The sequence below is a fragment of the Bidens hawaiensis genome, unplaced genomic scaffold (genome assembly GCF_021521415.1).
Source record: "Bidens hawaiensis isolate Kalapana, Puna unplaced genomic scaffold, B.hawaiensis_p1.1 tig00040661_1, whole genome shotgun sequence".
NCBI classification, from domain to species: Eukaryota; Viridiplantae; Streptophyta; class Magnoliopsida; order Asterales; family Asteraceae; genus Bidens; species Bidens hawaiensis.
Genome location: NW_027497191.1, coordinates 13,007 through 85,095, shown reverse-complemented (window position 1 = coordinate 85,095; position 72,089 = coordinate 13,007). Strand labels below are relative to the sequence as shown.

General features: G+C 34.0%; 6 protein-coding genes and 1 pseudogene across 8 annotated transcripts in view; 3 read left to right on the top strand and 4 right to left on the bottom strand.

Moving 5' to 3' along the window:
• LOC143592285 (S-adenosylmethionine carrier 1, chloroplastic/mitochondrial-like) overlaps nt 1–3,881 on the top strand; it is a 27,017-nt gene extending 23,136 nt beyond the window's left edge. The window contains exons 2-11 of the mRNA XM_077072235.1: nt 1,818–1,925; nt 2,023–2,102; nt 2,197–2,272; nt 2,358–2,446; nt 2,525–2,578; nt 2,791–2,886; nt 3,007–3,096; nt 3,203–3,254; nt 3,361–3,503; nt 3,566–3,881. Of these exons, the coding sequence (XP_076928350.1) occupies nt 1,818–1,925; nt 2,023–2,102; nt 2,197–2,272; nt 2,358–2,446; nt 2,525–2,578; nt 2,791–2,886; nt 3,007–3,096; nt 3,203–3,254; nt 3,361–3,503; nt 3,566–3,691 (914 nt within the window). The 3' untranslated portion in view covers nt 3,692–3,881. The remainder of the gene's footprint in view (nt 1–1,817; nt 1,926–2,022; nt 2,103–2,196; nt 2,273–2,357; nt 2,447–2,524; nt 2,579–2,790; nt 2,887–3,006; nt 3,097–3,202; nt 3,255–3,360; nt 3,504–3,565) is intronic.
• A 775-nt stretch (nt 3,882–4,656) lies between these two features.
• Nucleotides 4,657–8,513, bottom strand: LOC143592284 (3-phosphoinositide-dependent protein kinase 2-like; annotated as a pseudogene). The gene is made up of 11 exons (XR_013145890.1): nt 8,143–8,513; nt 6,845–7,025; nt 6,668–6,720; nt 6,490–6,591; nt 6,286–6,394; nt 6,130–6,208; nt 5,839–6,003; nt 5,631–5,762; nt 5,355–5,536; nt 5,064–5,286; nt 4,657–4,978 (listed from the first exon to the last, which is right to left on the bottom strand). The product of XR_013145890.1 is annotated as a 3-phosphoinositide-dependent protein kinase 2-like (transcript).
• Nucleotides 8,514–17,410: 8,897 nt separating this feature from the next.
• LOC143592280 (glucosamine inositolphosphorylceramide transferase 1-like) lies at nt 17,411–22,463 on the bottom strand. Its single transcript, XM_077072228.1, has 4 exons — nt 22,091–22,463; nt 19,947–20,069; nt 19,240–19,407; nt 17,411–19,130 (listed from the first exon to the last, which is right to left on the bottom strand). The coding sequence occupies exons 1-4, from the start codon at nt 22,355–22,357 to the stop codon at nt 17,553–17,555; spliced, it is 2,136 nt and encodes a 711-aa protein (XP_076928343.1). The 5' UTR covers nt 22,358–22,463; the 3' UTR covers nt 17,411–17,552.
• A 13,421-nt stretch (nt 22,464–35,884) lies between these two features.
• On the top strand, nt 35,885–42,863 carry LOC143592279 (uncharacterized). The gene is made up of 14 exons (XM_077072227.1): nt 35,885–36,395; nt 37,408–37,494; nt 37,628–37,731; nt 37,924–37,974; nt 38,078–38,249; nt 38,328–38,648; nt 39,015–39,218; nt 39,285–39,794; nt 40,054–40,263; nt 40,334–40,522; nt 40,598–40,770; nt 40,855–41,007; nt 41,188–41,269; nt 42,168–42,863. Exons 1-14 carry the CDS (start codon nt 35,937–35,939, stop codon nt 42,561–42,563), a joined length of 3,111 nt encoding a protein of 1,036 aa, XP_076928342.1. The 5' UTR covers nt 35,885–35,936; the 3' UTR covers nt 42,564–42,863.
• A 1,373-nt stretch (nt 42,864–44,236) lies between these two features.
• On the top strand, nt 44,237–48,382 carry LOC143592278 (uncharacterized). 2 transcript variants are annotated; one of them, XM_077072225.1, is made up of 5 exons: nt 44,237–44,353; nt 44,721–44,905; nt 46,451–47,012; nt 47,165–47,319; nt 48,095–48,382. In XM_077072225.1, the coding sequence occupies exons 2-5, from the start codon at nt 44,769–44,771 to the stop codon at nt 48,204–48,206; spliced, it is 966 nt and encodes a 321-aa protein (XP_076928340.1). In that variant the 5' UTR covers nt 44,237–44,353; nt 44,721–44,768; the 3' UTR covers nt 48,207–48,382. The 2 variants fall into 2 exon arrangements, with proteins under 2 accessions (XP_076928340.1, XP_076928341.1); XM_077072226.1 differs by having other exon boundaries at nt 48,098–48,380.
• An 8,683-nt stretch (nt 48,383–57,065) lies between these two features.
• On the bottom strand, nt 57,066–57,371 carry LOC143592290 (cyclin-dependent protein kinase inhibitor SMR13-like). Its single transcript, XM_077072240.1, has one exon. The coding sequence runs from the start codon at nt 57,369–57,371 to the stop codon at nt 57,066–57,068; it is 306 nt and encodes a 101-aa protein (XP_076928355.1).
• A 13,526-nt stretch (nt 57,372–70,897) lies between these two features.
• Nucleotides 70,898–72,089, bottom strand: part of LOC143592283 (protein BTR1-like) — a 4,220-nt gene continuing 3,028 nt past the window's right edge. Inside the window, exon 8 of the mRNA XM_077072234.1 lies at nt 70,898–71,650. Within this exon, the coding sequence (XP_076928349.1) occupies nt 71,512–71,650 (139 nt within the window). The 3' untranslated portion in view covers nt 70,898–71,511. The remainder of the gene's footprint in view (nt 71,651–72,089) is intronic.

The window sequence follows — 72,089 nt, the reverse complement described above, 5'->3', positions numbered from 1 at the left end:
AAGTGGAACTCAACGCTCCTGACTTGCGAGGAGGTTACAGACCTACCCGCATCACACCCAAAGATCAAGCAGAAAAGTCGGGAATTTCTACGTGGCATTAGGAAAACCGCGGGAAGAATCCCCACGGAAAACCTTAAAACTAAAAACCCTTTTCAAAACCCCTTGCTAAAGTCCAAAAGTTCACCTCACTTATTAATAATTCATGAGAAGAACATTGGACTGGGGGGGCTTGAAGAGGTAGGTCCTAGCAGAGCCCAGTTGGACCCGCAAGACTCACCTTGAAGAGGGACGTCTGCGCAAGGACCAACTGCTTCCGCAGGACCCACCATGCCCAGAGATGAAGACCTTACGCGCAGTACGCCAGCTGTTCCCGCAGGGAAAGCCTCCCAATGGTGAAGTACCCCGCTTGTTCCCGCAGCTGCGGATACAAGCCATCAGGGAAGGCTACCCGCACTAATAGCAAGGCTACACGCACAAGGCACTAACTCTTGATACTTCAGTAATGTCACCTGAAGGAATGAGCAAGGCAGGAATACTCCCGCCCAAATGAGCCAGTCCGTATGCTTCTGGAAGATCTTTTGTACTATACCTGCCAAGGTATGGGCAAAATAGACGATCTGACCAAAACAGCCCATGAACCAATCACAGGGTGACAGCTCACCGACAACAGTACGAGGAGGAGCACCCTCTAGTACTGTTTGTCACTATTAGCCGCTGCCTACTCACCAACCCTCACTGTGGGACGTGCGTAGCCTACAGTTGGTGGAACAGTGCATAGCCGGCAGTAAAGGAACAGTATACAGCCGGCCTTGTCACTATCGGCCGCAGCCTATCCACCAACCAGCATGGCTTGTGCGTAGCCCACTGTTGGTAGAACAGGATTACTATTCAGCCGGCTGTACCTTCTTGGAAACCTACCTTCGGCTATAAATACTCCAACACCTTGGAATGGTAAGGACATTATCTGATATCTCATTATCTTATCTTCTCTAGCAATCTCTTAATATACACTTATATTCAGAGCAATCTAGTCTGATTCTCACACCGGAGGGTGGTCACAAGGAGGAACCCCCCCTTCTCAGTGACGAGCTTACGGTGTCTGTTTTGCAGGTCACCTGAAGAACAACTTTCTTTGCTGGACCTCATCCTCGTGGGAAACATTACTTAACCCCCAGATTATCCGTAATCTGCCCGGGGTCGATTAGTGTTTCTTCACTAATTGTCGTTTATTGCTTGTTAACCCTAACTAAATGTATCAACAAATTAATAAACATTATGAATGAAGTAAGGTAAACATTGCATTTCTTTTTAGATTTTGTTTCTAGGTTAATCGTACTAGCCATAATTGATCTGTATAGGTTTATAATTGATCTGAATGAAGCAGCCATATACGGTTTTGGATTTGCATGCAATTAAAACCGACAAAAACCAAACCGAATTTTATAGATTTTCATTTTTTTTTATTTTAAGTAGTTTATTAAAAGAATTTAATAAATATGTAACTCAAATATTTTAGCCCAAATGTATAATAATCAGTCAGGTATTAGTTAACAAAATGATTTAGGCCCAAATTCATTATTTTGGCTGTTTTTTCGTCTGCGCAAAGTTTTCAAGCTCAAGCGACAAAACTGAGAAAACCGAACGATTTTCAAAATTTTATAAGCCGAAGTTTCGGTTTTAACCCAAAACCGATCTAAACCAAACTGTTCACACTGATCGACGTATCCACCAAGTTTACTAGTTTATTTTATAAGTTTTGTTTTGGTTAGTGCCATTTATTATATGGTTCTTGTTTGAGCAGGTGTGTGGTTTTGCAGATGTATCAAATGGGAAATCGCAAAGGTTGCAGTTAATACCAAAAAAGTCTTTTGCGTCAGTCAGCACAGGGGATGAAAAACCAATTGATTTCTTACGAACCGTATTTGGTATTGTGTTAATATTACTTCTAAAGTTTTTGTTTTATCAATCTTTTGTTTTATGGTTCTTTATATTTATGATCTAACTATTATTGTGATAATGCAGAGGGTTTTATAGCGGGAGGTACAGCTGGAGTTGTTGAAACAGCTTTATATCCAATTGATACCATAAAGACCAGACTGCAGGTAAGTTCTTTATTCTTTATATTTAATTACATATATATTTAGTTTAAGTTATGTAATTAAAAAAATAATCTTATCAACATAATATGTTATGTAGGCAGCACGTGGTGGAGGAAAGATTGTCTTCCAGGGGCTATATTCAGGGCTGGCTGGAAATCTTGTTGGTGTATTACGTAAGGATAAATTGAATTTTTAAATTCAAGAATTTATATTTTTGTTCTGTTATGTTTTAATTCATTTTTTCAATTGTGTGTAGAGCTTCTGCCTTATTTGTAGGCGTTTATGAACCTGCAAAAAAGAAATTGTTGAAGATACTTCCAGAAAATCTTAGTGCTGTTGCACATTTGGTATGTTTGATTTCATCTAATTTCATTTCATAAATTGTTTACTTTCTTAAAGCTTTATAGTTTCAAAATGTTTTGTAGACTGCAGGTGCAATTGGAGGTGTGGCTGCATCACTTGTACGTGTTCCAACAGAGGTACCGCAATAATATAATTTCTTTTCATAAAACGGTTTATAGCACTGTAAATTTGTAAGAATTTGATATTTTGATGTGACTTTTGACCTATTTATCCTGGTTGACCAATTTGACCTGTGCTGTGACCAAAATACTGCAACCCAAACTGACTTGCTTTCATACAAATGGGTCTATTTGTTGATTATTATTCTGTTTTTAATTTGACAAAATAGGTTGTGAAACAAAGAATGCAGACCCGTCAATTTGCTTCGGCTCCTGATGCGGTCCGGCTTATTGTTTCCAAGGAGGGTTTTAAAGGTCTATACGCGGTATGAATCTTTCTTTTAAGTTTACAAACATTATGCGCATTTTTTTTTCTAAATGGTATTTGAATTTAATAAATAATTTATGTGTTCTGACCTTCACATGGGTTAAAATGTTAAATTTAGGGATATGGATCTTTTCTCCTACGAGATTTACCTTTTGATGCTATCCAGTTTTGTATATACGAGCAGCTTCGAATTGGTTATAAGTTGGCTGTAAGTATATTCCATAAATTTGTATTTCTAGATTAATAACTACTAGATTATCTCTTTCATATTCTGTTTTGTACACCAAGTTTGATTAATATATATCTTCTGTCAGGCTCGTAGGGACCTCAATGATCCCGAGAATGCAGCAATTGGTGCCTTTGCTGGTAATTATGCTCATACTTAATTAAAATGTAAAAATTAAAAATGAAAGCACATGGTTCAGTAAAATTGTTTGTGAAATGTCTAAATTACCCTTTTGTAACTTTGCAGGGGCACTTACGGGAGCTATAACAACACCACTTGATGTGATAAAAACTAGGTTAATGGTTCAGGGATCAGCAAACCAGTATAAAGGGATAGTTGATTGTGTTCAGACAATTATAAAAGAAGAAGGACCTCCTGCCCTTTTGAAGGTATTGAAAATATTAAATATGATTTTTAAAAACTATAATAATAATAATAATCTACCTTGCAGGGTATCGGGCCGCGAGTGTTGTGGATAGGTATCGGAGGTTCAATATTTTTTGGAGTTTTGGAGAGAACAAAGAAAATTCTAGCTGAACGCTCACTGCCACCGTCTGAAGCCCCTAAGCAAGATTAAAGAACACAGATACTTATATCTTCCCGTTGATTTACGGGCTAGTTGTTTAATTTTCGACTAATGGGGTAGTTGTGTATTTGTGAAAATTTGTCATTTCTATTATTGTATGTAGCAGAATTGCGAGGGGGTGATTTCACCATGCCATAAGGTAGGGTTTCAACTGAGAGCAATAAGAAACCAAAATGGTCAATATGGTGTCATATAACGTGCCAAACTGTTGCATCTTACGAGCAATAATGTTTTTTACAGTCCCTATGAGTTGGTGTCGTTAAATTTTAGGTCCATATCAGTTATCGCAAAATGAGTTAGTGTCACATTGTGTATCTATAACAACACCCTTTAGAACTAAAATACAATAAGTTAGTTAGACGTTATGACCATCATGCATTGAGAAAGTAGAACCAAATTATAGCATTTTGTTAGCTACAAAATTCAAAAAACAAAAGTATATATATAGGCTTTAAATCAAAAGTCAAAAATTAGTCATTGACACACATTAAGAGCATGTTTGGGATTGAGTTTGAAAAGTGCTTATGGTTTTTCAAAAAGTCATTTTAAAAAGCCATGATTTGAGGCTTTTAGAAAATTGCTTTTTAAACCTTTTCAAAAGCTAAAATAGAAGGTTTTATTTGTGATTGCCAAACACCATTTAACTTATTGGCTTTTTGAAAAAGCCAATAAGCCAATAAAGTGTTTTCCAGCTCAATCCCAAACATGCTCTAATAAGTCAAAATATTGAAGTCAACCATTATGTAACAAGATGCAAGACAACTGTCTACTAAATCAACAAAATGAATTACAAATTTGAGTTCAAAAAGAGGTTTGACCTTAAAAGGTCACTTTGAAATGAGAGGTGAGAAACTATAACCATGAGGCAACTTAAATGAGAACAACCTCCAAGAGGCATAAGTAATTACTTTCACTCTGTAAGTAAATAAATAAATAAATAAATAAATAACTGTCATCAAGCCTTACATATTCATACAATCCCACTGGTCAAAGTTCACTCAAAGTCGACTAAATATTCTAATAAAGGGGAGAAAAAAATGAATAAAATCAAAACATGAAAAAGAATCTTGTAAGACAGATCAGTTTTTTTTTCCTTAAATTCCTCGAGAGAATCCGACTGTTCTTAGGATTACCAAGGTACAACAACAGTAATGTTATATTAAAAGAATGTGTAAACTGTAAATAAACCCGAAATCACCGGTTTTGAAGGGTTTCAATCGCCTTTTTCCATTGATACGCTCTCTGTTTTGGATCCTCAAATGTCATAACTTTTGTTGGCTGCATCATAGCATGTGAATGTCAGAAAAGAAATAAACCTTTTAATCAGGTTATTATCGTAACAATATAATTTAAATGAACTCACAATGCAAATCTTGAAATTTGATGGACTTGTAACTTGAATGCTAAGCTCATTGGGATCATCAGACCAGATCATAGTCCCTTTGCCACCTAGCTTCGTGGGGTCCACGTATATCAACTTTGGCTTGTTAGTTAAGATCAGTTGTACTTTCTTACTCGACAGTTTCTGCAATTTCTTCACCATTAATATCATAAGAATCGACTCACCCGGATCCAAAAACTGTTGCCTGTTGAAAAGTCAAACATGAGTCAAACCTAACAGTAATGTCAATTTAATAATAGCACAAATATTTACCATTTTGAATCAAAAGAATCTATGGAAGCGAGTTTAGTTATATTGCTTATATCAGAGGAAGAGGGGACATCAGCAAAGGTATTATTTGTGGTTCCGGTGACATCACCAATATGTGTCGGGTTCCATGATGAATCTGGACCGTCATCACCTCCACTTGACCGACTACTGGTGGAACCCTGACCCTGTAGAACATTAAGACGATAATATATATAATGTATCAAGGTACAAATCCTGATTTTATATGTAATATCAAACTTTAAAGCATGATAAAAATACCTTCTCCAATACAAGTTTAGGTGGACACTTTGACCTAAGATCATCCCAGTCAATTGCTTCAAAAAAAGGATGATTTTTTAGTGAATTATAACCATCAGGACCCGCACCCGGTCTTTTGGCAGGATCAATATCCTGCATCATATATTATTGTTTTTGTAATCATAGGTTCATTAATCGTAACACGTTGATTATTTATAGATTCACTTACCAGTAATTTATCGATCAGATCTCTGGCGTCATTAGAAAAGTAATCAGGAAATTTTACATCTCGGCTATAATTCGTTGGAAAATGAGGTATTCACTTGCATCTTTGAATGGTGAAGTTCCCGATAGCATCTGAAACATGGTGCATCCAAGTGCCCAGAGATCATTTCTGCTCGGGTTTTTAAAAATAACAAAAAAAGGTCATTCTACGATATAAGAACAAATAGAGTAGCAGTTGAAGGTGAAGAATTAAGTGGAGAAGAATAATTATAAGAACAATAATAATAATACTGACCCAAAAGTTGCAGGTGAAGAATTTAATACTTCTGGAGGGACGTATGCAGCTGTCCCCACAAATGTGCAGGCCTTTTCATCTAAAGAAGAAAGATGTGATGATTAAACTCAAGGTTTTAGGGTCACAAACACCTTAAACACACGCGCACACACACACCTGATGATCCATGTGGTAGGACTGTAATTTGGCTATCTTGCATGGGCTTTACACTACCAAAATCAGCAATCTTAATATGACCATCTGATGTAAGAAGCAGGTTCTCTGGCTGCCATATCAGCAACAGTTATTATATAGGATATGTTGTGATTATCAATCCTAATAGTCACATTGTACATGAAAGAAAACATATTATTGCCATACTTTAATGTCTCAATGTATCAATCCCAACTTATGTATATATTCAAGAGCATCCACAATTTCAGCTGCATAAAAGCGTGTCTCGTCATCTGTCAAACGGCCTTTCTGTAACAACCAATTCAATAGATACATTAGATATGTTACAACCAAAGTAAAAGTTGAAACTCTGGATTTCACTTACTCTGGTTATTTGATCAAAAAGTTCTCCACCTTCACAAGACTCAAGGGCCATATCTTCAATATACAACCAAATGACAAGAGTTAATATGTGTATCATAAAAGAAAAGAAAGAGATTTTAGCCTAATTTGAAGACTAACAAAATCTATAAACTTATAGCAATGAGTGTGATGCGCTTACATAATGAATAAGTGTCTTGGAACGTAAAATGGAGTTGCACAATTCCAGGATGATCCAACTGATCCAATACAATTCGCTCCAACTTTACATAAGCAGTTTTGTTTTCTTTTGTTATGAACTTTTTATCCATTATCTTTAAAGCATATACGTTACCTGTATCTTTCTTTTTTGCTCTCACAACCTAAAGATGCCAGATTTTAGCTATAATCAAACATCAAGCTGTAAGTAATTCACAAGAAAAAAACAAACCATCATAACCTGCTACTTTAAATAGTTTTAATCTAAACAATCCCTAAATCTAAAGGTTAAGTTATTGCAGTCCAAATCTATATCTATATCTATATACCTAACAAATAAAAATGTTTGGGGACACTTGGTACTCATATGGGCACCTAAAATTCGGATTTTCGGCCTCTCTATCTTATTAAATAGGGAAATCACAAAAACAACCAATTTGACTAAAGAAAAAAAACTTATTTTTTTATTTATTTTTTGATTATTCATTCTTCCACTTTTTTTAGGATGTAGTAATTTTACGCATTTATGTTTTAAAAATGATTTTAAAAAATATTAAGTGTTTAAATATTATTAAAAGACTATGGTTTCCGGAAAACTAAAACCTATTTTTGTAATTTAACACTTAACTTATTTGTATTTTTAAGAAAAGAGCAACGCGTCTGGTTAACCTGTTCGCTAGAAACAATCCCTTACTAGAGGTCTGAAATAGAAATGTTGTTGCAACACATTGATATGCATCCTTCATCTAACAAAACTTGACCAATATTTCTTTACAACTAATAACCTTAATCAACTAAAAAGCCGCATATATATAGGGGAAGGTTAACGTACAAATGAAATTAACGTGCTAAACGTGAGAATCAAGTAGAGTAATTATATATACAAGTAGAGTAATTATGTAATTACTCTATGATAATTACTCTATGATGTAATTACATAATTACTCTACTTGTATATATAATTACTCTACTTGATTCTCACGTTTAGCACGTTAATTTTATTTGTATTTGATCCATATATATATACACCTTGATCACTTGACGCCCATATTTAACTTTATATTATTTTAATATCCAAATTTGTATTACACGGGTTTCTAACCTAGTTGATTGTAAGAAAGGTTGAGACCCTAATTCTAGTGTCATCATAATATCATAATAACCACATGTTGATAAAGGTTCTACATCATTGGGCATAATAATAAAAAATATCTAGATGTTAAATTCCTCAATCTGAATCAAATAAACCAACAAATTACCATAAAATTGATGCAAACAAACCTTAGAATAAGAACCAACACCATAGATCTTGCCCAATTCAAAATCCTGGATGGTGAAATTCTCCTGTGGAGCCCTAAATTTGAAGCTCTTAGCTGCTTTATTATTATTATTATTAACATCCCCTTGATCATCATTTAGCTTCGATTCAACATCCTTCTCCATTTCACCCCCAATCATTTCTCTCCTGAATTCACCCCAATTTCAAACCCTAGATAATCAATCGCATCCATGCAAATTATATATAATAATATACCGAGCGTATCAAACGAGCATAAACATCAGATCCACAATGGCAGTAACCAAATTAATTGGTGATGATGATTTGTGGAATTCAAAACCCTAATTGAAGAGGGAAAATGGTGATTGAATGAGACACATCTGGGGATGATTGATTATTGGGTTATTATTATTATTGTTGTTATAAATTTTATGTTTTTTATTGTGAAGGATTTGTTTGTTGTGCAAAAGAGAAGTGAATGTGAAGGTGATGGATGGAGCAAAGTTGGAGAGAGAAAGTAGGCTCAATGACACGTGTCGGTTACGTGGATGCCTAAAAAGCATCAATATTTACAAACTGGATTGCAAACGTGGAGGTGGTAAAATATAAAAAATGCAAGTTTGCCTTTTCGCGTAATAATTAGATCGGTATCGTATTCGAACATGTATTGTTATGGAAAGTATTGATACCGAATATCAACGAAACCGAGTATTGAATATTGTATCGAATTTATTGACACGGTACGGGTACTGGCAGCAGTATCAATACCTGTATTTCGGTATGATAGCCACTTCGGTATCATGTTTTCTTCTTCTTTTTTTAAATATACAGTGATCTTGATCTTGGTATCAGAGCAAGTAATAAATAAATTAAATTGGTACGGATGGCCGTACAGACCTATCTTTTAGTCATTAAATGCATAGACTTTTCAATAAAGCCTCTACGTATTCCAAACATTTACCAAATGCCAAAATAGACATGTATCGTAAGTATCGAAATCTTAAAATCTGGATACCGCTATTTGGGAAATAAAATCTCATCCCTGCTTTTCGGGATGTAACAAATGACGACGGGAGAAGAGTATCGGAAATTGAATGTTTGGCATTAAAATATCGGAGCAAAGTCCCAAAGTTCTTTTAAATCATTTCAATACGTTGATAAAATCAAAGTGAGAATCGAAAGACTTTTTTATAAATTGGAATAATTCAATTAGACATTCAACAATGAGACTTTCCTTAGAGTAATTAATGTTCCCATTCGTATCGGTTCATACTTGTCGAAGAAGACTGAACTGAGTCGATTTACGAAGAAGAAACAAGGTCGACTATTGAATATATGATTTGCCTTTTTTTTGTTAACACAAGAACTAATTAGTGTGTTTCACAATTTGTGACCATGTATGGACCAAGAAGCCCCGTTAAAATTGTGTTTGGTTTATTAACCATTCATGGAATTTTAATTTATTAGTAAAGAGATCCACAAACCACACTAGCCTCCATTTACTTTGTCAAACATCTAAACAAAATTGTTTAAATATTATCAAAAGTTCTCATTGAAAAAACCCTACTTTTCGTCTATAATCACATTGCATACGTAACTTTCTTCATTAGTAAATATCACTCACATCATTCTTGATCAGTCACCTTCTCTATGTCACACCAATTCACTTTGTAGTTGTTGGATTTAATGGTCGGTTCAGGTCAAGTCAACGTGGACCGACCCGAATGTGACCCGGTATGAGTTACACCGGGGGTAACGAATTATATAAACGCACTTAAATGTTAATTGGGCCCGACACAAAAGATTAGATGAACCGGATAATGATTAAAGGCTTTGTTTGGTTAATTGGGCTCAAGCCCGATTGGTTTAATAGGATTAAACCCTAATAATATTACTATATATAGTATATGATAATATTATTATAAGATAACTTTACAAAACAACAAACCCTAACAGCCATCTCCATTCCGGCGCCGTTTTCCGGCAGCCACTTCCGGCCACCGGAATTTCGTGCCAATCATCCTCTCCGGTTTCTAGACATAGCATATCACCACCATAGCCCTTAAAGGCTACCCGGGCTGCTCACTGCCCTTGTCTGTCCGTCTACGACTCCTTCCGGCGAACCCGATTTTCCGGCGAGCTGTTTTCGGCCGCCGGATTACCGTCTCAGGCAACCACAGCCTTCGCCGGCCATTAGCTTGCACTTAACTGCTGTTGCAGCCGCTGAGCTGCTGCACTTTCTGGTCACCCGCGTTGCAACCGCAGCTCACCGGAACCGCCGGAACCTCCGCCTTCACTGCAGCTTGCGCCGTTGTTGCCGGAGGTTGTCAGATCTGATTGTGTCGTTTTCTCTAGCTTGTTTCGTTAGCCTTCGGTGTCTTCCCGGTTTCGATAACCGAGGTATATCGACTACCTTTATCGATGGTTGATTTATTATTTATTTATCGTGCTCGTATTGTTGTAATCGGATCCGGGTTCAGGTTTCGGTTTTTGGTTCGATTAAATCGTTTATATTCCGCTGCGTTTTTAGTTCGTTTATATATACATATTAATATTGATTAATATCTATGAAACGAAATAATATACTAAAATGGGTTAAAAATAGTTTGACCGTTTTCGTTACGAACCACTGTTGAAACCCAACAGTGGTATCAGAGCCGCGGTTACAACGTAGATCCCGGTTCGTTTAAACCGGATCTACATCTCAAACTTTAAATCGTTTAAAGTTTGTAGATCTATATTAGTTTTCGGGTAATTTTAGATTTGGTCAAAGTTTTGTTTATTTTATTTGACCAAGTCAAAACACCCGAAATTTTACTTATTTTGAATATGTAAATCCGGCCCCGACCTATGTGTTTGTTTGGTTGTGTTTGGTTATTGAGCTTGTTTTTGGCTATATGGATGGTTCAAAAGTTGTAAACGGTTATTATTTATTTTTCGGTTTTCTTTTGGCCATAAAGATGGTTCAAATTTGTAATAGGGCAATTTGTTGTTAGTTTATAAATTTGTAATAAGGAAGACACGAAGATAACCGAGGACGAGCTCAAGGATTTCTTGGAGTTAGTGGGAGTTCGGGCAAGATGACGGGATGCATGAAGAAGTTCATCTTTGTGGTTGTTTTGTGTTGTGAACCCCTTGACCCGATCGGTCTCCCTAATTGGCTCTAGCGAGACCGATCACCTTTTGGCCTTATGGATTTACATATTATTATTTGCTATTGTAGTTGCTTGGATTGTTTATAATATGATTATAATATCACCGACCTAATACCAAATAAATTTGAAAATAAACATTTTATTAACCAATTATGTTTTGCAAATTAAAAACGTTTTGATTTCCAAAAGTAATAACTTAATAGTTTTTCTATTAACTTAAAATTGGTTAGCCGTATCGCGACAAACTTAGTTTTTAATAGGTTATTTAAAACTAAGTGTCCTGAGAGATGAAAGGGTTCATCAATTCGTCCAGATAATAAATACAGTAAAATTTAACTTTTACTCTATTTGGTAATTTTAAAATTAATCCCAATTTAAAACCAATAGTTTATGCCAATCCTACTACAAGTCACACTTGAGGCATACTGCGAAATTTCGAGTGTTTGGAGCTACAGCACCGCACTTGTTTTCTAGCATATCCCATCAAGGTGAAAGCGTTTCGTTGACACATCCGGCCCTTTCACACGTCACTATACTAGGACAACTATTACTTTACTCTCTTATTACGTGCTAAAGCTGTCTGGAGACTTAAAGTGGACAAAGATGAGGCTAAACGTATCTATACAGACAATCGTTGTCTCTATAGGCCTCATAAACCGAGAATTGTGCTCTATTCACAATTGGCAATCGTTGTCAGTCTGCCTAACCACTTATTAATGTTGTGTGCTACAGCTGCCTTTAATAACTGGAAGCCGGATTCTCATGCTCCTATTTCATTAATGTTATTGGGTCATTAATAATAGAACAACAACGTCAAAAATACTAATTAAATTTACTTTTGCTTAAATTAATCAGATGTTGTCAAACGAAAACTCACCCTACGCCCTTAAGACTATCCTTGAGAAGGATAAACTAAACGGTACCAATTTCATCGAATGGCACCGCAACTTGAGACTTGTTCTCACCATGGCGAAGCGCCTGTATGTTCTCGATGGACCTGTTCCAACCGAGCCTGAAAACAACACAGCCGCTGCTCGAAAAGTTCTTGACAAGCATAAGGATGACTCGGCTGAGGTCTCCTGTATCATGCTAGCCACCATGGCTTCTGATCTTGCTAAAGGTTTAGAAGACTTTGGAGCCTATGAGATGCTTGAGCAACTCAAGGGCATGTTCCAGAAACAAGCCCATCAAGAACGTTTCGACACCATGAAACAACTCGTAAGTTGCAAGATGGCAGAAGGGTCTCCCGTCAGTGCGCATGTTCTTAAGATGAAGGGGCACATCGGTCAGCTCAAGAAACTTGATTATCCCATGCCCGATGAGATGGCATCTGATTTCATCCTCAACTCTCTCCCCAACTCATACGACCAGTTCGTAATGAATTTCAACATGAATGGTTAGGTGAAGACAGTGCCAGAGCTTCATAACATGCTCAAGACGGCTGAGATGAACATTCCTTCAAGGACCAGTCAAGTTTTGATGATCCGATCTGCTGGTGTCAAGAAACCTAATCCCAAGAACCGGGGTTATAAGGGTAAAGGCAAGAAGAATGTTACCATTGCTGCCCCTCGTGCCACCAATGCTAACAAAGGGGTTCCAAAGATACCACCGCCGCCTCCTGAGGAGCGCTAGTGCTACCGATGCAACCAAATGGGACACTGGATGCGAAACTGTCCTGAATACCTTGCTGAGAACAAGATGAAGAGAGCCAATGGTGAAGGCTCTTCTAGAGGTATTTCCATATATGTTATTGAACTTTTCACTGTCTCTAGCAACGCATGGGTATTTGATACCGGATGTGGTTTCCACATCGTTAATGTCTTGCAGGAGCTTGAGAAGTGGAGGAAACTGAATAAAGGCAGCATGGAACTCATCGTTGGAGATGAGAAGAGAGTACCAGTTCTGGCAACTGGAGTATTTCATTTTACTTGTCCATCTGACCTAGTTTTTCATTTGAATAATTGTTTGTATGCTACTGGTTTGACCAGAAACATCATTTCAGTTTCGTTATTGTTTGAACAAGGTTTTAAGTACGTTTTTAATGGCATGGCTATTTCTGCTTACTTAAATGATATCTTTTATTTCGAGGCTAAACCTTGAATTGATATATATTAGATTGATGTTCAAACTAATAATAACGTATATATAATCTTTCAAAACGTATCAGATATGGCATCAATGATACATTTCTATGGCATTGCCGACTTGGCCATATAAGCAAGGCAAGAGTTAAAAGACTCCAATCCGAATGGATTCTTGAATCCACAGGACCGGACCCTTTTGACAATTATGCGTCTTGCTTAGCTGGTAAACTCGTCAAAGACTCCTTCACTCATAAAAGTGAACGAGAAAGAGGTCTGTTAGGACTCATACATACTGATGTATGTGGACCTTTTAGAACCACGCCTAGAAACCATGAAAAATACTTTGTTTCTTTTATCGACGATTATAGTCGATACGATTATGTGTATCTTAGGAAACACAAGCATGAATCTTTTGAAAAGTTCAAAGAGTTTCAAAACGAAGTGGAAAACCATTAAGATACTTCGATCAGATCGAGGTAGAGAGTATCTCAACTCAGAGTTCATCACTCATCTAAAAGAGCGTGAAATTGTTTCACAGCTCACTCCACCTGGCACACCCCAACATAATGGCGTGAACGAGAGGAGGAATCAAACTTTGCTAAACATGGTTCGATTGATGATGTGTAGAACCAACTTGCCTCACTCCTTTTTGGAGTTTCGCTCTTATGACCGCCTCCCGCATTCGTCAAATACCAATAACCAAATCGGTTATTACTTATTTCATCCTGATACAAATACGATTTCTATCAAGAGGAAATGCCACTTCCCCGAGAAAGAATTTCTCAATCGAGGAACTGGAGATAACATTGTCGATCTTGAAGAAATTCAATAACCACAATTAACCGCTGAGGAAGTTGGAATGTCTTATCAACAAGTTGTTGCTGACACATCAGACATAAACACGAGCGTTCGCAGAAGTAGTAGGACTCCCGTACCAAATTCTAAATACCTATGGCATTTAGATGGTCCCGAACTCTTATTAGTAGCCGAGTCTAACGACAAACCTACTAACTACAAATCTGCAATCTTGGATCCGGAATCTGAGAAAAGGCGTGAAGCCATGAACGCTGAGATGCAATCTATTCATGACAATCAAGTCTGGAACTTGATTGAGCTACCCCCCGAAGGTCGGGCAATAGGGAGCAAGTTGATTTTCAAACAAGCATCTCGTAGCTGGAATCTACATTTTGATGAGAATAATCAAAGAGTTTGATTTTATCAAAAATGAAGATGAGCCTTGTGTTTATAGAAAGGCTAGTGGGAGCACTATATCATTCCTCATCCTGTATGTGGATAATATACTGATAATTGAAAACAACATTCCTATGCTTAAGGAAGTTAAGCACTGGTTGGGATCTTGTTTCGCAATGAAAGATCTTGGTGGAGCTGCTTATATTATGGGAATCAAGATCTACCGAGATAGATCTAAGCAGCTTCTAGGGCTAAGTCAAAGTACATACGTAAACAGAGTCATGACACGCTTCTCAATGGACAACTCCAAGATAGGAATTGTTCCATTGCTAAATAAACCGCATTAGCAAATCGCAATCTCCGGAAACGGACATTGAGACAAAGCATATGCAAGCAATTCCATATGCTTCATCGATTGGCTCTGTCATGTACGCTATATTATGCACTAGACCTGACGTCTCGTAAGCGTGTTTGGAGGAGTAGAAGAGGAGCTCACTGTAAGGTGTTACACTGACGCTAACTTCCAGAATAACCGAGATGTTTCTCACTCATCATAAGATGTTTTGATAATAGTATGCTCATTTAGTATCCTAAGACCTGAGATACATATTAGAACTTTCGTTTACCGAGGAATATTCTTTGATCATGTCAACCGCTGTTACGTAACTGCCAGCCATAAATGCATTGGTTGGGAATGTTCTGAAGTTCAGTGGGAGTTGTATGTAGTCAAGATTGGATTCTGTACTCTTACATTTAAATGTAACAGTTAGACATATGGCGCCCTCATTGATTCAAACTGGAAAAGTGTGAGGCCTCACCCAAACTTACTGTGTGTTTGATTGGACCACTTTAACTCTATATCGAGAACTACAATAATTGAACACTATATGAGATTGATTTGATCCATGTCTCATTGTTCAATTAATGTCTTATACAGAAAGGATAAATGACAACGATTACTATAAATTCATTATCTTGCAATAAGGTATTCCAAGATACTTTGGTTATGGATCTAAAAATGTCATATTTGGTTGGGGACAGCTATGTGTAGCTAGAACGCCTCTAGCTGTTAGCGTTGTGATACTTGACCCAAATCCGTCCAAGTGGGAGACTGTTGGATTTAATGGTCGGTTCGGGTCAAGTCAACGCGGGCCGACCCGAATGTGACCCGGTATGAGTTACACCAGGGGTAACGAATTATATAAACCCACTTAAATGTTAATTGGGCCCGACATAAAAGATTAGATGAACCGGATGATGGTTAAAGGCTTTGTTTGATTAATTGGGCTCAAGCCCAATTGGTTTAATATGATTAAACCCTAATAATATTACTATATATAGTATATGATAATATTATTATAAGATAACTTTACAAAACAACAAATCCTAACAGCCACCTCCATTCCGGCAAGTCGTTTTTCCGGCAGCCACTTCCGGCCACCGGAATTTCGTCCCAATCATCCTCTCCGGTTTCTAGACATAGCATATCACCACCATAGCCCTTAAAGGCTACTCGTGCTGCTCACTGCCCTTGTCTGTCCGTCTGCGGCTCCTTTCGGCGAACCCGATTTTCCGGCGAGCTGTTTTCGGCCGCCGGATTACCGTCTCAGGCAACCACAGCCTCCGCCGGCCATTAGCTTGCACTTAACTGCTGTTGCAGCCGCTGAGCTGCTGCACTTTCTGGTCACCCGCGTTGTCACCGCAGCTCACCGGAACCGCCGCAACCGCTCACCGTAACCTCCGCCTTCACCGCCGCAACCGCTCACCGTAACCTCCGCCTTCACCGCCGCTTGCCGCAGTTGTTGCCGGAGGTTGTCAGATCTGATTGTGTCGTTTTCTCTAGCTTGTTTCGTTAGCCTTCGGTGTCTTCCCGGTTTCGATAACCGAGGTATATCGATAAACTTAATTATGGTTGTTTATTATTTGTTTAATCGTACTCGTTTAACGTTGTAATCGGATCCGGGTTTTGGGTTTCGGTTTTGGTTCGTTTAAATCGTTTATCCGCTGCGTATCTTAATAGTTCGTTTATATATATTTGAATATTAATATTGATTAATTTTTTTATTTATGAAACGAAACGAAACGAAACGAAATTATAACTAAAACGGTTTTAACATTCTTGACCGTTTTCGTTCCGAGCCACCATTGAAACCCAACAGTAGTTTATATGGTTCATCCTTTCAAGTTAAACCTACCAACTTTGTGATATCCTTTGAATCTAACTATTATTTTTCAAAGCCGAGAGTATTTCACGTTGATGTGCTTATTTATTATTTTACCCATGCAAGTGAAACGTTAATTTTAAAACCATCTTTATATTAACAAAATGTTTGAAAAAGGTATCATGTCGTGTTTGAACTTAAAAGAGTTTATCTTTAACCATGTCAATAGTCACACATTATTGGCTAAAATGTTTACAATTCATCTAAATACAAAACTATGACATTTTATATCACTAGTGTGATAAGTTTTTTATAGTCTTATATTATTTATGTTTAATTGATTATGAAATAATAAAACTAGACAATTTGTCACGGTGCAATGATATTTGTTCCTACACATCGTCATTATTTTAGCTACATAATCTACACGTTCAATAGACAACTTGTGTACATCTTTTAGCACAAAATATTTTAGCAACCACATGGAAGAAATACAAAGTAAAAAAGGCTTTCGTAACAACGTCATGACTGTTTTCAACCTGCAACGATAAATGAAAGCTTAGAGAATCACCAACGACACGATTTGTCATTGATCAGATTAACAGGCCCATACGTTGCAATAACAATCACTAAAAACGACACGATCTGTCACTGATCCGTGAGTAATCGTCGAATGTATAATATTCTCCATGAGGGCAAGCAACCACAAGTCCACAACAAACTAAAAATAATAGGCAACTTTATTCATTTGTATAAACACATTAATAATTCATAACTTATTTTCTATCCCAAATAATAATAAAACTTCTATACCAAAACTCTACAAATCCCACCCATCATCCCTTCTTCTAAACTCAACCTTCCTATCACTTACTCCACCATACAACCTTGTAAACTCTTCCAAACACTGACTTCTCACCCGATAATGCGCCTGCGTGTTCCCGCTAATCGCCACGCCCGAAAACTTCGACGTGTCAACCGCCCAAGCCGGTTTCACATACTCCACCGCAGGCCCCACCACCGTCACATTCGCATACAAAAAGTTCATCAAAACATCCTCACAATTAAAAACCTCATCCACCATATTTCGGCCCACTTCCGCGTCTTTCCCCCAATACCTCCCAAACGCCACGTCATGGTCAACAAACGCCGCCCCGGTCAAAATCATATTATACTCATTATGTTTCCGCGCGTGTTTCTCGGGCCGATACTTCAACGACGGTCCGGTCACCAGACGCGGGTAAAACCCGACTATCCGATCAGGGTTTTCCCGCCAAATTTTGAACCCACGTTCAAGATCGTCGCAGTTCATCATGATGTCATCGTCTAGCTCGAGAACCGCTTTGGTTTTTATCAAAGGGTCAGGCTTGAACCGGTTGTTTAATGAGTTTTGATCCTCCACACGGATCCTAACCGGGACCATGGAGTCGAAATCGTTCGGGCCCGGTTGCTTCCCCTTGTTCCAGACCACCACGATTTCACGAACCGACGTGCATCGAGAGTAATGTTTTACGTACATTTGCAGGTTCCACATTCGCGCATCGTATGTCATCGCTAATAAAGTGAACTGAGAAAACCGATTATTAACCGAATACGGTTTTTCGGCCCCGTTTCCTCCGTAGACGTACCCGAACCCGACACACATTATCGTGATGGATAATATTATAAGAAAGAAGAAAGCAAGCTTGCCACTGAAAGTATTCGGGTTTATATTCATATTCACCCGTAGCCTCAATCTTAATCTCTCGCATACTAAACCCGCACTGTTTCTCTTCTTCAAACCGCGGTTGACCGGAACCAAGCATTTGACCAACCCAAGTAGCCAACAAATAAAGTAAATCATCAAAGCCGCGGTTACGATTAACCCGCACCCGACCACGCGTCTCCTAGTCACGTCACCAAACAAGGTCCGGTCCCCGTCTGCAACCACAACCCACTTCCCGGTTCTTAACCGATGAACATCAAGGTGATGCGAACGGGCCCCGTTCCATGCGTTTTTACCTTTTGCCGGGTTCTCAATCCCCAACTCAACTTCTACTTCTTTGTAATTGTTTATTGTCAGAACTTCGATTTTGAAAACACGAACGCGTTCATCATGGGCTAACCGGTAAAGATTCCCGTTGTAGATGAAGGGTCGGCCACCGTTTCGTGGTCCGGAAACAGGGTTTTTCTTGTGTGGGGTCCATGGACCGAGTGGGTCGTTACTATACCAGATTTCAAGATTGTTGTCTGTTACATAAGAACCGAAAAGCCAATACGTTTCTTCACGTTGTATGATAACTGCATCAACGAGCGGTCGGTCCAAGATGATCTTTTCAAGTTTCCACTGTAACGGAAAATTAAGTGCCCGGTAAAGCTGAACGCCTCCTTTTCCACTCGTATCGGGTATCATGTATATCTTTAAAAAATTGTTCAATAACATGAAAATGTTAGAAATTAATGTTCATATATGGCCTTTAATGGTTGATTACCAAATGACCATGTACTAACTAAACAAAGGATCTTACTTGATGATTGTAGTCGAATACGTATGGATGTGAAAGATCGTAATCTTTATCCAAGGCCATGCCCATTTGTTCCCAACTTGCTCCATTATCCGTGCTTCTTGCAACCGCGATATCTCCTTGCATTGTTACTGGATTCTTGGTTTTGAAGAACATGTAAAGAATATCATCCTGAATCATAATTAAATGCTAAACATTAGTATATCGGTACATAAAAAAGCTATGAAACACGACAAATTTAGGCTTAGAAGGTGTTTGGATGAGTGTTTTGGAAGTCGATTATGAGGTATAAAATAATATAAACTAGATAACACGTTGTAAGGAAAGGCGTTGTAGAAGTTAATGTTTAAACGCGGTGTCAAGATGTAATAACTAGAGAATCATATCACTATAATTAAATTACTGTTTATGATAACATTAAAATCTCTATTACCAAAACAAATAAATCCGAACACCACCGAAGCTAATGATAGCCAAATAGTTTCACATTTAGCTCAATTATTAATTTTATTACTACTTCGCGCATGTTTCTTCAAATCCGATTACTTTTGACAATTGGACCTAAATAATCGCAAAACCATAATCATAATGACATTAATACTACCACTCAAACATAGTATTGACAGCTTCAAGTCGTGATAATCGGATTAGACACGCGTCAAAATACTTTAGTATTCAAAATTCATATAAAAGAATGATAAAGACATTACCTGAGCATAAAGAAACGGATCGGCAACGAAATTACTTGGGAACCCAAAGTCGGTAATTGAAGCACAAGTCATAATTGGATTTGCTATAGGCCATGCTGCACTTTTATTATCCCATATATTCATCTGCAACAAACAAATCAAGACACACTTTATACAACAAAAAATATTATTTAAGATTCATCGTACTCAGTATATCCCACCAATAGCAAAGCTATGGTAGGGTCTGAGGAGGGTAAGATGTAGGCAGCCTTACCTCTACCCCATAGGGATAGAGAGGCTGCTTCCGGTGAGACCCCCGGCTCGATAGTAGTTTTGCATCAAGCCTAGGACATAAGGCACATAGCACTCAATCATCGGGACACCGGCTGATCGGTGCATGTACCCTTATCTTTCAGCTATCAACGCCACTACATGATGCCTGATTAACCGTCCGTCACTTTTAACGTTATTTTCACGAGATTAGTAAAATAACGTCAAAATTAGTGCAATTTCACTTTTGCCCACCCGAGGGTTCACACATATATACATCATATGTGCGCACCGCAAGCAGGGCTATTTAAGATTAATTATATCAATCACATATAAACAATCAACTAATCAAGAACAGTAACATCCACTTTATATGTCACAAAATCCAGCTAAAAGAACCCAATTTATTTGATTAATTTGACTCCCAACTCACAAAAATCATGTTATATACTCTGCAATCATCAAAAGTTCAAAATCCCACAAAAAAATCAATTTTTGTTAAAAATTTATTAAATGATTCAATATAATATTCAAGAGCAATGACACCCACTTCATGCATCATAAAATTCAGCAAAAAAAACAATTTTTTTAATTCCCAACTAACAAAAAGCATGTTATACCTTCTTCAAACATCAAAACCCCACAAAAATCCAATCTTTTTTAAAATAATTACATGATTTAAATATAGATTCCAATAGCAGTTTCACCCATTTCATATATCACAAAATATAGCAAAAAGAACCCATTTTTTAACTTATTTGCTTCCCAACTTACAATAAGCATGTTATACCTTCTTCAAACATCAAGCCCACACAAAAAATCCAATCTTTTTTTTAAATTTAGTTATAGGATTCACATATAATAATCCAAGAACAGTGACACCCATTTCATATATCACAAAATCCAGCATAAAATATAAAAAAAAATCCCAATTTCTTTGATCCTAAATCATAAAAGTAGTGTTTCATCCACTTTAAAGTTTAAACATCAAAACCCCACAAAAAATCCAATCTTTTTAAAAACTAATTACAGAATTCATAAATAGAATTCCAAAAACAGTGTCACCCCACTTCATATATCACAAAATCCACCAAAAAGAACCCAATTTCTTTGATTAATTACACCCACCAAAACCCCACCAAAAAAAAAAGTCCAATCTTTATAATACTAATTACAGGACCAATTTATAAAAAAAGAGAACGTAAGAAACAATACTAACTACAATACCAATCTACATAAACAATTATTTATAATAACAAAATAAAAACCTAAATTTTACAACAAATGAATCAAAATCAAGAACAAAATAATAACAACAAATGCCATCAAATACTTATAACAGCAAAATAAAAAAATCTAATAATAACAACAAAATATAAATCAACAAATACTTATAACGTCTCATAATCGAAAATTAGCAAATACGACCAAAAATAATAGCAAACACCTATAAAAATAAAATATCACTGTGTATTAGCAAATACGACCAAATATCACTGTTTTCATGTTAATAATAATATGTATTTGATCAAATAAAATGTATTTGGTTCTCACTTCATATATCACTAAAATCACCAAAAAGAACCCAATTTATCACTGTGTAACATAAACAAATTATGGAACATTAACACTAAAACAATTGTAATCAAAGTAAATCCCTAAATCAAAAAGAAAATGCATAACAAAACACACAAATTAATTGCAAAAACTTATAATAAGTTACACCCAACAAAAAAAATCAATCTTTTTTAAAACTAATTACATGAACAAATATATACCACCAAAAAGAACCCAATTTGTCACAGTGTAACACTAACTTAATACATAAAAAAACCCACAAAACAAAAATGCATAAAATTAATCACACACACACAAATTGATTAAAAAAAACTTACAGCTTCAACGGGTTTAAGATGAAACGGCGAATCACCATAATAAACACCAATCTCCCACGAACCCTCGTTATCCTCTTGACAACCGATCGAATTCGTGTAATTCAAATTAGGGTTACTGAACAAATAAAATATATAAAAAACCCCAACTGAACTACACAACAAAAACGTTAGGAACAGATAGTGCACTGTCGATGAACCGCCACCGCCATTGTCGTGCACGCGCCACCGGGTTTTATCCGACGTGCCGCCGATCGGATTCAAACCCATGTCGGCGATAATTATAATAAACAATCGATGTAATAATAATAATTATAATAATAATAATAATGAAACGATTGAAAGAATTGAATGGGTTTGAGATTACGCATACAGATTATTATTATGTAATGGGATTATTAGGATTAATATTATTATTAATTAATAATAATAATAATAATATTGTGGGTGGTGTTAATTAAAGAAGTTCATTCCAAAAACGGTGGTGGTGAACGTAAAGGTGGCAGACACCCACGCAATGGTGATATAGAGATAATATGACGTGCGTCTCTCTCTATACTTTACTTTATTTGTTTTTAACTTTTTATTATAAGCTAACTCGGCTCGGTTATGTTTAACGAGCTGAAATTTTGAGCTTGAGCTCGGCTAAAAAAAAGCTCGTCTTGTACGACGAATCAATTTTTTAGCATATATTTCTTACCTTGTATTTAGTAATTATTAATAGTGATAGATTTATATTTATATTTCTTACCTTGTATTTAGTAATTATTACTGAGATCTTTATCTCCAAATACAAGATTGTATCTTTGTAGGAAGGCAACGAACATTCGATCATGGTACTCATGGGCGTAGGCAGCTTTAGAGGAACGGGTTTGGTGGAACCCGTACCAATTTTTGTTTTAGTGTTATATATTAGTGTAATATACGGGTTGGATAGATAATATTTTGATTTTAATAAATGAATATAAAGATTTTATAAAGTCAAATAAATTACAAATTACAAAAGAAAAAAAGAATCATGATAAAGTTATTAAAAATCTAGAAAAAGATTGTTTATATATGATTTTGCATGCATAATTGGTAACACCCATCTTTAAATACTATTATAACAATACAATGTGGACACATGGCCTTCTTCTAGGCTGTCTGCATGTGCAATCCAGTCAGCATGTTTCCATTCTCATGTGCTTTAATATTCGAACCTGGGCTTTGAGCGAGATGAAAGTCTTAATACATAGCACACAAACCATCCAACTAAGCTATCTTGATGTCTTTAAGAATGAAAAATATATTCTATATGTTAAAAATAACATTGTATTGGAAGTGGACAATGTAAATTAACTCAAAAATGAAAATAAATCCTATGTATATTTGAGTTAATAATTCATAAGTTTTCACCCTAAACATATTTTTCTCTTTTTCTCTATTAGCCGGATCTCTTTTCACCCTCTAATATATTCCGGCTACTCTAGATCTAGATTTGTATTAATCGTTTTCCGGTAAGTTTATATTTTATAATAAACTTCCGATTGTTGATATATGTATTTCCGGCAAAATTATATTTTCTTCAGGTTATTGTTTCCTCTAACCTTTTTATCTTTATTTTCATTGTCAACTGATTTTATTAAAATCAGTTTAGGTAGTAAATCAAAAACGGTGATAAAGCTAATATGTGGACGTATTTACGTTTTTCCGGTAAGTGTTTCCGTTAAGTTTTTCCGGTTATGTGTTTTACCTATAACAATGATTGTTTATTTGAAGTTTTATATTTTTCTTTCCTCTCAAATATTCCGACTAATCTAGATCTAGATTTATATTAATCGTTTTCCGGTAAGTTTATATTTTATAAAAAATTTCCGATTGTTGATATACGGCAACATTATTTTTGCTTCCGGTTATTGTTTCCTCTAACATTTTATCTTTATTTTCATTGTTAACTGATTTTATTAAAATCAGTTTAGGTTGTAAATCAAAAACGGCGATGAAGCTAATATGTGGACGTATTTACGTTTTTCCGTTAAATTTTTCTGGTAAGTTTTTCCGTTTATTTGTTATACCTATAACAATGGATTTTTATATTTATTTGAAGTTTTATATTTTTCTTTCCTGTTTTTTTTGTTTTACATGTTGTTCTTCTAGGTTCTAAATAAAAAATCACCTTAATCCATGGAAAATATCATTATTTCGTTTTTCCGTTAAGACACATTTAAATTATTCGGTTATAAATTGTAATTATAATGTTCCATAATATCAATGTTATAACACAAATATGTTATTTTTCAAATTGGCCCAACTTTTTATTGTTTTTTTTTTTCAGTTCTAAAATTATGTCTAACTTATGTTATTTTTTTGTCCGATTTTTTTATTTTTTCTTTACTAAATACTAAGAATCATAAATTTTGTCCAATTTTTTATATTTTTCCGGCCAGTTTTGTTTCAGTACTGTTTAATGTTTTATTGGGTTATGATCTTTAATTTTTAATTTAATATTCCTGAAATATTAATTATGAAATTACTAATTTTTTATTAACATTTAGTAAATTATAAATATACTAAACTTACTAAACTAAATTATAATATTGATTTTTAAGATACATATTAAATTATAATATTCATCTTCTAAATAAAATTTATTATAGAATTTTATACAAATATTAATAGTGATAACTGATTCCATTATTAGTTGACTTTTTTACTATAATTTGAAATTCAAATTCAAATTATTACGTATTATATTTAAAGTTTTGACTAAAAAACTATAATTAAGAAAATAATTTATGTTTTTATATAATATTAAATAAAACTATATAATAGTATATAATCATAGATTCTAAATATACTTTGTTTTATGATCAATCTTTTACTTTTCCAAATATAATATATTTTAGAAGTTTCTAAAAATGTTAATCCTTTATTTTACACTAATCTTTTATTTTTCACTAATTTGAAATTCAAATATATTATAATGTTTGACTATAAAAACGATAATTAATGATAGAGTTTAATGTTTATATATTATTCTTATTATTATTATTTCATTTTTAAATTAAGCAACTTATTATTGTCTTTGTTAACTGATTTTGATTAACCTTAAATATAGTAAACAATTCTAAATATACATTTTCAATATAATTAATCGGTTATTTTAGGAAAAAAATATTTACAGTAAACCGATTTAATTATATTCAAACTTATGTTTAGAAAGTTTCTATACATAGTACGTTTACCAAAATGTATATTCTTCACATCCTACCATATAATTAGAACCCTTCACATAATCGTTTCATATTTTTCATAATCAAATTTTCTGCAACATTGTAAGCTTCTACCCTTTTAATAGCTTTTTTTATGTTTCAAATATTTTGGTTAACTATGATATTAATATTAATATTTAATTTTCTCATTTCAGGTTATGTCTCCAACTTGATATAGTTAATTTCATGGATTGGGGATTTGTTGATACGATTTTTATTTTGTTTAGTATTGATGTATATTCTTGTTATTATTCATGTATTTTTCACAATTTATGTAATTTATTTGATTTTTATATAATCAATCTTGTATTATTAGGTTAAAGTTCATTTATTATATTTTAATCATTTTGATTCATTTGAAATTTAGTATCACTGCCAATCATCAATGTCAACGCAATTGACATTTACATAATAACAAATTATATTTCAAAACTTTTTAGAGTTAAATATATATATATACACACACACTTATTTAGCAACCGATTTTATGATAAAAACATGAAAAATATTATTATTACCCCTTATATTTACTAATATGTTTTTGTAATTTTTCAGGTCTCGGACTTTATGCATGTTGAAGTATTCCTTATAGATTGCAATTTTTGGATGTTGATTTAATTAGATGCTTAATTTTTAATTAATGTGTGTTTTTTTCTCATGTTATAAGTTATAAAAAGGTTTTAACTTTTTATTTATCTTTGTTAGTGTTTGTGTGATTTTGTATTTGAACTTACATAACAATTTAATGTCTCATAATTTATGTAAAATTATTCTTTTTTATATAAATATGACATTTACATTTTACTAAATTTATAATATATACATTAACCTAAAATAATTTTAAGTTTAAGGTTAAACATCCATTATAATACAAATTAATGGTTACATAATGTTATTTGAAGTTAAAAATCCGTCATTAAAAATATTCCAATATCAAAAGACTATCAAGATTTTTTTAAAATTCCAATAAAATACCAATTAATGGTTACATGATTCTAATTGAATTTGAATTCAATATTATATTATAATAATATGTTAATTATGTCAAAACTATTGCTTAAAATAAAACCATTTGTTCCTTAATTTACGCATAATTTTGGGTATAATAGTTGTAAGATGAAGACCATTTAATAATGTCAAAATGGATGCTTAAAATAAAACTCGCATTAAAAGTTTATAAATCTCAAAATACTTTATAGGTTAATGTTTTTTGAATTATTCAAGATTGTATTAAAATATTTTAATTATGTCAAAAATCTTGCTTAAAATAAAACTCTTGGATCCTTGAATTATTCACGATACAAAAAGATAATATTGAATCCGTCATGATGTTCAACAACCTCTTTAAACATCAAATTCATGAGATTGGTCTTAGGAAGAATTCTCCTTGTCAACAAGAAACAAATCTCATAAATGTTTTACATGATTTCCTTTATGATCTTCAGCAAGAGATTTTACCTTATGAACATGTAAGTGGGTTGTTTTTTTACCCTTATCAAAACAAGGTTGTTATCTGGTTTAAGAATGAAGAGTATAAGAATTTTAAACCTAAACAACTATTGTCATGTGATGATTTGCTCATGTTGAGAGAGCTTGACCTATTGAAGTTATCTAATGCAAGAAAAGAAGTTGCACATCTTGAGTTGGAAGCGGAAGTGAGTTTGAAGGTGAAACGGTTAGAAGAATGTTGTAACTATGAAAGTGATTATGAAGATTTTCCAGACATTTTGGAGTCTGATGATGAACTTTAAGGTAAAATATAAATTCTTTAGATATTATTGTTAGATTTAACACAAGTAGTAGATGGTCAACACCTCTTTACACTTTCTAATAACTATAATTTGGAAGTTAAGATTTATTGGTTCCATATAACAACTTTAGTAATGTTTATATGTTACTAATTATTATACATGTTGTTTTGTGTGCTTTATATTTTATATAATCTGCTATTGTGTTGTAACAATTTTCGGGTGTGTTAGGAAAAGTGATTTTCTTTTGGTTGAAGTTTTCAAGATGTTGATGATGGTTTAATAGCAAAGAACATTATTAGTTATTTTGTTGATGTGTTTTGGTTGTTATGCTCTAATTAACTTCTTGTAATTTGAAAGTTTTAATATTAAGATAATGTAAATCTATTAATTTTTGGTTGGTATGGTGATGTGTTTAGTGCAGGGCCGGCCTAGGGGTGTGGCCGGGTAGTCGACAGCCACAGGCCCGACACCCCGTTAGGCCCGAAAAAAAATTTAAATTTTTTTTATGTATTTTTATAATAAAAAATAATGTATAATCAATATTTCAACATAATTTCATAACCAATAGCTTGGTCTAGTGGTAAAGAGGTATGACATCTAACTAAGAGGTTGTTGGTTCTAGTCTTAGTTGAAACATTTTTATGTTTATAATTATACATAAGTTTTTTTACACAACTCAAATCTTAACTAAGTAGTAAGTAAGCCCACTTAAAATTAAATTGTTTAAAACAAATTTTTTTTTAACCTAAGGCCCAAAAAAAATTTCGCCTTTGGCCCAAAAAAAATTTCATAATTTCGGAGCCGGCCCTGGTTTAGTGACAATGTAAATCTATCAAGTTTTAATAGTTAAAGAAATATATGTTTGTTTAAATTGATGTTTAAGTTGATTATGTTTAGTGATTTGTTATTCCACCCGCGTGTCACGCGGGCCTATACCCTAGTTATATAAGAAAAGAATATCATTAGTCAAATATTTTGATTCATAAATAGTATAAAAAAAACAAATGCATTAACATGTTTTTCATATAAAGTTTTTCGAGATACATCACAACCCTAAAGAAACTTGGTCCTACTGAAAAAGTGTGTACAAGTGTATCCGCATATGCTTGATTATATATGTTTGATTTACAAACAAAATATGATAAACTATCAAAAAGATGATCAGATGATTGTGATAAATGGACAACCCAATATAATCTAACAAAATAGTTATTCATGCTAAACTATGAAATACATATGATTATCCATAAATGGATACATATATTTATTTTACTTATATATTCTTTACAAGAAATAATGTACGTCAACTTTGCAAATAAGTTAGCTACACAAATAAGAAGTAATACATAGATCTCTAACACCGTTTCGTTTATAATATAAAAAGACAAAATATTACACAATTCATCAATTCTATCAACAAAGTAGACATATTCTACAAATGTATCAGTGCCCGGTTCTCAAAATTAGTCATAAGCGTAACATTTACATCAAATTTATTAAGTTTGTAAAGTCTCATAAATTTTTCCCCAATTTGAAAATTACATGGGAACCCTATGGGTTCAAAGATCCATTGATATAAGCAAATGTAACATAACCATCAATAAAAACACATATATAGTTATAGAAATTAGAAAATACTATTTAACATATTCAATATATTGTAAAAAATTTAAGACGTTAACCTAGATTTTCATAAAATCAACCAAAATCAAACATGCAAACAAATCGTAAACCTTAGACGTTTATTATCGAGTTTTGGAGAAATCATGAAAGTATTTACAGATAAATCGACATAACTAAGATTTGATGGAATAGCTTGAGATTATGTGATTGATTTTTGATTAGATAAAATTTCAAACTGTAATTTGATAGATGGAATTGCTTGAGATTATATGATACAATTAAGGGAGAAAATCAATTACATCATATATGATTTAGGGAGTCACGAAAAGTCAGCATGTGTGTTATAAATTATATGAAAATTAATATAATTTTTTTTTATAACAAAAGGTTTGTTACGGGATACCCATTTACCAATTTTGATATTTTTTAAAGAAAAAGTTTTAATGATTGAAAATAAAAACTTGCAAAATGGCACAAACACAAATATAGACATACATACTCTCTTTCATTACATGTGATTATATTTTTAATGCATGATGTATAAGTGTTTGTGCGATTTTCACAATTTTCTACTTCAAATTAGTTTTGAATTGGATACTTGTATATATAATATGATTAATTATAAATATTACTGTAATACTGAAATGATAAAAACAAAGCACTGATTCTTTAAGCCAAGTCCTTTAATCTTGTATTTTTAAATAATTATGATGATGATGATTCATGGAAGAATAATACACGCTCATGTGACTCATGTCCGGTAGAGATACTTCTATTCTTGGAGTTTCAAAAATTACAATAATTTTACCTTACAATGCTACACCATTATTATTAGTTAATAAATAATTAATTCATAAATGGAGGGACATATTTAAAGAAAGAGTCGATTACAAAATCATTTACCAATTTTGATTATCCTTTTAATTTAAAGAACTAAAAAAAGTTTTAATAATTGAACAAAATTTTGCCAAGTGTCACAAATATAGTATAATTAGATGCCAAGTGGCACAAATAGGCTTTTATTTATTATAATAGTAGATTTTGGCATCTTACCAGTAGAAATTTCAACACCGAACCCGTAGAAAACTCAAAATCTAAGTGATAAATAATAGGTCGTCCGTTCTTCGAAATTTTCCGTACCCGTAGGAAAAAATTCTGGCTACGCCACTCATGGTATCAATGAACATTCCATAATAATAATTTTATGTACAATGCAAAATTTATAGATTTATTTTTTCCAAGCCAACGAGCTTAGATTGATGTGAAATTGGGTTATAGAAAATATAAAAATCAGGGTTGTCTTTGAGATTTCAAATACCCTAAATGAAGACTGAAAAAAGGGTTTTATGTTTTTTTTTCTCAAATATCGACGATAATTGTGATGACAAATAACAAAAAAAAGTAACTGGAGCGATAAACTAATACAAGGTTCCAAGCCGTCGCTCGTCAATGTCGTTTTTTAGTTAATTTCAATCGTCGGTCACTTCTCATGGTTGATTAGTTTTTCTGTATTGTGAGTTACATGCTTAACCAGGCCTAAATCATTTAAGTTAAAATGCGAGCTTATTGAGTTATTTTATAGTCTAACTAGAGTTTTACCCGGCGCGTTGCGCCGGGCTAGTCGGTAAAACTCATGATGGTAAAACCCAAACATTGTCAGTCTTGGGCGTTGAGGCAGTAGTCGAAGCGAATTTGATTGTATATTTATTTTAGTTTCATTCTTAAACCAACTTCTCCCTCACAAAATTTAAACGGCCACAACTTTTGCGTATTATACCAACTTTAGTTAAACCATAAAAATGATCATTTTATTCGCTTTAATTTGATCACACCATAAAAACAAATTTTATTCTCTTTAATTTGAGTATCGTATTGTAATAGTTTTATGTGACTAACAATTTATGTATTCCCCGCCGCATCACACGAGTATTAGAGGATGGTTATATTAGAATTATATTTGATATCAAACATATATTAATAAGATATACTTTGTGATCTCATATTTTTTGTAATCATCCTCTAATAACGAGCACCTCTTTAGTTACATGGAAATATGTATCTCTAGTTCCCAAATACAAGAAGATAAACGTTTTAACTGTTAGAAAGTCGTAACAACCGGAACAATCTTATTAAGGAAAAAGAACATGCGATATACATGAATTATACAGAAGACAAGTTTTATTTTAGCAACAAAGGAGTTCCTTGTACCACAAGTAATTATGTGCATAGTGCATACATATATACATTTACTGAATGTAAAAACATATACTGGTCGGATCAGTTGGAACGGTGTTGTATCATATCACCGGTAGAAATGCGTATGGAAAACACCTTTTTTTCTTTTACTAGTCCATAACTTATATTATTGTTAAAAGGTTATAATAAGTTACATAATTTAACAATACTAATATTATTTTTACAAAAATATGATTAAGGTGAATGCAGTTTGTTGAATATATTTAACCGGTTTATTTATTGGTTTATCTTTTAAGATACTTAAAATTTATTAGACATGTGAGACGACACAAATTTGATAAAATAGTTTGAAAAAACTGCATATTAATACACAAAATCTTTAGTCGCTAATTATTCATGGCTTGCAAATTGTTCATACTTCATAGTAACCTTTGTAAAAGCTCATTTGTTATTCAGCTCAAAATACTTGCCCCGTATAAATATTTGAGCCGAATTCAAATCGACAGCTGTTTGATCAAGTAAATTCACATGCTTTATTTTAATTTCTTGTATATTAGCAATTTGATATTGTGTCTTTCGATTTAATTTGACACTTGTATAATTGTTTGCTCGAGTTGTTAAATTGTTATTGAGTCGACTATTCGGTTTGTCTAAATATGTGGTTTTAGTCAAATAGTTTCAAATTTGCGATTTTCGTTCATATGGTTTCATTTCACACCCGACTACACTAACCCCGTTAAGCCGTGTTGTCAAACCCATTAGCGCGACCATCACGTGAGGGACACTTTTGTCTTTTTTTCTCCCAAATAATCTACAGTCCTAATTCGTAAGCCCCCTCATGTGAGGGGTTGGCCGTTGGGGTGTATTTGGGGAAAAAAAGAACAAAATTGCCCCTAACGTGAAGTGGCACACTGATGAGTTTAACGATCAGACTTAACGATGTTAGTGGGGTCGGGTTTAATTACAAGTGAAATGAAAGCACATGGACGAAAATCACAAATTTAAAATTATTGGAATAAAACCGCATATTTAAACAAATCACATGAACGAAAACATACTTTACTCGTTATTTGACACTTATCCAAAGACCACATATTATATACTACCAACATACAAAACAACATAAAAATAAAAATAGTTAATTCGAGCGATGAGTTGGCTCAACGGCTCAAGTTGAATACGAGCTCAGTTTCTAGCGTGGGACTTGGCGATTACAAGCCGAGCGAACGTCTTTGTGACGAGACCGATGTGGCCATTCTAAAAATCGGTTACTTGATCGTAATTTGTGGTCCAATCAAGAAACGTCCACTATAAGTGATAAAATTCAATCTTGATAACATACCTTTTGTATACGTATCGGCCATATAATGCAATCACTTTGCCGACCACCCATTAAAACCATACATGTGCATACACCATTTTGGATTCATGTGGTTGAGATTATAACTTTTTAGAATATGTTGCGACACGGATGCTCATTAATTGAATGGTAGTAACATAAATAAATTTAAGTGGTAGTTAAAGATATGGACATTCGGCACAAACAAAACAAAAGCGTTTTTCTGTCAACCTTTTGAAACGGTTTAATATCCGAACTAAATTACTTTCCTTTTTTTTATTATATGGGAGTTGGTGCATTTTGAACCAATTTGACCCGAATATTTGAATAATATATTAACTTGAACTTCTTAGTTATTATATATTATCTATAAAATCCGAATTTAACCTGAATATCTGAATTGGGATAACCTGAAAACGCATTCAAATATTCAATAAACACCTGTATATGAATTCGACATGGCAACATGCGTTAAAAATTTGTATTTTTATGGTATCTTATTGCGCAATACAAGTGAAGAGAGAAAATAAGACATGATAACAAAAAGAGCAAATATGTACTCAGACTTTCAGAGTTTCTTATTTGATTATCATGTGTGATTTAGAAAACAAAAAAAAAAGGATATTTTGCAAGCACCAATATTTAAGAGAAAATAAATTTCCATTATTGTATTTGTCATACTTAAACAAACTTTTAAATAAAAAGAGTTGATAGTACTATTAGAATGTTGAAACAATCTCTTTAAAATTCCAAACTTAAGATGACATGATAGTGTGATACTATCTGGTGAGATCCATGGCCATGGGGCCATTACCCACAACATTTGTAAAGTATGTGGGGTGAAGTAGTATAAAGGCTAAGGTTGATATCATATCATGTGGTCCAATGCAATTATCAAACAAAATATGGAGTAATTCGTAAATGTTATAGAATATGGCCATCAAACATCACAAGGTGATATGGATAAACTCGGTTGTGATTGACAAGACAAAGTGAATGAATCCAAGATCCGGGTAATGGTTCAAATCTTGGTTTTTATTTCTATGGATATGAGAAGTGGAAATTGTAAAGTCTAAATTAACTATAGAAATAGCTTTAATTTATAACTGGAGTAGATGTTTCCATTTTCTATATCTAAAATGATGTTAAAAAGTTATTAGGGTAGACGTTATGAGAGTGGGGTGCGGGGAGCTACGGGATTGTCAGGAACATCAGCCTACCTCCCTTGGTACCGTTAGGCGTCAGGTGCCAAAGCCGCTCGTGTGACACTCCCTTAGATAATCTTGTGGCCATCAGCTATATATATGGTAAAATATCCATCCAACTTTAAAAAAGAATAAAATGTTATAAGCCATATATATATATATACACACACACACACACACACACACACAAATTCCAATCTTCAATATTTTTACGTCAATCTTTAAATATTTATTTTTCATGAATTTTAATCTAAAGTGTATGCCAACTTTTTTTTAACACTCATCATCTAGTTTATTACCATCATCAAGTTCCAATTACTCATCGTCTATTGATACGAATCTTCACACCTAACAATTCTCTCTGCAATTACACAAGCAATGTTAAATCAAAAGTTGAAGATGTTGCAAAGCCAATAATTCATGTACTTAGAGACTGTGAAGCTACACATACTTGGTCTTGTGCAAGATTACTTCGCTTAAATAGAATATTTGGTGATACTCGTTTATAATGAAGATCATTATATAATGTTATTCAATTTGACTGCAGTTTAACTACTATTTAAGATATATATTTAGTAAAGTCGACTAACTATTAATAGTTGGGTTTAATGGAAAGCTTACTTGGTTAGTATGTAATCAAATAAAAAGGTTAATTAAATTGTTTAGTTTATTTGAAAAAAAACAAATACAAAGCAAATATGGCAAGGAAGATGTTGAATGAAGTCGAGCATGAAATTGGCCCACCCACAAGAAGTGGGCCTCGGCCCAAAATGAAACCAAACTTCTTTACTAGTGTTTATTTTATACCACTCATCGAGTAAATGACTAATTGCAACTTCAGTACAAATTGTTTTCTGAAATGCTTACGTGCTTATCTCCATGAGAAGGTCACTAATTCATCATAAGAGGGTTGGCTCAACATTTTTGAAGGCTCAAAATGAACTTATATAATTGAGGTATTTTTAGACTCATTTAAGCGTCACAAAACGGATAGATCAAGTTTGGTAACGTGTCATAACGGGTTGAAGTATGGACTTGAGTCATTAATAAATATCATATTCTTAGTCAACTAATAAAAACATAAAATGTTGATAAGTACAAGTAATTTTAATGTATTGTGGCCAGATTGAAATGTTTTCAGCTATTTAACATGGTAACAAGGTGCTCCTTAATGACATATTTTTTATTTTTCTACCAAGCGACAACATACGATTATTGCAACATATTTAACTATCTATACATGAGCCATGCTATCACCTTTTGATATGTTGATAATGTTGAATAAGATGAATGATAATCAAGGTGAACTGTTTTATTTGGAATGACGTGAGGCATTATTAAACTGTGTACCTACGCGTATGACTCTCGCATCTAGAAACATAAACATGTCGAACACCAATCATGGCTTATGTAGAAATTTTTCGGAAACATCAAATCATCCTTTCGCTACTTGGAACTACTAAAGTGCATTTTTTTTCTCATGGGTGAACATACCGAGTTAAGTGGGTTTAATTCAATGCAAGAAATTCTAAAGTGCTTGCTAAAGCAACATGTGGGAAAAGAAAAATGGGTGACAATTCAATCGATAATGATGGTTTTCCTTTGGCTTACTTGGAAAACAAGGAATTAGAACATACGTTCGTTGTTGTTGGTTATAGCATGTTTTTTTTTTAATTTTCATTGTACTTTTTAGGCTTTTTGCGTGATGTTCTGTTTGTTTTTTTTAAATAAAACTTTCCACTTAAAAAATATAAAAAAATAATATAAATGAGTGAAAAAAAATCCACAACCATATGTGATTGGACGCAACTGGGCAAGTGAATAGAAGACTACCAGTAAACAAAAAAAAGTTAACTATTAACCGATGTATCGATGACCTGAAAACGATAAAAAAAAAACTTTAAAACCGGGAGATCTTAGTTCATTCATTTCACTCGTTCATTTCTTTAAAGGTGAAGTCCATATCCCATGGAGGTTATTTTCATTTAGTGAGATACACGACATTTTGCTATGTTGCATTCAGCTCCCGATTAACGTAAAAAAAATACCGTTTGTTTGTATTCATGAAAACCATATATCATGAGTTTACGTTTTTAAAAGTTTATTCAACTGGTTAAAAAGAAAATAAGTAACCATATGTAATTGATTACACTCACACTTATAAGTTATTACAAAACAATCACTAATTTTTTTCCTTAATTTAATCACATCTATCTATAACAAAATAAAATAAAATAAAAATATTAACATCAGATCTCATCACCGTCACTCTCGAAACACAACTCACATATACATACACACAGACTATATCTATATACCATCACTAACAGAATCATCATCCACTCTGTTTAATTAATCAATCCTTCATCCTCGCATTCACCATTATTATTATTATTATTATTATTATTATTATTATTATTATTATTATTATATCTTCCAATGCTAAAACCGAGTCAACTCAATTAACTCATTTCCAAAACCATGGGCCAAAACTCACCCGGTCCAGACGACACCGACGACTCCACCAGCTTACACCCAATCAGAGACCGATCTCGCTACAAACGAAACCCTAACCCTAATTCCAAACCTAATTCCAAACACGTACACAAAACATCCTCTGCATCCAGCTTATCCGATCGCCGTCGATCCAACGTTCAGAAAACCCGATCCGTGGCTCCACGGAAGGTGTGTTCGATCAGGGGAACGACGGTGTGGATACTGGTGGTGGTGTTTGTGTTTGCGTTGGCGTCGATGGTGTTGCAGAGCTCGGTTGGCTCGTTGGTGTTCCGGCAGGGTGGGAATGAGATTGGGAGGACGGTTCGGGAAGGGTTGAAGTTCGGGAGCTCGTTGAGGTTTGTTTCGGTCAGGGAGAGAGGGGTTGAGAGTGATCGGGTGAGGAGGAAGCCCGGCGTTGGAGTTCGGTCGCCTCGCCTTGCAATTGTGAGTTTTGATATGTTGATGTTTGTAAATACTATTGTGTTACCATTGGCATTGGCTGTTTAAAACTTTAAATACTAAATGATTAGTTAATATCTAGGGATTATTATTTGGGAAAATTACCAAAATAGACAAGTGGAATAAATTTCTTTACAAATATAGGCAAAAGACTAAAATAGACATAAGTGCATAACCAATAAGAGAGAGAGAGACATGATTCCTTTAGGCAGCTCTAGAGCCTAAGCACACTGCCCCAAACAACCTTGCAATATGTTTAGGCATCTTTGTAGCCTATATGCTTAGGCTGTGTGTCGTGGGTTAACTAGAAGGGTCTAGTTAAAACGCCACATCACTGCCTCGTAGACAGTGAAGTTTTAACTAGCTCATCCTTAACTACGCGTTGTGGTTTAACCTTGTTTTACTAATATTTAAATAAAATAAAATAAATATATGTGTGTGTGTGTATGTATGTGTGTGCTTGCATATGATTAGTGAGTTTGAAGTGGGCCCCACCTACCAAAAGGGGGCAGGGCGTTAATGGGATGACGCTGGAGGGGCAAAATGGGTTTGGCGCCGGAGTGATAATGGTGGTGTTGTGGTTTGGCGCTGGCTTTGGTGGGTGACTTGCGTTTTAGCGCTCCCACAACGGAGACTCTTAGGATCTCTGGAGAGTGGAGCCGAAGCACACTATCCATACAACCTTGTAATACGATGAGGCACCTTTGTAGCCTATACACTGATACTTAGACACCTTTGGAGCTTAAGCACACTGTCCCATACAACCTTGAAATACGCTGAGGCGCCTTTGTAGCCTAAGGCTATTTTTCTTTGCGTAGTTTTGTAAAAATTTAGTCCACTTGCCTATATTGGTAATTTTTCCGTATTATTTATTGTCATTATTGATATTAGTAGCTTCCATCTTGCTTTATGCATTCTGGTCCAGTGAACATATTTTATGCTCCAATGAGTAAATATATCCATGAACACTCAGGATCTCATATTTGATTATTTTAAGATCTTAGGAAACATGAAGAATGATCCATCTTCCTTGATGCTTCTTACTGTGATGAAGAATTTGCGTGGATTGGGTTATATGCTTCAGGTTATTTTCTAAAACTTCTGCACCTCTTATTTTCTGTCAAATATGGATGTAGAGTTTAGTGTCCTGTATGGAAGATTAAGTAATCTGATTCTAGATTGATAAGATTAGTGTTCTTAACCCTTCTTTTGTGCAGATATATGCTACAGAGGATATCAAAACACGACCAATCTGGGAGAAGACTATAGGCCAAGTTTCAGTCTTAAGTCCTGAAAATTATGGTCATATTGATTGGTCAATGTATGTTTTCTCTCTATTCCAATGGATTTATCAACGATTTAACAGTATGCTATGATTATTGCAGCTCACACAATCCCACAGCAAACTTTTGTAGTTTATTCGTGTTCTTATCTTTGCTTGAAATTTATCTCTTTATGTTGAAGAAAATATTAAATTAAATTAAATTAAATTATGTTATCTCTATTGCTGTAGATTTGATGGCATTGTTGTATACTCTCTAGAAGCACATGATGCTATTTTAAGGTAAGCTGTCATTAATATGAATCATTAAAATATTTCCTTATGGAATCACAATAAAAGCAGATCTTTGTTGTTTTTTTTATTTGTGAATCTTATATCTATGCAGCTTTATGCAGGAGCCCTTCTGCTCTGTTCAACTTATCTGGATAATTCAAGAAGACACTTTAGCAAACCGTCTTCCTTTATATGAAGAAATGAGATGGAAACCTTTAGTCTCATATTGGAAAAAGGTTTTTACACGGGCCGATGTTGTTGTGTTTTCTGATTATTCTTTACCGGTAACTTCCTACATTGATTGCCATTATTAATATAACACTCTTACTTTGTTTCTCAATTATGATTTATGCATGTGTCAGATGTTATATAGTGTGCTTGACACTGGAAACTTCTTTGTGATTCCTGGATCACCAGTAGATGTATGGGCAGCTGAAAGATACCAAAAAGCCAACTCAAAATCTCAACTGAGGATGAAATATGGTTTTCGTGAAGATGATATGCTGGTTTTGGTTGTTGGGAGTTCTTTCTTTTACAATGAGCTATCATGGGATTATGCTGTTGCAATGCATAACTTAGGACCTCTGTTGACCAGTTATGCAAGAAAAGGAGATGTTGGGCCATCATTTAAGTTTTTATTTGTTTGTGGGAACTCCAGTAGTGCCTATAATGATGCTTTACAGGTATACAATTCAATTGCCATATTTTTGTATTCTTCCATCTTTGTGATGTATAAGATCAACTTGCCATTAAAATCGCTTATTTTCATTATCAAGCTTTTGCAATCTAAGTACATTAGTAATAGAATTCTTGAGATGTGTGACATGATATATGTTGCATATATCATTCTATCAATCTTCTAATGTATGTGTACTCAGTGAAACTTGGATATCATCATCTTAACTATAATCCAGTATTTCTATCCAAAAAGCCGGTATTTTGAGTCTATAATGAATTGGCTCTGAAAATGGGTTGCATTATGATTCATTTTCTTTATCTTAAGTAAATTATTCAAAATGGAATTTTATATGATAATGATATTTTCACAGGATATTGCTGGTCATCTTGGTCTCCATCATGATTCTGTTCGACACTATGGTTTAGATGGTGACGTGGACGGAATGATATTAATATCTGATATTGTTCTATACGGTTCCTCTCAAGAGGAACAAAGCTTTCCTTCATTACTTACTAGAGCCATGACCCTTGGCGTCCCAGTAATAGCCCCTGATTATCCCATCATAACAAAATTTGTAAGTTAATATATTTTTAAAAATCATTTTTTTTATTCTTTTCTATAAAGATCTATCAATTCTCAGGTTGTAGATGGAGAAAATGGAATTGTGTTTTCAAAAGACAATCCTGATGAGTTGATGAAAGCTTTTTTGCTTCTGATATCAAAAGGAAAACTGTCAAATTATGCACGCACCATTGCTTCATCAGGGAAGCGTCTTGCTAAAAACATGCAGGCATCAGAATGCATTGCTGGTTATGTGAAGCTTCTAGATAATGTTCTAACACTTCCATCAGATTCCATTGTTCCAGGATTACTTTCTCCACTAGAACAGGTGGAATGGGAATGGGATTTATTCTTGGATGAAACAGATCAGCGGTTCAGTCATATGACAGATTTGAATTTGATGAAAGCCACAAGAAGCACAAGTGTTGTTTATGATATTGAGGAACATATGACCCCGTTACTGGCTTCAAGAACAATGTCTCAGAATGATTCTGAGATAATGGGAGACGATGCTCTAACTGAATTGGATTGGGATGGTTTACATGAAATAGATAGTTTGGAAGAAGTTGAGAGAATAGAGTTGGAAGAGGTATGATCTTTACAAGTGGTAATGTTGACGCGTTGACTTATGAATGGGTCAATATTAAAAGATTAGCTAAAAGGGTACGGGTCAAACATGCTGAAAGTTGTCCAAAGTCGAGTTTTTGCACATAAACATTTAACACTTAATAATCATGGATGCCATTCTGTTTTGTATCAAAGAAAATATAAAATTGTCTATTTTGACCCTTACTCAACCCATTTGTCCCATCCTTTTCTTTTTTGTCATCAATTATTATTTCATGTAGATCGAAGGGAGAACCGATAAAAGCTATGGCGTGTGGGAAGAATTATACCGTGATGCCAAACGAGCCGAAAAGTTAAAATATGAAGCGAATGAAAGAGATGAAGGAGAGCTAGAGAGAACTGGTCAACCGTTATGCATATATGAGGTTTACAATGGGGTCGGGGCTTGGCCTTTCTTGCATCATGGTTCTTTGTACCGTGGGTTAAGTCTTGTAAGTTAGTTCACAGTTCTCGTAGGCTTTTATTTATTTGGATAATTATTTAGTTTTGTATGTTTTTCAGTCTACAAAATCTAGAAGATTGAGCTCAGATGACGTGGATGCAGTCGGAAGGCTTTCTGTTTTAAACGAGTCTTACTACCGAGATATTATTCTTGAAATGGGTGGCATGTTTTCAATTGCAAATAAGGTGGATAATGTTCACAAGCGACCTTGGATTGGATTTCAATCATGGCGTGCTGCTGCAAGGAAGGTAGACATATAATTTGTGGGATTATAATATTTGCACATGTATATTCATGCATTAATTTGTTTATATTTGTTTCAGCTATCTTTGTCTTCAAAAGCTGAAAGAGTTCTAGAAGGAACAGTACAACAGAAACATAGAGGTGACGTGGTATATTTTTGGGCACGTGTAGACATGGATGGAGAACTTGCAGGGAGCGAACATGTTTCAACATTTTGGTCTCTGTGTGACATCTTAAATGCGGGAAATTGCAGGTTCATTTGAGAACCACAACAAACGTAATAATATTTTCTTTTTGTAATATTAGTATAAACTTTGCTTTTCTTTGTTGCATACAGAACGGCTTTTCAAGATGCTTTCCGTCAAATGTATGCATTGCCATCATACGTTGAAGCCCTTCCACCAATGCCAGAAGGTGGGGGCCACTGGTCTTCCTTGCACAGCTGGGCGATGCCAACACCTTCTTTTCTAGAATTCATGATGTTTTCCAGGTAATCTTTTTATCAAAATTACAACTTCACATCTTTTAAATCTTGTATGCATTTATGTTATATATAGAATCGTTAGATGGTACCTAAAAGTTGGAAAATTAAGAAACCAGTTACAAACAAATAGAATCCAAATAATATCGTGTACATGTCTCAGTGTTAAATCATTTGATTCTGTGACAGGATGTTTACTGATTCTCTGGACAGTTTGCACATGAATGCAAGTGCAACAAACGACTGCATGTTAGGATCTTCAGTCAGTGAGGTATAGTTAACAATTTTAGATATTCATTTTGGCTTTCTATGAGACTTGACATTAAAAAGTTGTACGGGTTTGACAATTTAGACCCAGAAAATGAATCAGTTTTCACCTCAAACGGGTTAAGCGGAATTTTTTTAGCTGAATATGGAACTGCTCAATTTAGTTAAAAGGTTTTCTGAAATGGTTTTTATTTGGTAAACTTCACCTAATAGTAATCAAGTTTGTCAAGTGTTCCACTAACGTCACTCAACTTTCATTTGGTGTTCCAATCCTGCATAGTTATTATTTATAAATGTTTACATTAAAAAAACTAAGTGAGGCAAATGAAACACATGAATCTTGGTAACCATTAACAATTTATTTCCAACTAACCCGAGTAAGAGGTAACACTGAAGAAAAAAGATTCACTAATATCATAATTGTTAAATTTAAGTCAAATTGGAATAAAATAGTTAATAAATAGTAACCAAGATTCACATACATTTTATTTGCCTCACTTAATACTTAATAGTAATTTTTTTTACATTTATAAAAAAATTTATAAAAAATTTACATTGGATTGGAACACCTAATGAAAGTTGAGTCACTGTAGAGGAACAAAATAAGCTTGTGGTTTATTGGACATTTGGAAAACGTGGTTACTATTGTGTAAATTTACCCCTTTTTTGCATTTATTCCATGATTAGGTTTATAATTGTAAACATATCGTGTTTATAATCATAAAACACATATAACTTTTTAAAAATGGACTAAAAACTGTTTTCCATACTAAAATTAAAGTCTTCTGTTTCAACGAGAACCCTCTGACTAAAACCCGTTTTTACTGGTTATACAACCTGACCGACCCGTTTTTGCGATTGGATTTCTATACTCATAATGGCTTTCGTTTTTATAAATACAGAAGCGACATTGCTATTGTCATCTATTGGAACTACTGGTCAACGTTTGGGCTTACCATAGTGGTCGAACCATGGTTTACATAGACCCAAATTCAGGGTCACTGGAAGAACAACACCCTATTGAACAACGCAAAGGGTTCATGTGGACCAAATATTTCAATGCCACTTTATTAAAGAGCATGGATGAAGATCTAGCCGAGGTGGCTGATGATGGTGACCTCCCATATGAAAGGTGGTTATGGCCTAGAACCGGGGAGGTGCATTGGCAAGGTGTATATGAAAGAGAAAGGGAAGAAAGATATAGGATTAAAATGGACAAGAAAAGAAAACAAAAGGATAAACTATTTGAAAGGTCAAACAAGGGTTACAATCAGAAGCCACTTGCCAGGGTAGATTAGTTATTTATGTTTTCGGTCTAGATTCTAACCATGATACGAATCCTAGTGAATTCGAACCGGCCTCGGTTTTGCTGAGAAGGGGGGTGCTACAAACCATATGGAGTGACTGATATTCTTTTTAGCCAATTAATTTTGTTATTTAGGTGAGAAGTTGGAAGTGTTACACTTGATGTATATACACTTGGCAGCAAATTTTTTGAACATTTTATAGACCGTTATTCTAAGTGGTAAATCAGTCACATAATTGTGTATAGGTATACAAACCTACAAACCGGCTAAAGCCCGAGGCTGGTCCTAGACACGGCTCTAGCCGAGGCTTATCCGAGACCTAGTCTGGAAAATCCGAAAGAACAACGTGAACTTATGTTTTGTCATAAAATTAACACATTTTAGATAAATTAAATTTTTATAGTGATGATGTTTATGTAATTTATCATATTTTAATTTGTTGTAGTTGTTAAAAGCATAAAACTATATAAAAATTAGAAAGGTAAAAAGAATAAAGAAAAAGAAATGTAGCTGATAATCTTAACGGGTGTCTCAACTAAATTAATGGGTATACTCGACACCTTAAGGGTATTGGATCGGGTATGTGACACAGTTTTATAATTAGGTGTGGGACATGGTTTGGTTATAGAAAAATAGTGTTTATTGTCTACAAGACTCACGCCTTTATAACAAGTAAATGTGTTCCGTATAAATTATACACACGAGATCATAATGGTTAATAAGCAAGTCAAGATCATGCTTATTCATATCTATTAGCTAATTACCATCGTAGAGATGTATAATAATACATGATAAAAATGAGTAATATGCAACATTAAACACATAAACGACACTAACTAGATCCCGAACCGGTGTACATTAACAAGTAACCTATGTCATTATTATAGAAATATTTTTTTTTCTTATTTATCATAAATTATTATATATTATAAATAAGAAATTTGGTGATGTTGTACCATGATTGGTTCACATGGCATACTTTGATTGGGCTGCATAAGTTATATAACTTTTGTTTTTTTTGCTTTATATTGATAATTAAATAATTAAATGGTTAGTCGTGTTGTCTCACCATCTGGGACCGACAACACTCGGGTTTTACCCACTCAACGCTGTAACACGCGGGACGACAAAGCTCCAGTTTTACTAACAACCGGGTTTTACCGGCATGTTTGTTTTAGTTCCGCTATCATAATGACGTAACTAAAACCACCGAATTCGCGTCGACTCACCACCGCATCGCCCACGACCGACAACGCTCGGGTTTTACCAGCAGCGTATGGGTTTTATCGATTCATCGCCCCAACGCCCGACACTGAAAACGGCCGGGTTTTACCAACGTCCAGGTTCTACTGACGAAATCATTTTAAATATTTTATTTGTTTATTAATTTGAAGAACTTTTTTCATATAGGTTTAACACTTGGGTTTTACCAATATTGCTTATATCGTAAAGAACGTAATTGATATCGACTGTATTCACGTCGACTTATTATAGTAACACAAATGGTTCATTAACAGATCAGACGTTGCGTCGGGTACAAAAAATAGTTATAAATATTAGAAAAAAATAAAATATTAATGGTTTTCGAGATTTTTTAATTGTTGGATAAATGAATCAAATAATAATAAAACCTTTCTCTTTCCCTTAAACTCTCACTCGTACTATCTCTTTCACCATCTGTGTAGGGTTTCAGGTTATTATTATTATTATTATTATTATTATTATTAATCCCACCATTCATCTCAACCGTTCAATCGCTCCTAAATTCATCACAGTTACAGGTAATCTATACGTATATACACTAGTGCATATGTAGCTATAACTCTTTATAGTATTCCTGTACTCCTAATTTGCATTTCTACTCATCTTCGTTGTTAAATTGATTCTTCTCTCGCACTTGTTAATTAGGGATACTTATTATTACTGTTAGCTTAATTAAACCTGCACGCTTATTGTATACATATACATATCTATATATGTGTATATACGAGGTCAATTGTTTCAACATCACCATTTGTGTTGCACTCACCATAACCTCTAGGGTTTCAACTTACATCTAAAGTGCTAATTGACGATATGCATAATCATTTGTTCATAAAGTATGTCGGTCAACGTTTTTCGGAAATTATAATGATTCTCACTGTGTAGTGTTTAGCAAGTAGCATTTGACTGCTGGTCAACGTTTTGTTTGACTCGATGCACGCGGCTAGAGGAGGTTGGCTTGGGCAAACGTTTGCTCTAGCGAAGCATGATGACTCGTTTGAAGGGAAGAAGTCGGGAATTCGGCGTTCAAAAGAGGAACGGAAGGGGATGATTGAGGCTTTTATTAAAAGGTGCTTTCACTTTCTTTTGATAAATATTGATTGTATGATACATGTTGCTCTTTAAAGTTCAACTATGTTGCACTACTAATAGTATTTAGATGAAATGAATTACGGATGTCGGATGCCATTGAGTTCACGTATCTTTGTAAGTTTAATAGTAACTAGGTACTAAGAAAAAATTGTTGGAGTCCATGTTTTTGTATAACTTAGTGAGGAATATAACTAGGATGGCTACGTTTAATTAACTGATTTGACTAGTTTTGTAGTTACTGAAGTTGTATGTTTCAAGGATAAAACTAGCGATGCAAATTGTTTAAATCGAATCTCATATTAAAAATTTCATATAATAGTTAAGATGGTAGTTTATTTTGTATAAATTAAATAACTGTTAAGGAGGTGCCATCAGATTTCAACATCAATTCTACTCGTAAATGAAATGAGCAATAACAATAATAACAACAATGATACCAACAATCATAGCGAATAATAATGATTAACGGGATTTGGCACATTAGTAGTTTTAGACACTCATCTAAGTACGAATGTTTTGCGTTACTTTTTAATTACTTTGTAAGATACTAAGCTACTTTTGAATTTGACATGATACTATTTATTACTTCATATGTTTTGCTTCCTTCTGCTTAGCTAAATTGTTGTGTGCTGATGAACCATTTTGAAAACTTTTGAAAAAAGCGTTGTTAGTTAATGCTTTGGAAACTTTATAAGACCGATTGTGTGTCATGGGTTGATTTCATGTAGTTTAGGATCTCTATGCATGGTGACCATACTTTGGGTGTGAGGTCGGATTGTATTTTCGTTCACGTGGCCATAGAATTCTAGATTTGTAGACATGTGATCGGGATACGAGTCAACCTAAGGAGGCATCACATGCATGCTGTTGTGGCTCCAATTACATAACAAAGCGGAGATATTGTGAGCTGATCACACTGTCATAGATGGTGTCATGTCACTGGCGCCAAAACATGCATGTGGTATCTCCATAGGTAGTTGACTCGGTATTTTCTATCTTCTATCTACGACTTTATGGTTCTGTGGACACATGAATGAACATATATTTGACCTCACACAAGGGTCTTCACTGTGCATAAACATTCTAAAAAATATGAAATCAAACTTTTACACACAATCAGTTTTGTAAAGTTTTTTGAAATGGTTTAAAACACAATAGTTAGCTCAACCGAAGGAAGCAGATCATACAAAGGAGTTATAAATCGGCGGGCAATTGTGTTATTTACTCTGAAGTTCACATAAAACGAAAATTATGGATAATTGTCCTTATGGGAATTTATGGATGTAGTTTTCATGCTTCAAAGAGTACACATGTACTCCTGACTATTGTGGTTAGGTAAGGCTTTTGAGTCTGTTTTGTAAGTTAAACAGCACCAATTGTTAATCCCTATCACAGGCATCACACACGATGGGCATTTTCGTCATTTCAAGCAGAACTACTTGTTTTTAACATGTTCTTGGAGAATTCTTGATGTTCTTTAAACCTCCTAAATTACAAAATAAAAACAAACATGGTTGTTTCAGATATCAGAGCACTAACAATGGAGATTTCCCATCACTCAATCTCACACGCAAAGAAGTTGGCGGGTCCTTTTACACCGTTCGTGAAATAGTTCGTGAGATCATTCAAGAGAATCGAGTGCTGGGCCCACCCAAATCACCTCCAGAGGATCAGAGCATGGAGAATCTTGATAACTTCTTGGATCATCCATCGGGCTCAATGCCTGTTCTTCATGTACATTCATTGCACCCACAAAAGACACAATTCCGACATGAGACTGAGTATGTGTTTATAGGTGATACTGAACTTCCTCATGGGAATAATGAAGCATTTGAAAATGTGAAGAATGCAGAATTATTAATGGAACAAAAAGATGATGAACTACATGAAACTGTAACAAATGGAACTCAAAATCATCAAATGTTAGAAGATGTAGATGTAGATAAAAACTTGGAACAAGAATCAAAGTCAACGCTGGCAAGTCAAAAGGGTCAAGACCCTTCATCACCTAAAGAAAACTTAACGTTTCATGTTAATGGCAGCGCAGATGTTAAACTTGAAGACGCTCTGCTTGCTGAACAAAAAGTGAGTTTCTTTTGAAAACTTCAAATTCGTTTAACTATGGTTTTATAAAACAGATCTGATATGTATGATGTTGCAGTAGTAATCTATGAAGACACATTTGTTAATCCATTATAATGATTTAGATAACGTGTTCATCTGCCTGTTCTTCGCAGACTGTAAATGGTGCCACTGCTCAGAATCTCCCCAACAAAACCTCACGTAACCCGGTACAAGAGCCGACACTCGGTGAAAGGAGCGCAAATTTGAATTGGCCTATTGTCAGTTCCGAAAACAGAAGAACCAATACAACATTGAACAGAATTGATCTGTAAGTACACATAGTAATTGCTTAAAAGCATATTGTGATCTAGAGGTGGCAAAATGGGTTGGTAACAGTTTAAAACATGTATTTGTTTGATACGTGTCAAATTAAACAAGTCGGCTTGATATTAAATATTTTGGTCGAGAATATTAAAAAAACAATTTTATAGGCTGTATGCATGAAAAATACCCCACTTTCGGGGGGATATTTTTTACTTTTAACCTTTTGATCTTTTAAAGATGTAAAATAACCTATGTAGTCGATATCGCCGATATATAAATCAAAATATCGGTTCAGAATATCGGTACCGATAATATTGACCGATATTGGACTAATATTTGACCGATATATCACCGATACTCCTAATATTAGTGTTTTAAATCTTAATTATCAACTTTTAGTGTTCAATGTTAGTGTTTTAAGTCTTAATCAATTCGTACTTTGCTACGGTTGTTAGTGTTTTGCAATTTGCAAAAGATTAATTTGTTCATGGTAGGAGAATATACTGAATTGTTAGTGTTAAATCGCTATATATATGAATTTTACATGATATTATAAATTAACGATTTCCCACCGATATCTCACTGCGATAATCGATATCTCAGATATCGGTCCTTGACCGATATCCCCGATATTTTTCCGCATTAACTGCTTAGAAAATAACCCAATCGACCCGTCATGAGTAAATGGGCCACCTCTACTATGATGTAGTGAGGCTACATGTTTTTCTTTTCTTGAGCTGCATCTGATTTAATCTTATAATTAACTTGATTCCTTTAAGCAGCAAGTCATGGAAAGCAGCATCAAATAAAACTAGTGGCCGGGAAACTCACCAAGTCGTGAAGTTCATACGGTCTTTAATCACTGCATTTGTGAAATTTTGGTCCGAGTAGGTTATTATGATTATATTTGCTAGTCCTAGTTTAAGAGGTATCTCATAACTTGTTTTTGGATCCCGAAAGACTATTAGTAAGTAAACTTAAACTATACCATTACTGCCTTTCCCACTTGAGTTATATGTTAGTGTGCATTTCTTAATTTCCTTTATAACCAGTCATTAGTTTAATAAAAATCAAACCATGTAATTTTTTTTATTATTACAAAACTGAAGTGAAAATCTTAATAAAATCAATGAATGAAGTTTAGGTTTTTTAACGCACAAGTTGCTTAGAGAATATCATTTTGGTTTTATAGCGTAAAATGAGACACGACAAACCTTGAAACAACAATCAGGTTGGTGTATTGTGACCCTTAAGATTTCGGATTCTAGTCATGAAAACAACCTTTTGTAGAAATGAAGAGTAAGGATGAGTGTTATCAGATTCAAGTTAACCTGAAAATCTTGCACATCATTTTAACTGGATTAAATTAGACCTCAAATACAACTATAGTCATGGCATACTCTTCATCAATGGACTTGCAAGAATGCAAGTTGTAACCCAAAAGTAACATAAATAAACATTCTAATACATGGAACCGATGTGGCTTTGGGGTAACCATACCTTTTTCATATATATTTTCTTTAGTGACTTTTGTTTTTTAGCAAGTGTTGATACATTGTTTTTATTCTTTTATTTTAAAGTAATAAATATGAACATATTCATTTCTGATGCAAAACAAAAATCTTGATAACATTAGCATGTGTCTTCCTTTACACCAAAACCTAACTTTATATTTGTGTTCAACTGGATTATTTTTTGTCATATATACGAGGGAAGTGAAGATTTGGGCTGGTGATCGCAATGTTTCAAGTTCGAATCTGATTCCAACTTGGTTTTACCGCAGTGGTATGAGTTATTACTTATTATTCTTTTAAGCTAAAAGAGTGACTTATATGAACTAAATCCTATTTTAGTGTGATCCAGTTTTAACTTGAATCATGTTTTTGACTAAAAATGTGCATGTTTAGAATCTATTTGACCTGTTACATGATCAGACCAGACTCATCCAGTTTATCAAACTTAATCAATCAATAATGTTATTACTCTATCTAAGCTAAATAGCGAATACCTAAATTTAACTCTATCTAAGCTAATGAAGATCTAATAGGTTACAAATTATCTTGGATTTGATGTTCATTATGAAGTGTCAAGTGTGTAGAGAGTACAATGAATAAAAAGTGCATACTAGTTTCATTAATCGATTGGCATTAAATAGCCAGAAATACAACTGCTTCAACAACTACCTACTAATAAGGAAATACATAGAAATAAAAGGAAGACTTAAACAAATTAAATAACGTGCCAATTATCCCCTAAGGAACCGGCTTATTTAAAACAAACTAGAACTTGAGCCACAAGGAGAATAACGGCTCCTTTGACCTAGCTGACTTTGACCAAGCAAACCAACAAATCCTCCCCTAAACAAGAATCCTTCAAGTTTCTTGTTTAATCACGCATACTCCCATTGCCTCTCGTACCTCTTTAAATGTTTCTTCCTTGATGGGCTTTGTCATAACATCTGCCATTTGCTGTTTTGTACCACAAAACTCTAACTGAATTACCTCCTTTTCAGCCAACTCCCTTAGATAGTGATAACGAACATCTATATACTTTGTCCGCCTATGCATAACCGGATTCTTCGATAACTTAATAGTAGAAGTATTATCACATTTAATAATCACCATTCCAGTGGCTTCTCCCATTTCCTTTAACAAACCTTTCATCCACACACAATGACATGCACATAAACTTGCAGCTACATATTCCGCCTCGGTCATTGATAGTCACAATCTCCTGCTTTCTAGAACACCAACATACAGCTGCGTCGCTGAACAAACACACATAACCGGATGTACTTCTCCTATCATCGTTGTCTCTCGCATAGTTACTATCCGTGTACACTCTTAGCCCCTTCTCGTCCACCTTGTCATACCTTAAACCAAAATCATATGTGCCGATTACGTACCTTAGAATTCTTTTTGCAGCAATCAAATGATCCTCCCTAGGTTTCCCCATAAACCGAGAAACAAGACTAACAACATACATAATATCGGGCCTAGTAACAGTTAAATACATAAGACTTCCCACCAGACTTTTGTACCACGATCCATCAACCTCTTCCCTAATCCGGACTTTGTTAAAGCAAAACCGGGGTACCATTGGAACTTGAACCGGATTCGCCTCTTCTAACCCGAACCTTTTGACTACCTCCCTAGCATATCTTTCTTGACTCAATGATATAGCATCTTTAGTTTGACTTACTTGCACCCCCAAAAAATACTTCATCCTCCCCAAATCCGACATATCAAACTCTTTTTTCATCGACTCCTTGAACTCAAAACATATCTTTTCATCACTTCCGGCATAGATTAAATCGTCCACATATAAGCTCACCATTAAAGTCTTACTTTGTGCCTTCTTAATAAACAACGTGTGATCATAACTACTTCTTTTGAACCCTTCCCTCTTAAAGTAAGCTTCGATTCTATGATACCATGCCCTCGGAGCTTGCTTTAATCCATATAAGGCCTTTCTTAACTTATACACTTTATCTTCCTCACCTTTTCTTACGAAACCTTCCGGTTGTTGAACGTACACAACTTCCTTCAATTCTCCATGTAAAAAGGCACTTTTTACATCAAGTTGGTACACGGTCCAGTCTCGTTTAGCAGCCACAGAAAGAAACAAACGGATAGTATCCCACCTGGCTACTGATGCAAAAACTTCACCATAGTCAACTCCTTCCTTTTGTGCATACCCTTTTACAACTAATCTTGCTTTATATTTATCTACTTCACCCCTTTCGTTCAACTTTGTTTTAAACACCCACTTTACCCCAATTGGCTTCACACCAGCTTCAACTTTAACAAGCTCCCATGTATTGTTTTTCTCTATCGCTTCTATCTCCAATTTCATAGCTTCAACCCATTTTTCTTCTTTAACAGCTTCTTCATAAGTGGTAGGGTCTTCAATAATACTCATCATAATCATCACATCATCCTCTGCAAAGTTAGTGTGATAATCCTTTAACCAACTTGGTGCCCGTTTAGTTCTACCCGTTCTTCTTGTAAATGTAGCAACTTCTTCTTCTTGTGAATCTTCCCCTTCTGACCCGTCTCCATCTTGAGAGTCATCTACCACTTGAGGACTCTCTTCCATTTCTCTTTCTTCATTTTCACTTATAGGATATTCCTCAAACGGCTTTCTCGGAATCTCTTCTTCTTCCACAATCAACTCTTCTTTTTCTTCCTTTCCTAAATTCCAATCCCACTTTCTTTCTTCATCAAACGTAACATCCCGGCTAATTACAATTTTCTTAGAATTAGGATCATAAAGCCGATAGGCTTTTGATTCCGTACTTACACCCACAAAGATACATTTATGACTCTTGTCATCCAACTTACTTCTTAGTTGTTTCGGTATATGAGCGTACCCAATACACCCAAAAACCTTGAAGTAATCTACACTCGGCTTCCTACCCGTCCATAACTCTTGAGGCACCTTCTTGTCAAGACTTCTACTCACACACCGATTAAGAACGTGGCACGCCCAACATACGGCTTCGGCCCAGAAGTGTTTAGGCATCTCTTTTTCGGTTAAGAGACACCTAACCATATTCATGAGTGTCCGATTACGCCTCTTGGCCACCCCATTTTGTTGGGGTATATAGGCAGTCGTTAGTTGACGTTTAATTCCTTCTTCTTCACAAAATAACTTAAAATCTTTTGACAAAAATTCTCCCCCTTTGTCACTTCGTAAACACTTAATGTAATTCTCAGTTTCTTTTTCAACCTCTACTTTAAACTTTCTAAACCATTCAAATACCTCCCTTTTTTCTCCCAAAGCATAAACCCAAGTTTTTCTAGTAAAATCATCAACAAATACAAGCACATACCTCTTATTGCTCAAGGAGTTCGGTTTGACGGGTCCACATATGTCGGTATGAACGAGTTGTAACTTCTCAGATGCATGCCACTTGCTTTTCTTTGGTATTTCAATTCTATCTTGTTTACCGAGGGAACACACTTCACATGCTCGTGTTTTCTCGGTCACCTTTGAAAGGCCTTCAACCATACGGTTAAACTGCATCGTTCTTAAAGCTTTATGATTAACATGCCCGAACCTCCTATGCCATAGATCTTCTCCCACGGCAGCATGCATACAATCGGCTGGGGTGTTTACGTTGACAAAGATCGGGAACATCCTGTTCTTTGTCATTGTAGAAGTCATGAAAAACCCTCTCTCTTGATGGTAAGCATTCACCTTCCCATTCTTGAATATGAACGTAACCCCTTTTTCTTGTAACTGACCCACACTAAGTAGATTTGCTGTTAGTTCTGGGGCATAATACACCTTACTCACCACCTGACACACCCCATCTACTTGCAACCGTACGTCACCAACACCTTGTACCTCGAGCCTTTTATCATTCCCTAGCTTCACCAAATGTGAAAAAGTTTCAAGTCTTGTAAACCAAGTTTTATTTCCCGTCATATGATTCGAGCAAGCCGAATCTAGAAACCAAATTCTTTCTCTCCCATTCTTCACTGAACCCGACTCAGCCATTAGAGCCTTCTCTTCAAGCTCGAACTTTTCATTATCTATTTCTACCATCAGATTTAATTCTTCATTCTCGTCAAACTCTGCATAGTTTACGGCTTTCTCTTCCGATGGACATTCATACTGAAAGTGCCCCAGATTGTGGCACTTATAGCACTCCACACCACTCTTATCGAACGACCCGCGGCCTCTTCCTCTTCCTCTACCTCTACCAAATGAAGATCTTCCCCGTCCTCGACCCCTTCCTCTTGAAGCTTCCTGTTCGGCCCGTAGGGCCTGGTCTTCGGGTGACTTTTTCATTAGCTTTTGTTCATGGACTAAGAGAGAACTTTGCAGCTCGTCCACGGACATTGTATCGAGATCTTTGGATTCCTCTATGGAGCACACAATGAAATTGAAGTTTTCAGTGAGTGTCCGAAGAATCTTTTCTACAATCGTAACGTCCGTCATTACGTCTCCACAAGACCTCATCTCATTTGCTATGACCATTACCCTTCCCAGATAATCGGTCACCGTCTCCCCCGTTTTCATCTCCAGCACTTCGAAGCTTCGTCGGAGTCGTTGTAACTGTGCTCTCTTGACACGAGCACTACCTTGATATTTAGTCTTCATCGCATCCCAGACTTGTTTAGAGGTTTCTTTTGAGGTAATAGTCTTTAGTATTGATTCATCAATTGACTGGAAAAGATAATTCAATACCTTCAAGTCTTTCAACTTGTTTTCTTCAAAGTTCTTTCTTTGAGTTGCAGTGGCTTGTTCTCCTTCTCTTATCACAGCATACCCAACATTCACAATGTTCCAGCATTCTTTCGATTGGATCAAATTCTTCATGACCATACTCCAATGGTCGTAGTCCCCATCGAATTTTGGAACGTACGTAGATTGATAATTACTTCCTCCTTCCGCCATCGCAACAGCCTTTGTTACACTTATGAATCGAGTTGTGCTCTAATACCACTTGAAGTGTCAAGTGTGTAGAGAGTACAATGAATGAAAAGTGCATAATAGTTTCATTAATCGATTGGCATTAAATAGCCAGAAATACAACTGCTTCAACAACTACCTACTAATAAGGAAATACATAGAAATAAAAGGAAGACTTAAACAAATTAAATAACGTGCCAATTATCCCCTAAGGAACCGGCTTATTTAAAACAAACTAGAACTTGAGCCACAAGGAGAATAACGGCTCCTTTGACCAAGCAAACCAACACATTATAGGAAAACTGTAACGTTTGTCATATCTAATTAAGTGATAATATATAAAAATGTGTTTGGATAGAGAGTGCTAAAATTTCATTTTTTTTTTCGTTTTAACACTTTATTATTCAAAATAATGTACGTACGTATCCAATATCCGAGTAACGATAAAAATCTATCTTGCTAGTTGCTAAGCTTCATTGCATGTTTTGCAAACAATACAATTTACACAAAAATATAAAATATATGGGGCCAATACGAATAAAATATAACAAAAGAGTGCTCCTTGGATTCCTCACGTTCCAATACGTTAAAAAAGTCAAATTCTATTGCAATTTATATGCTTCAAAGTACATCTTTTCCTGTCTAAAAACAAAGAGTTAACTTCAATTTTCGTCCTGTGTTGGGTCAAATTTAAAACTTGCTTATGACATATTGTAGTTTCAAAAAGTTACCATTTGACTCCACATCTTAACACTGTTAGCCTGTTCTATTAAAACTAGGGGTATATTGTCCTTTCACCTTCCACCCCAATTACGGGTTAGACTCCTTCCTAACTCAGCTATCGCCTCAATCAACACGCAACAAACAACACCTTCATATCTAGCCTAATCTAGGGGTGTGCACAAGACCGAAATACCAAACCAGAAAAACCAAACCGATATATAAACCAAAGTTTTGGTTTTGTTTTGTCTTTTTTTTATGAAAACCCCGAAATAATGATTTTGGTTCAATTTTGTGTCGTGTGAAAAACCGAACAAAACCGAAAAAATCGTTTTAAATGTTTGCTATTGAATTTACGACTTTTTATCTTTATTTTTGAATGTTAGTTATCTTTTTAGCCCTAAATATTCTAGGCTTAAATGTACATGATGATATTTAATCATTAATTTTCTTAAAAATATTAGATGCAAATTCAATATACCGAGTCAACTTTTTTTGCCCCAAAAATTTTTAGTCCAAAAAAAATGCATTCGAAACCAAACCAAGCCAAACCAGAAAACCGAAAACCACAAAACTGAAAGTATATGAAAAATTAAAAAAATGAAAAAACCGTAGCAGGCAAAACCGCACCAAGCCAAACCATACATATTACACACCCCTATATATCTTCATTTTTATAGTGACACGTGCGACTTCAAATAAAGGGGTGTTTGGGTTTCCTTATTTTTACCTGCTTATAGCTTATTAACATTTATAAGTTAAAATAGTGTTTGAGTAATATGGCTTATTAAAGATTTAAATCTTTTAAAGAAGAAGAAAAAGGAGTTTTTCATAAGTTGAGATAGAGTAACTTATGAAAAACTCCTTATATAAATCATAAGGAGGTGCAAATAAGGAATACTAAACACCCCTTAAGAATAGTCAATTGGACCATCTGAAAATAGAAAGAACATCACTATTGATTGAGTGAAAAAAGACTTAATTAATAAACTGAGATATGAATTATCAACCATCTATTAAAATACAACCAAAAGACTTAAAACAGTACTTTCTTTAATCCCCACATTTTAGTAATTCTTTTTTAAACCCTCTTGTATATATACGACTATACAAACTGAGAGACTGTGAGAGTAATATATTATTATTATTTTATAGATGCGATATAGCCTAATAATGTCACATATATTAGTTGAAGTTTCCAAAATAAGATTGTAGGTGTCACTGTCACTTTTTGTAGAAGATGAATGAGATATGGTTGCCATATTTTGATTTTAACGTGACTTACAAGTTCCCATACTCATAGTCTCATACCACTAGTACCAGACCATCATCCTCTTCTTTCACTTTCGTCATCCTTACTCCTTCCACCAATTCTATCTTCAATTTACAATAAAACAACTAGAATGTCAAGTTATTAATGTTCTTTTTGTTAATATTGACGTCGTATAATATTCTTTTTGTATCATTTTCTGCTTGTGTATCATAGCAAAGACCTTAATGTACTTAAGAATAGAAATGAGACGACTTAGTCCTATATATATATATATATATATGCAATCGTAAAACTGTGTCTCATATCCATCGGATACCATGTATTCCCATGTAAATTACTTCACATGTTGAGACATTTCTAACAGTATGTGAACATAACATTAAGGCGTTAAATTCGTTTGTGACCGTAAATATGAAAAGAGTAACCATTCTTCTAATTTCTCTAAATTTAAACCATCTTTTTAATACCAATGAAATACGAGTAATAAATAAGCATGTTATACCTTCGGTTTATAAAAAAAATAATTTAGATACTTAATTGTTATTCAAAAACTCAGAATTTATTAATAAGTTCATATTTCCTAACTAAGAGACAGCTCTGCATGACCCTGTTCATCCAAGTAACAAACAGAATAACTAAATAGTAAATAGTATTCATATTTCCAAAATAAGAACCTCTGCAGGTTTTTCTTGTCCCGTGTACAAATACCATCCAAAAGTATATATTATTGTTTCTTTCGTATTGATGTCACATCATACGTGTCATACGAATATACGATAGAACAAAAACGGTCATATAAGTCGTATGGCTGTGTGAATTGTGAGTGATCGCTTTAGTAATTCAAACCGTATGTGTTATACAACCTGTATGACACGTCAATGGTGTCTAGGTACTGTGTCAGTAAGACGCATTACTTTAGACAACGTCTTATTAAATTCATTTTGAATGATAAAATATCTTACAAATATTAATTCACAAACAGAATTGCAAGTCATAATCATGAAAAACATTCAGATCTGTTTACGAACGAGAGGCGGTCACTAAGAACGTATTAATTCGAACAATTCTCGATCATAAGAACTCGAGTAAACAATATGACATTCAATAGCAAAACAAATCGAATTAAATCTGCAATTCAGATCCACAGTTTCCGAATTAGGCTTTCAATTTCTCAATTACGATTACAAATTCAACATTCAACACGTAAAACTGATGTCAATAGAATTGACACAATTCAGCAACAGAAACAACGTGCAAAAAAACTATTATTATTATTATTATTATTATTATTATTATTATTATTATTATTATTATTATGTTATTGACGTAAAGCTTTACAGAAAGCATGACCGTTTTCTCGACGAATTCCGGTTGATTAATTCATAGCTGGAAGTGAAGAACGAATCGATCTCATCTTCGTCAACGAACTCGACGAACGGAAGCGCGTGTATCTTTCTCTTACGCACGCGCCTCGGTCGTTTAGGCACCGGAGGGCAGGTGAGGATGGCCGGAATCCGGTGCTCTGTTGCGGTCGGCGTTACGCATTCTTCGTCGGATGATACCGGTTGAAGGTTGAGCTTGAGAGTTGATAAGTTGATCGCCGGAAGGTCTAGCTGCCGGAATTGGTGTTCGGTGGACATGACGTGGCGGTGGCGGTGGCGGTGGCGGTTTGATCGGAGAATTGGAGGGAGATGATTGTGTGTGGGGTTATTGTGGACACTGGTATTTAAGGGGTAGGATAGAGAGGTGAGGGTAGTTTAGTCATTTTGTAGTTCTTATTTTTTTGAAAAAAAATACTAGATGAGTGGTTAAATAGATTCGTTATTGTTAATGGGCTAGTGACGGAGTGGTAAGAAAAAGACTTGGTGTTTCATGTGTCTCAAGTTCAATTACCATCCTAATTATTTAGATTCGGCGACATCAGGGTAATGATGGGAGACTAGGCGAGTAGGTGACTTTCACTAACTAGTTGGATCATTTAACTGAACAAGTTTTTATCTCACCGCACTGTCGTACATTCGGGTGAGTGTTCTGGCGCGTTGGCCTTAGGCGAGGGTTTTTCTCGGATCAAAATGCGAGTGTATCCCGATGTTATGAATTTAGCCAGTAGCCCATTTAAAAGATTCACTGTTCGTTCAAAATAAATAAATAGATCACTTCATATATGCTTAAAGAAGGGATTTTGCGTCGATGAACGGTAAGTGACATGTATATTTAACTGCCATCACAAGCTTAGCTATAATCGTGATGAAAAGCTTGGTATTTATAATGTTAAAGTGTTAATAACAAGCATACAGAATTATAGAACAGGTGGCTGATGAGAACGTTATGTTTGACTCTAGAAGTCTATTTCTAGTTTGTATATATGTTTTGTGACAATTTAACGCGCACCTAACCAATAAGAGGTTCATGTAACTATGTAAGTGATCGTGACTAAATTGCATGTACTAATTCTTCAATTGGGTACATAACCAAAATACAAGTTTCGTTTAGGTGGTCCTAAGGACTTGAGTATTTAACCTTAACTAGAATTCGAGTTAAGATTTAAGACTATTACTGTCACGAGACATTCTCTCAATCGTCTATATTAGTTTATGTCCAAATCTAGATACAATATTAGCTACTTTGTTTCATGTGAAAATCTTCTCAATTTATGGCATTTAGGGATAAAAAAAACCCAACGGAAATCATTAATCACAAATTAACAATTGTTGTTTTTAGGATATAATCATATAAGCTTCCTTTTTAGTGTAAGAAAATAAATATCCAGTTAAGATCTCATTAAATTATACTTATATTCCAGTTTAGAATGCATGAAATAACTAAGACAAACATCCATATTATTATACAAGAATTACAAGCCATTTTGGGTAGATTTTAAAAAAAAGAAGGTTTTTTAAGCTTCGCTGCATATTTTCTATTGAGTTCTACGTTTTTATAAAAGAAGAAATTTATGAGATAAAATATAAGAAAAAGTGATCCTAAGATTCCTCACGTTCCATTATGTCCAGAAGTCAAATTTTATTGCAATGTATTTGCTTCAGAGCATTTCTATTGGTCTGGACTATCATAAAAGTTTATAAACTTAGAACCAATTATTACTTCTTCACAAAAGATACCATGAAAATAATTTTTTTGATCTCCTATAGGAAGCATTTGCTTTTTATTGTAATATGAAAACTTAGTCTATAATACCGGGTTATAGTATCTTGTAATTAAGTTTTGAGTAATTTTTATTCGTTATAGTGAAGATTCAGGAGTTATTTTATTTCGTGTTTTGTGGTTGTAACAATTCTGGACTTGAATTGGTATTAGAGTTGGTTAGAGAACACTCGAGATCAATTCTACTCTACTGGCCTAAGATAAAAATGACTAGAATACTGGTAATAATTACTTATTTAATGTTTTACCTATATTGTTTAACCCCTATTCATTTTGAGCCCTAAGACGCACAAAGATAGCATCGCAGGAGATCCTGTCAAATTTATTCTTGAATCAAGAAGTTACGGAGAAGGAACCGCTTTGGTGACATGACGGGAGGCAAAAGAAATGCGGGAAAATCCTCACTAGTAGAAAAGGAGGTGCCAACATCAATTCCTATTTTGTGTTGTAAATACCCTGGAATAATAGGGAGTGAGAACTTCATACATGAAAGGCGTGAGATTATAATGTAATTTGCATACTCTTACATTAACGATCATATGTTAAGTTATACCAACTTTTCATAGGCGACCTGATTTTCACCCCACCATAACAAATATTCTAGGTCTGTCACTAAGTAGATATCAAAAAAATTCTTTATGTATATAACAGCTACATAAATATAAATATATTGAAAAATCAACATTTTAATGAGTTTGTTTTAAATGTTATTTGACATAGATGCTTTAAACACGATGCTACATGTAACACATACACCGGTTACTTTTTGTGTGTGTTTTTTGAAAGACATATTAACTTATAAAAAAATTATGTTATTAAAAAGTCGCGAAATAAAATGCTGGTTAAAAAGTCAATAATATATTAAAAAAAACGGTATCATTTATTTTGGAAGTTGTAATTGCTTAAACTTTTAAAATAATATAAAATTGTTTTTTTTTTTTACTTTTTATATTTTTTATAACTAACATAAAATTGTGTGCATAACAAAATTAGAAGTTTCCAAAACAAGAAATATAGGTGCCATTGGCACTTTTTATAGATGATGGATGAGATATGGCTGCCCCTTTTTGGGATTAACGTGATTTCTAAGTTCCCATACTGCCCCCACACCATCACATGATCAATTCATCACCTCACTTTCGTCACCCTTACTCCTTCCACCACATTCCTTATGTTTTTTTCACCTCAAAATACACACAACAATAATAATATTAATAATTACATGTATGTTTACACGTCAAATACTAATCTAATACGACTAACCACTCCATGTGATACTTTACATTTTTGTATTATAAAAAAATGTCTTAAATACGTAACATATAACCCACTTTTCACTTTTTCCTCTTTATATACGTAACTTTGATAAGTATATCTACTTTAATTTTTTGTATTTGTTTTGATTACGTTGACACGAGATAGATGATTGAATTTGATGAGTTATTTTTACCAGCAGTTGTGCAAATGAAGATGAAATTACCGGGCGAGCAATACAAAGTGAAGAAATAAAACGACACCATGGCTATTTTGTAATTACGCGTATATTGTAATCACACTATATATCAAAATACAACCATAGTAAATACCTACATAATCTACAAATGACGTAATTTTATTACGCTAAAATTTTATAACTAGAGTGAATTTATTACGCTACGTGTAAAATTATAACGTAATTTTATTCCTCTAGTTACATTTGTGATATCGTTCAATTACGCTATTCAACTTAATTATCAAAATGCCACCGCGTTTTTTCTCCCGGCTCTTCGCAACATTCGCACGGATATCTCTTTAATTTTATTAGATCCAACTCTCTCACTAATAATCTTAATTAATAACAAATATTCAATAGATTAAGTTTATACTCTTAATTGATAACAAATATTCAATAGATTAAGTTTATAAATGTTTGATTATTTCTCAAATCACAAGAGACAGCTCTGCATGTGTCCTGTTCATCAACGATACAAACAAAATATCTAAACATCACTAATATTTCCAATATTAAGATCTTTGTGTAGCTTATTTGATATTTTGATCCATCAATTTTGTATAATAATAATAATAATATATCTCACAAATATTAATTCACAATTTAAGTACTTTATTACTTCAAGTACATATCTCTACTATGAAAGTTTGACATAAAATTAAACAAAAAAAAAAGAAAAAATATATATATATAAACTATATATATATATATATATTATATATATAAATTCATATCATCATATATTTTTGTCGCAAAAATTTACGAAATCCTCAAACACGCCTCCGTTTTCGCGACGAAATTTGTTCGAGTATTTCAAAACAAGTCGCAAAGTATGAATCGATCTCATCTCTCGCAACAAACTCAACAAACTGAACCTCACGAAGCCTTCGGTTACACACGCGCCTCGGTTTCTTCGGCGCCGGAGGACAGGTGACGGTGGCCGGAATCTTGTGTTCCGTCGAGGTCGGCGTAACAAACTCCTCAGCTTGCGGCGGTGGAACGTTGAGTTTGAGAGGTGATAATTGGATCATCGACGGAACGTCTGGCTGCCGGAGTTGTTGATCGGTGGACATGGTGACGTAATTGTGATCGGAGATTATTATTATTATTATTATTGTGAATGTGAGATGAGAGTATATGAAGATGTAAGGTAATTGAGTTATGTAGGCAAAGAATATCTTGTTAGAGGGTATTTTGGTAATTTTATGTGTAGATTATTATTATTAATTTATTATTATTCTTTGGGAAGGAGGTTTGTTGGAAAATGCTTGATGTTTGTCTTAAAGGTGTGATTAATATTTGATAAATTGGATGTGGCTTAATGGTAGAGCATTCATTTTACTAGTGAGATGTAGGGGTTCAAATCTTATTATCACCAATTTATATGGGAGATATGAGAGATTACCCTGGCTTGCTAGGGTTCGAGCCCTGATCTCACCCGGTTTTACTGGCTCCTCGCTGTCGTGCCATTTGGCGAACGTGGGGGTCGGGTTTTATCTGGTGAATCCCTCAATAGGTGGACCGTTAGGGGCTCCGTCCATCCGGAATAGTGGCCGGCTCGGGCTACCTTTAGCCAATAGGGGCCGCGTACGGAGTTCCCGGTGTTACTTAGTTGGTCGTTCAAAAAAAATATTTGATAATGGCTTTATTGTTATTATTTTTTTAATATTTATGTAAATATACTGTTTAATTGACTGGTGAGGTTTGATGGAATTTAAGATGACTGGTTGAATATATCGTTTGATTCGTGTTTAAAGATTGAGTTTTATGTTATTAAGAGTTAGTAATTGACGTAATTAATTGACGGTCGCAAGTTTTAGTTACACACGAGTGCTGACAAATTTGACAACGTTGGTATTTATAGTGTTGAATTGTTTTCGAGAAGCATTAGGTTATACGGAACACGTGTTTTATCAAACTGGTTGGTGTTTGACTGTAGAATTGTATTTAATGCGTGCTAAGCCAAAAAGACGTTCGTGTGAGTGTTCGTATGTAAATGTCACGTGCTAATGTTTCTCTTGTGTACGTATTTTCAGTGTAGGTTTAATAATTATGATTTGGTCTGAGTCAAAGGTTGGTTATGGTCTAGTCTTGAACGTAAGACTATGTGCATGAAAACAACATTGAGTTAGGTTTCGAACCTAAGACTACATGATCTCAAGCCTTAACAATCACCTTCATGTTATGGGCATGAAGGCCAAGTGTCTCCCTGTTAATGTCATGTGACGTACGTTATGCATCTAAATTAATTCGTGTCTAAATACAGATATTAGATATGCACATCATTAATTACCTTATTGCATGTAAAATCTTCTCTATTTATGGCTTTTAATAAAACTTTAACCGAAAACATTAATCATTATTGTTGTTTTTCTGATATATATTTCATTTTTTGTGTGATCTATAATTAAAATCCAATTAAGATTTCATTGATTATACAATTCATACTTATTAACATTCTAGTTTAGACTTTAGAATTGTAGTAACTAAGACCACTATTCATTCTATATAAGAATTTTATGTCATATTTGTAAGGAATTTTGTTTTTTTAATTTGAAGATAAGAAATTAAAACTTGAATCGAACCTAAAATAAAAATACAAGTGTATTAACGCTCAATAAATATCAAGACACCTATTTCAGAAAAGAAATGGAACAAAATTTCCTTCGTTAGAATAGCCAATTCAATTTAACGTAATTTTAATTTCTCTCTTGACTTTTTAATTGTTAATTAGTTTTTTTTAACTGTCAACGGATCCTCTAAATAAGCTACTGGTTAAATTCATCATATCGGAATGCACTCGTCTTTCGATATGGAGAAACCCCTCATTTAATACCAACGCCCATGAATACTCATCCGAAGGCACGACAGTGCGGTAAGATAAACTCATTTAATTCAGTAATCCAACTAATGAACATCATCTACTCGCCTAGTCTCCTATAATTATCCGGTGCCGCCCAAACTAAATGGCCGGGGTAGAAATCCATCATGTGTTACATGGAATACAATTTTTATTTTTGAAAACCCAACTTTGAAGAAAAAAAGTAGTTACTTGTTGCATGTAAAATCTTTACTATCAAAGCTTTTAGCTACTAAAAAATGGAAATCATTAGACCCAACATAGTAGGGTGACATTCACCTTGAAAGCGCCCCATAGTGTCGGAAACACTGCCTTTGGGGGGGGGGATGGTGGAATATGATTGGTGGGTTTGTTTTTTTGTTTATTTTGATAATAAAATATAATAATAAGATAATAATAGGAAAATGATTTGAATGGCTCCATCCACTACACTCATTTTAGCAACAAAAAAAATCTTTTATACTGACGTGGCGCCACATGTCGCACAACACCCACAAAGGGCTTCATCCACTACACATAGGGGGTGTTTCGGATTGCTTATTTTCACCAACTTATAACTTATAAACTTTTTAAAAAGTAAAAAGGTGTTTGGGATTGCTTATATTTTGAGAAGAAAAGTTCTATAAGTTACAATGTTGTAACTTATTAACTTAAAGAAAAGTTATAAGAAGACAAAATAAGAAATCCCAAACACCCCATAGTATTAACCTTTATTGTTGTTTTTCGGATATAAACTACATTTTTTGTTGTTGTTGTGAGATAAAATAAACTACAATTAAGATCTCATTAAATATTTATTTATTTCCAGTTTAAGATGCATGTATAATAACTAAGACAGTTGTAATAACTAACACAACTATCTGTATTACATTAGAAGTTCTTGTCATTTTTGTATAGATTTTTAAAGATATTTGTTTCTTAAAATGTGAATATAAGAAATTCATGTCATTCTTGTAATTGTATAGGTAATAATGAATCATACTGCTAATGTGGCGCTAACCTATTTGGTAAAGACACATGTCTAGCGGAGATTCCGGGTTTAAACCTAGACAAAAACGTGTATTATTGGTGTAAAGTATGACTAAAAATTTTTGTTTAAAAAAATAATAAAATAACGAACCAACGCTCTGTTAAGATGTTCATTTAATCCATGTTTATCCTTATTGATAAAAATAGAATATTGATTTTATTCAATTGACAAAGTAGTTAGAAATTTGATGGGTGTTAATCCATGTTTATCCTTATTGATAAAAATAGAATATTGACTCTGTTCAATTAATAAAGTAGTTAGAAATTTGATGGGTGTATATATCTCATTTTCAGGTATTTTTTTTGTTGTTTGAATTTATTATAATCTGGCGTCAAAGTTTTCGCATCTAGATGGATCGGCTCGGGTTCGGTTTTCTTAAAAAAAATTTGTTAATAACCCCTAAATTCACAAAATCAAAACAATCGATCAACACATAGTTCTAAACATAAACATATAACTCTAATCAAGCTTACACATATTACAATTACACATAAATCATAAGTGATAAACATAAACTATCAAACACTAATTGGGTTATTGGGGGTATCGGCCTACTTTTTAATTACTATTTAGATTATAGATGTTAATTAATTGGGTTATTGGCCTACTTTTTTATTACTATTTAGATTATAGATGTTAATTAATTGGGTAATTGGCCTGCCTTTTAATTTGTAATTATAGGTTTCTTTTTAGTATACTTGGCTAATTGCTCAATTCATTTGAGTTTAGAGTTTAGTAATTTATATAATTTCTTTAAATACTTTATAAAAATGAGGTTATTTACCAAAAATATTAACTAGATTTTTCTTAATTAGTGGGTTCAATTTTCTTTTAAATAATAATGGGTTCAATTGTTGGAAAAGAATGTGTTCGTTCATTAATACACTACTATATGTACATATAAAACCGAAAATAGACCAGATTCAGACGAAGCCCGATATGAACCCAAAATCCTACCTCCACCCCCTGATGGCCACTGAAATTGGGATGGGATGAAGGGTGGTTGTTTTTGAAGATCCCTGAAGATTGAAACATATGTACAACTATATGCTCTAATATTTGTGTAAAATAAATAGTAAATAAGTTGAGTATAAGTTAAACTTGAGTGTAAGAGTGTAAGACCCAACATAGTGAGGCACTTTACCACCCAAAAAGCCCCCAAAGGGCCGGGACACCACTCCCAGGGCGGTTTGGGGGGGGGGGGGGGGCTTCTCACACAGCGCCGGGGGGGATGTGATTGGTGGGTTTGTTTTTTGTTTATTTTGTTAATAAAATATAATAATAAAATAATAATAGAATAATGATTTAAAGGGACTCAATCAACTACACCCATTTTAGCAAAAAAAAACCCTATGCTGATGTGGTGCCACATGTTGCACAACACCTCCATAGGGGCTCCATCCACTACACATGGTCTAAAACGAGTTAAAACTGAGCCCAAGTTTCAACTCTTTTAATTTAGACGAGCTGTGTTTGATTGTAAACGAGCTGGATCTCAACTTATTTTGCTTACACATGTCAAAAATACCAAGTTCATATATGTATCTATGATTGCATGTTTGAGTGAGGGGAAAAGAGAATATAACAAAAGAACAAGATTGATATAACAAAAGAACAAATTCATAGTGCATAGTGTGTGTATTATCTTCATGACTATTTATGTGATTATCTATAAAAGGGTATAAATTAAATTAGATGTAAATTATAGTATGAGATTGTGGTCTATGGTAACGTCGTATGGTACTTGACGCATCATAAGTGCGGTTGTGGGTTCAAGTATTTGCAAATGCGAGTAAAAGGTAGAATTTTAGATGAAAAATATTTGTCGTTCAAAACCAACAATAATAATAATTAACGACCACGACGTATGTTATTTGCTCTGCCCGGCCCCCGTATCTCTTACATATCTAATCTCATTATAAGGCATGTACTATTCTACACCTATCGCTCTTTCACCCGAAGAACTTCACTTGGCGAGACTTTTTTATTATTCCATCGCACCTCGACTAATAACCTACAAAAACTCCATGACTAGAAGCGTAGAATTCGCTACAATTCAAACTATTTCAAAGTCAGTTATAACATGGTGATGCTATTGTTTGTCAAAAAATTAAGCGTTAATTAGTTAAAGTGTAAATTGCATATTTCGCTCATGTGGTTTTTCCAAATATGTTGTTTTGGTCCAATAGTTTCAAATATGCGATTTTCGTCCCTGTGATTTCATTTCACTTGCAATTAAACCCGAATTCATTAATCCAATTAAATCTGGTTGTTAAAAGCCATATGTGTACCCCTCACGTGAGGGCGGTTTTATCCTTCTTCTCCCCAAATAAACTCTAGTCCTAATTCGCAAGCCCCTCACGTGAGGAGCTGGGTGTATTTGGGGAAAAAAGGAAAAAATGACAAAACAACCCCTCATGTGAAGGGCACATTGATGGGTTTAACGACCAGACTTAACGAGATTAGTGAATTCGAATTTTATTGCAAGTGAAATGAAACCACAGAGACGAAAATCGCAAATTTGAAACTATTGAACTAAAACCGCAGATTTGAACAAACCACAAACCACAGTTCACTCTTTGTTAAAAATCAAAACGTATTACTGCTTTGGCAAAAAAAACTGATTTTTAATTATTATAATTATAATTTTTATGGGATTTTTGTGTTGATAATAAATTTGGAATATAAAATTTGTTAATTTACGTAGAATCCACATAAATTTTTGTGTCTACGGCAGCTTCGGATTCCGAGCAGAACCGTTAAAGTTAATGAGTGTGAATGACAATTAGCCTATGATTAAAAAGTTTACCAAATACTTGTCTCAAACCGCCGTCGCTTTTCTACTTTATCTCCTACATAAAATTCCCTCGTTTCCTTTCCTTAGATAAAAACATTATTAATCTATAATATATACATACGAAGACATAAAAACCCTATGTATCATGCTGTGATCGCTTCCCCTTTTTTTAGAGTCACCAGATTTGCTTGATTTTTAAATGGAGACTTCTCATGCATTTGACTCGAATTCATAGGTATGGGTCTTACCAAACTCAGATATTCCTTAAACGGGTTATAACATCTCATTAAATTAAAAATTATTTTCACCAAATTATTGATGTAAAAATCCTATAAAATAGGATATAATAAAAATAAATATCTTATTTATTTTAAAAAAAGATATATATATTATTTAAATTAAAAAACCAATTTGATAATAAAAAAAATAAACGGGCATTGGTTCTCATCAAACCATAAGTATATTATTAACTTTCATAAATGTTATTTACAATTAAAAAACCAATTTTATAGTAAAAAAAATAAACGAGTCTTAGGTCTCATCAAAACCATATAGCTTTTAAACCGGGTTATAACATCTCATTTATTTGTGAAATAATTTATCATCAAACCATCAGTATATTATTAACTTTCATACAATAAAAAAAATATAAATTCAAAAAAAAAAATAAATACTAGAACAAACAATATAAAACAACCCCTGTAATACGGGGGATAAAAACTAGTTTATATATAATAGTAGAAAGACTGAACACCCGAGATCACCCTAACAAATCATCCTTTTATATGAAGGGGTTGAGTTATAATAAGAAGATTATTTTTTTCTAGAAAGGATAGGAAATAATCTTGTCCATTCATTTGAGAATTGAATGGTTGAGATTAGATTAAAGAGATCATCAAGTGTAAAACAAGGGTAAGGGCATAATAAGGATAACACATTTGTTGACTCTCTCTCTCCACATGTAAGGCAGATGTCAAATTCCACCATCATTTTAAAACGTTCATAACTTTTTTATACAACATTTTTTTTTTCAAAACAATTTCACCATAAAAACAAGTGTTTTTTTTTATCTTTTATATGAGCACCATATTGCTTTATAAAAATAAAAAAAAATTCGTGGGTTTTTTACAAGGTGTGTTTTACCAAAATTGTGTTTTACAAAATTGTGTTATACAAGTGTGTTTTATTTTTTCATAGTGTTTTTTACATTGTGTAATTTAATTGTGTTTTTGTCATTGTGTTTTATTTTCGTAGTGTTTTTTCATTGTGTTTTCCATTGTGTTTTATTTTCCGGCGAAATTTCCGAAGACTTTTCCGGCAAGGTGGTGGTGGTGGATGGCGGTGGGAGGTGGTGGTTGTAGGAGATGAGTGAAAATTTAAGTGGGTTTTAATTAAGTGTGTTTTAATTAAGTGATTTTTGTAATTAAATTAAGTGGGTTTTCAATATTAGGTAGTAAACTAAAATACCCTCCTTCCTAACCTTCTTAGGAAAAACAAACTTCTTATTTGAACCTTTCTCTTATATGAAGAACAAAATGTGATGACCTAGCCTAGGGGTGTGCAAGAAACCGAAAAAATCGATCCGAAGTCGAAAAAACCGAACAATCCAAACCGAAAAATTCAAACCGAAAAAACCGAACCGAAACAAAAACTGACGATTTGGTTTTATGTTTTTGTTAAAACCAAACTAACGGTTCGGTTTTGGTTTGGCATGTAATAAAAACCGAAAAAACCGACCCGAATCGAATTCCTAAAATTTACTCTTTTTTGCAAACTTTTTTTAGCCTAAAATTTCAAGCTCAAATGGCAATAATCGAAACCGAACCGAAACAAAAAAGAAAACCAAAAACCGAAACCGAACGGTTTCAAAAAATCTAAAAACCAAAGTTTTGGTTTTAGCCAAAAACCGCAAGGAACCACATCATGGCACCCCTAACCTAGCCCACCAACCCAGGAAGAAACTCGCAATTGAGAAAACCGTTTGACTCAACCCAGAACGAAATAATTTAGACGAGACTCCAACACATGACATCCGATAATAAAAGACATGGTGTTATCGCTTTTCCAACTGGTCTTTGGTTGTTTTTTTAAGAATTAATACTTGTTACTTTTACTAAAAAAATAAATTATGTATGTTCTTGATAACATAAGCTTAAATAAAAAGGTACCATATAAGAATGATGGAAAGTAAGATAGATACCTTTTTGTATATTGAAGTAACACAACAAAGTGTAGCTCATACTCAACCTTTTTCTCATGTTTTATTACTCAGCATGAGATTGGTGAATAAAGGAACATGCATTAAAAAAAAAGAAAAAAAAAAGAAATGCCCAATCTTTTTGCAAGACATATAGTTGGATATATTATTATCTTTTACTTATATTATATGAATGTATTCTATATGTTTGGAGTCATTGTTTAGTGAGTTGAAGTATTATAAAAATACAACATATGGTATTTGTAATAATGTTTAATAAAACCAAAATTAAGTATAGAAGTAACACATCTAGGACAACCGTATTTTGTTGATTTTACTAGTGTCTTGTTGTCGTTCTAAGAAAAACTAGGGTCGAGGGGAGGGGTTAAACGGCCGCCTTATTAATTGTATATAAGACAATGGGTATAGACGTTTATTTGGTTCACTTAGCTTACTAAATTAAATGAGTTTTGTATTTAACGTCACTTTTATTCATTTGTAATTAATTAAAAATATATAAAGTATATATGGATATGACCCAATCTATTCCTGTTTCACACTTTCACCCACTATCCAACCCTCTAAATCCATCCATGTTTTCATGTAAACTGTAAACATAATGGGCCACTTAATTAATTCAACCCTTATGCAGCCTACAAGCTATCAAGTATCTATTTGACGAAGCCCTGGAGTGGTATGGGCTTATGTACTTTATGAGGATCGTTCCTAGGCCTAAGTATGATTCAAAAAGACGACAAGCTACTTTTCTTATTTCCTTGGTCATTTTGTCACTTTCTTCATAGAATCATAGAGCAAACCACATGGTTTTATTCACGTGTTTTTTCTAAATTTACGGTTTTAGTCTAACAGTTTTAAATTTACGATTTTCGCTCCTGTGGTTTTATTTCACTTGCAATTAAACCCGACCTCACTAACCCCGTTAAGTCTTGTCATAAACCCATCAGTGTGTCCCTTGTTTTGTTATTTTTCTCCCCAAATAAACACCAACCCTAAATCGCAAGACCTCTCACATGAGGGGTTGGGTGTATTTGGGGTAAAAAGGACAAAACTGCCCCTCACGTGAGGGGCACACTAATGCGTTTAACGACCAGACTTAACGGGGTTAGTATGGCCGGATTTAATTGCAAGTGAAATGAAACCACATGGACGAAAATCGCAAATTTGAAACTGTTAGAATAAAACCGCAGATTTAGACAACCCACAGGGATAAAACCACAATTTACTCTAGAATCTACTATGATAACTAGCTTGACACCCGTGCACTATAATAAATAATAATATTCAAGCATTTACTACCTTCTAGTCCCTCAAAAATAATTAAAAGGCAACTTATATAGTTTAGTTTTTTTTGCATAAGTTTCAAACATTTATCTTTTAACCCCTCATTCTTGGTGCCAATTGCCAAATCTTGGTGACAAAACTTTTTTCTTTCACAATTTTGCAACAATATTTCTAACCTTACAACTTTGGCCACCAAACTTTTACCACAAAACTTTCAGCTTTCAACTTTAGCAAGAAAAATTTTACACCTTAACAATAAAACTTTTAGACTTTCAACTTTAGCCACAAAATTTTACAATAACAAATCGAACTAATACCGACGAGTTCCTTTCACACCCCCGCCACAATGTGCGGTAGCTTTGAAAAAAGTAAAGCAATTACCACGCTCCGCCACAACGCGAGGGTGGAAATACTTGTTCGTAAATTAATAACAATCAAATGATAGCGATATTTACATAATAGTTGTATGAAGCAGAAGCATAATTTTATGTCTTTACAAATAACACCATCAACTCTAAAACAAATAAATCTCAAGATATACTTTTATTATCTACCACTCATATCAACTATAGAGCACTTTTCATCATCATAATCGTTAAAACAAAAAATTAGTGCCCATCGTTTGGTGGGCCGGCTTAACGACTATGGTGAAAGCTCGAAAGACAGGATATGGTCGTACAACCAACAAATGAAGTTCTAGTGTTGAAGTTGTATATAGGTCATAGATCTTTGTCCAAAATTACAATTTAAAAGAGAATAAAATGAATAAATTAAACTTGTCATCTATAGTCAACCAAAATTACAACACAAGACAAAAACATCAAAAATATTAAACATTCTCTAACAAAAACCTATATTTCTTCCAATCTGTGATGGACCCCTGTGATATAGGAACTTTAAAAGATAAATTAAATGAAACAGGTACCAGTTTATTGCGGTTTTACTTGACCGACAGATTTTCTACAGAAAGATGGTCAGCAGTTACTTCTGGAGGTGGAGCCGAAGCTGAAGATACCTTGTGCATTATCATGGCCTCTGCTACACGGATCGCCCTTTGTGATCCTGATATCATTACTTTCCTGTAAAAAGAAAACAAATAATCATATATAGGACTCAATTCTTAGAATGGGCGAAACGGGTTGAAACCCAAATCCTCTTAATTTGAAGATTTATATCATTCTTGTAATCACAGGTGCAATTAAATAACTATAAATTGACAAAAAGAATCTGCAGGTTCATACAACCCACTCCAGTTTTTTTTTTTTTACCCAAGATAGGCTCGTCAAAAGCTCGAATTGAGAGGAGCTAAAACTCGAGCCTAAAATAAGCTTTTTTAATAAACTAGCTTGAGCCTGAGCTTCACTTATCAAGCTCGAGCTGGTCCCAAAAGCCTAAAAGTTTCTTATTATTTATAAAATCATGATAAAATAACTAAATAACATATATTATGTTACATATAAAAAGTTGATCAAAATATATATAAAAGTAATTAAAATTGTATACAAAGTTAATTATCAA

Coding starts and splice junctions, on each gene's coding strand:
- LOC143592280 (XM_077072228.1), bottom strand. CDS start 22,357: ATGGGTTTGAATCCGATCGGCGGCACGTCGGATAAAACCCGGTGGCGC. Junction 20,070..22,090: donor ATCTTAAACCCGTTGAAGCT/GTAAGTTTTTTT, acceptor TGTTTGTTGCAG/ATGAATATATGGGATAATAA. Junction 19,408..19,946: donor ATCCGTTTCTTTATGCTCAG/GTAATGTCTTTA, acceptor ATTATGATTCAG/GATGATATTCTTTACATGTT.
- LOC143592279 (XM_077072227.1), top strand. CDS start 35,937: ATGGGCCAAAACTCACCCGGTCCAGACGACACCGACGACTCCACCAGC. Junction 37,495..37,627: donor GATTGGGTTATATGCTTCAG/GTTATTTTCTAA, acceptor TCTTTTGTGCAG/ATATATGCTACAGAGGATAT. Junction 40,264..40,333: donor TGTACCGTGGGTTAAGTCTT/GTAAGTTAGTTC, acceptor TATGTTTTTCAG/TCTACAAAATCTAGAAGATT.
- LOC143592278 (XM_077072225.1), top strand. CDS start 44,769: ATGCACGCGGCTAGAGGAGGTTGGCTTGGGCAAACGTTTGCTCTAGCG. Junction 44,906..46,450: donor ATTGAGGCTTTTATTAAAAG/GTGCTTTCACTT, acceptor TGGTTGTTTCAG/ATATCAGAGCACTAACAATG. Junction 47,013..47,164: donor CTCTGCTTGCTGAACAAAAA/GTGAGTTTCTTT, acceptor TGTTCTTCGCAG/ACTGTAAATGGTGCCACTGC.
- LOC143592290 (XM_077072240.1), bottom strand. CDS start 57,371: ATGTCCACCGAACACCAATTCCGGCAGCTAGACCTTCCGGCGATCAAC.